At 33.8% G+C, this 65,850-nt stretch overlaps 7 protein-coding genes across 7 annotated transcripts; 4 read left to right on the top strand and 3 right to left on the bottom strand.

Annotated features, from left to right (window-relative positions):
• The first annotated feature begins 4,292 nt into the window (after positions 1 to 4,292).
• LOC140977432 (uncharacterized) lies at positions 4,293 to 10,674 on the top strand. Its single transcript, XM_073442179.1, has 4 exons — positions 4,293 to 5,195; positions 5,381 to 5,995; positions 8,647 to 9,564; positions 9,718 to 10,674. Exons 1-4 carry the CDS (start codon positions 4,332 to 4,334, stop codon positions 10,354 to 10,356), a joined length of 3,036 nt encoding a protein of 1,011 aa, XP_073298280.1. The 5' UTR covers positions 4,293 to 4,331; the 3' UTR covers positions 10,357 to 10,674.
• A 5,947-nt stretch (positions 10,675 to 16,621) lies between these two features.
• On the bottom strand, positions 16,622 to 18,250 carry LOC140976215 (uncharacterized). The gene is made up of 3 exons (XM_073440184.1): positions 17,922 to 18,250; positions 17,502 to 17,605; positions 16,622 to 17,288 (listed from the first exon to the last, which is right to left on the bottom strand). Exons 1-3 carry the CDS (start codon positions 18,139 to 18,141, stop codon positions 17,154 to 17,156), a joined length of 459 nt encoding a protein of 152 aa, XP_073296285.1. The 5' UTR covers positions 18,142 to 18,250; the 3' UTR covers positions 16,622 to 17,153.
• A 2,650-nt stretch (positions 18,251 to 20,900) lies between these two features.
• On the bottom strand, positions 20,901 to 30,020 carry LOC140976214 (uncharacterized). Its single transcript, XM_073440183.1, has 11 exons — positions 29,911 to 30,020; positions 28,961 to 29,057; positions 23,878 to 24,022; positions 23,352 to 23,802; positions 23,128 to 23,252; positions 22,914 to 22,992; positions 22,656 to 22,788; positions 22,408 to 22,568; positions 22,178 to 22,298; positions 21,725 to 22,097; positions 20,901 to 21,147 (listed from the first exon to the last, which is right to left on the bottom strand). The coding sequence occupies exons 5-10, from the start codon at positions 23,171 to 23,173 to the stop codon at positions 21,726 to 21,728; spliced, it is 912 nt and encodes a 303-aa protein (XP_073296284.1). The 5' UTR covers positions 23,174 to 23,252; positions 23,352 to 23,802; positions 23,878 to 24,022; positions 28,961 to 29,057; positions 29,911 to 30,020; the 3' UTR covers positions 20,901 to 21,147; position 21,725.
• Positions 30,021 to 39,327: 9,307 nt separating this feature from the next.
• LOC140977561 (cytochrome P450 81Q32-like) lies at positions 39,328 to 41,956 on the top strand. The gene is made up of 2 exons (XM_073442312.1): positions 39,328 to 40,205; positions 41,158 to 41,956. Exons 1-2 carry the CDS (start codon positions 39,339 to 39,341, stop codon positions 41,785 to 41,787), a joined length of 1,497 nt encoding a protein of 498 aa, XP_073298413.1. The 5' UTR covers positions 39,328 to 39,338; the 3' UTR covers positions 41,788 to 41,956.
• Positions 41,957 to 43,828: 1,872 nt separating this feature from the next.
• LOC140976212 (cytochrome P450 81Q32-like) lies at positions 43,829 to 49,924 on the top strand. The gene is made up of 2 exons (XM_073440181.1): positions 43,829 to 44,763; positions 49,234 to 49,924. Exons 1-2 carry the CDS (start codon positions 43,891 to 43,893, stop codon positions 49,861 to 49,863), a joined length of 1,503 nt encoding a protein of 500 aa, XP_073296282.1. The 5' UTR covers positions 43,829 to 43,890; the 3' UTR covers positions 49,864 to 49,924.
• Positions 46,094 to 47,426, bottom strand: LOC140976213 (uncharacterized). The gene is made up of 2 exons (XM_073440182.1): positions 46,983 to 47,426; positions 46,094 to 46,905 (listed from the first exon to the last, which is right to left on the bottom strand). Exons 1-2 carry the CDS (start codon positions 47,274 to 47,276, stop codon positions 46,276 to 46,278), a joined length of 924 nt encoding a protein of 307 aa, XP_073296283.1. The 5' UTR covers positions 47,277 to 47,426; the 3' UTR covers positions 46,094 to 46,275.
• An 8,902-nt stretch (positions 49,925 to 58,826) lies between the features above and the next one.
• Positions 58,827 to 61,067, top strand: LOC140976211 (cytochrome P450 81Q32-like). The gene is made up of 2 exons (XM_073440180.1): positions 58,827 to 59,726; positions 60,354 to 61,067. The coding sequence occupies exons 1-2, from the start codon at positions 58,854 to 58,856 to the stop codon at positions 60,981 to 60,983; spliced, it is 1,503 nt and encodes a 500-aa protein (XP_073296281.1). The 5' UTR covers positions 58,827 to 58,853; the 3' UTR covers positions 60,984 to 61,067.
• The last annotated feature ends 4,783 nt before the right edge of the window (positions 61,068 to 65,850 follow it).

Below are 65,850 nucleotides of genomic sequence, written 5' to 3'. Positions count from 1 at the left end.
CTTGCACATAGCTATAATTATAAATTTATCACTTTCTTTGGGATTTCACCTATGAAAATTTATATTCTTTTATTTACATTACTTTATGTTATGTTGATTTTTATTCTATTTTTATATATTTACTGTATTCAGGGTTGATTGTATTGGGACTACATGTAATATAAGCCTACAAAAGAGTCTATGTTGAAATACTTTGATGTTCAAGTGCTGAAAGATGCAGAGATGATGTTTGTATATATGTGTTTATGATGATTTCGGTTATTTCATTTTATTTTGATTATGATGATGCATTTGATTTTATTCTCGTAAAGTTTGTGTAGACTTGTTATCAATAAATATTGTGTATTGTTTTTATGCTGGTGGGGATTTGTGGGTTCCACCAAAATTTTTCAATCAAGTGCGAAGTCACGTGTTTTTATGTTTTAGCTAGTTTGGGCCACTTTGAGATTAGACCAGATGGCCCAAACTAATTCAAAAAATTCCACATGATGAGCCTAAAACTTGAACACAGGTCCATCAGTGTGAAAAATGAACGATTTGCTTCATTCTCTCGTTGAAAAATGATCTTCCATGAGCCAAATGAAAGCCCTGGTCAAATATGTGTACTTTGTTCTCTAAAATCACATAAATAGTTATTGGTTCGGCTTATGGCTCTCTTTATGATATGTGCGAATGTAAATGCTCTTGAAAAACTCTCCAATGGTTATGCAGAAAATCGCCGCCCGTAGACATCGGAAATGAGCCGAAGACCGTCATGGGTTCCAGCCCAGACATAGATGTTTACAATAGGTATATTTACAATCCTGGCTCCGCCATTTTTTTCTATAAGATAACATTTACAAAGGAATTGTGATTCATGCATATTAGCATGAAGTCTAAGTTTTTTTCTTCAACTAGAATCATCTTATTATGTATCAATGTCATCCCTAAAGAAGATATCTGTTATATTTATAAACATTTTATTTTATAATATTTACTGTTGTATTCTTTTGCAATCATGCATTCTTATCGGTCAACTATAAATTCATACGAAAAAATATATACATAAAAATTTTATTTTAATATGCAAGTGATACCATGCAAACAATGTAGTTTGTTGTTTACGTTTCATTTTCCATAACAAATAAAATATTCCCTCAAATGAAACCACAATTTCTGTTAATTGGCTATTGTGATACATCTAAAATACGACAAAAATTAAAGATTTAAAACTAATTTATAATGAGTAAAAATGAACTTCTATAACAATTCGGGTAAATCATTTTTGTAAAGCGATCACGAATACTACAAAAAAAAAGGATTAGCGACGGTTTAAAACTAGCAGTCGCCAAAATTTGCAACGGTTTGTTATCAAACGTCGCTGTTTGCGACGGCTTTTAATAAATCGTCGCGAATTTGCGACGTTTTTAAACCGTTGCTAAATTAGCGACGGTTTTGTATTAACTGTCGCCAATTTGCGACAGTTTAATAAAAGCTGTCGCTAATTTAGCGACCGATAATATACACTGTCGCTAAATTAGCGACAGTTTTGTACACCGTCGCAACATAGCGACAACTAATACAAAACTGTCGCGATTAACGACGGCTCTGTCAAAAACCGTCGCGCAATGACTTTATATTCGACCCCACTTAGCTCATTTCTCATTACGATTTCTTGTCTCGAGTTTGTGTCTTCTGCCATNGTCGCTAATTAGCGACATTTTTTACCGTCGCTAATAAATTAGAGACGGTTTTTAAAACACCGTCGCTAAATAATTGACGATGGATTTTATAAAACTGTCGACGGTTTTAAGTATTTACTAACCGTTGCTGAATCTTATAATGACGACGGTTTTATCCCGTCGCTGAATATTGACCCGTCGCTAATTAGCGACGGGTCAATATTTAGCGACGGGATAAAACCGTCGTCATTATAAGATTCAGCAACGGTTAGTAAATACTTAAAACCGTCGACAGTTTTATAAAATCCATCGTCAATTATTTAGCGACGGTGTTTTAAAAACCGTCTCTAATTTATTAGCGACGGTAAAAAATGTCGCTAATTAGCGACGGTTTAGCGACGGGTTTTGCAAAACCATCGCTAATTGAGTTAGCGACGGGTTTTTCCGTCGCTATTACCGGATTTTTTTTGTAGTAGAATATGAAGTAGTTGTTATAGGAACTCATTGTGAAGTCACGCACGCAAAGCTCAGGGCATGACAAACACTGAATCTTATATTCATTTTGTTGATACCGAATGTGAACATTCGTCGTTGTTTAACAATCGCATAACAAACAACAAGCCTTATAGCACATTATAAACTAAAACCAGTTTATTTTATAAATGACATAATTTCTAGATGTTCTTTCTATATATATTACCTTGCCAATTTCGAAAACTTGGTCCCCGAGTCTATATAATTTTCGAAATTTATGTTGGAGCAGGTGGTTGAATATGATGTTTTCTGGTAAAAATCCATGATGTACCTAGACTGCATCGAATTTATTAGCTTCTTTGTTTGACAAAAGTTACCATACATGTATTATTTTTTTCCAAATTTGATTGATACTATAACCCTAAATTTCGAAAATCCATGAATATATTGCACTGGATTTTCGAATTTAATATATTTATTAGTTTGAAAATTCTGAATAACATATATTATTATAAATATTTTTGAATTTATTGTTACTTACAATAATACCAAAATTTCGAAAATACCATTATATATATATATATATCTATAATTAAATAAATAATTACTTGCACACGGATCATGGTTCTCACACATTTGGTAAATCATAATTATTTTATCCTTTGCCCATATTAATTAGAGAGTTTATTAATATACATTCATTACATTACAGCAAAATTAATCGGAAGCTAAAATTTTAAAAAATAATTAAGTTACTGTCACGTGCGAGACTAATCATTAAAACATTGCATTATTATCAAATAGTTTGTTGACCTAGCTAATCCTTACATCAATCTGGCAACTCCTAAAATTATATTGCCAAATTATGATTTCGTCTACTTGAGGCAGAATTTTCTTTTAACATTCAATAAGCCTGAACCTCCATTGTTTAGGTATTAGTTGGAAAATCGAAATTTCAAATTATTAAATTTTGAATTAATTTTATAAACTTCATGCGCGTAATATTCAAAACTTTGTGCGCGTAATATTCAAATTGTAGAGTACAAATTTTGAACTTTGTTTGACGCATCATAAATTGTAGCTTCGTCGATGAATTTTGATTTTCGTAATAATTTTGGTCAAACTTTGAAATAATCAAAGTTATTTTGATTTTCGCATCAATATTGTAAAGATAATATTTATTTTTTTATAAAAAAGATCGGTTTAATTATATATTGTAATATTAATTTTATTGTTATGCTATAAAAAAAAATAGAATAGAGGATTTTATTCCTTAAATAAAAGTAGAAGGTTATTGTCTTCTAGAATTTTTTAATAAAACAATCGAATTCAAGTTGGCTCGAACCAGTAGCTAGAAAATTAAGACTCCTCTATTCCGTGTCAAACCAACATTTGAAAAATATGAGGACAAAGTCAACAAATTATCGCTGTTCGATTTGATATTTGTCTAGATGCCAAAATTAAACACGCAGGTTCGCATTATTTGCCAAATTATAAGGATAACAATAATGATTGTCTCTTTTATTATTAAAATATCAAATTTTTTATATTTTTTTCATGGTAAAAAAAGTAATTAATATTGAAAAAGTCCACGGTCAATTATGCATTTTGAATCCTGGTATTCATTCAGGACCTCAAAGAAAAAGAGGTCAGCGGGGAATTTTTTTCCTTCTTTTGCATTATATATTTTTTTTCTAAACATATATATTCATTTGTGGGAAAATAACTTTTCCAATTCACTAATATGTCTAATTTTGAGTTTTGGACTATTAAATTTTCAAATTTTGTTTTTGATACAATAAATTTTAATTTTTGGTTATTTTGATCTCGTTACCGACGTGACAAGGCAGCAATATTCGATGTCATGAAATCATCATTTTTCAGTGTCATATCAGCACTATGGTAAAATAGAGCTGAAATCCGAAGAAATTTAAAACTAGTACACCGAAACCAAACTTTTGAAAATTATAATTGTTGGACAGAAAAACATTTTCCATTCATTTTTTCATATACTACACACACGTAAAATATAAAGAAAAAATTGATAGCAGCTTCATGCTGTATAAATATTTAATTTTTAAATTTAATTCGGATTTGAAATGTGTGATTTTACAAGTCTCTCCCGGCTAATCACTATATATTGAGCAAGAGATTTGATGCATCCTACATATAATACCCGTTGAACAACTTCGAACCATGGAAACAATCTGGCTATATGCAATCCTCTTTATCTCCCTCGTTTTTCTCGTTTTCAATAGAGAAAAACGAAAAGTTCCACCTAGTCCGACGCCTGCCCTTCCAGTAATCGGGCACCTCCACCTCCTCAAGCCGCCCATGCATCGAACTCTTCAAAAGCTCTCGGAAAAAGCAGGCCCCATCTTCTCCCTCCGTTTCGGAAACCGCCTCGTGGTGGTGGCATCGTCCCACGTCATTGTGGAGGAATGCTTCACAAAGAACGATGTTGCGTTGGCAAACAGACCTCGTACAATAATCGGCAAATACATCGGCTACAACTACACAGTCCTGACAGGTACCCCGTATGGTGAGCATTGGCGCAATCTCAGACGCTTGTCGACGGTAGAAATCTTCTCCTCAGCTCGACTCAACGTGTTTCAGGGTATAAGACACGATGAGATCAAAATCATGCTGCAGGAGTTGTATAGAAAGTCTAAGCGTGAGTACGCAAGAGTCGAAGTCAGGCCGATTTTCTCTAATCTGACCTTGAATGTTATCATGAGAATGGTGGCAGGGAAAAGGCTTTTCGGAGAAGGCGAGGACAGCGAGGAGGCAAAACAGTTTCAAGACCTCATAAAAGAGATTTTCACGTACGGTGGTTTATCGTCTCCAGCTGATTTTTTCCCTTTGTTGAGATGGATTGATTACCAGGATTTTCAAAAGAACTTGGCAAGGGTAAGTGGGAAAATGGATGCAAAGTTGCAAGGCTTGATTGAAGAACAACGCCGTAACAGGGGAACCAATAGTATGATCGATCATTTGCTTGGTTTACAGGAGTCGCAGCCCGAGTACTACACCGATTCAATCATCAAAGGGATTATAATGGTGCGTCTACCTGTCTTCAACTAGCTGTGAATCCTTTGCTAGAATTCATTCCAAAAATCTGGGAACTAATTAACTGATTCACATACAATATGACAACAAAAACTAATTTTTATAATTCGCAAGGGAAACTTAACAAAATAGTAATCTAGAATTTTATTAATAGTGCTTGGAATCCCGAATTGCAGGTCATGCTACTTGCCGGAACAGACACGTCGTCAGTGACCATTGAATGGGCAATGTCTGCTTTGCTCAACCATCCGGAGAAGTTACACAAGGCTAGAGCCGAGTTGGACAGCGTGGTTGGCGATGATCGTCTCGTCAACGAATCTGACTTATCAAACCTTCCATACATTCACAACATTATCTCCGAAACCATGCGGTTATACCCCGCAGCGCCACTGTTAGTACCACACGAATCATCCGAAGATTGCAAGATTGGGGGATACGACGTGCCTAAAGGAACTATCTTGCTCGTGAATGCGTGGGCGGTTCATAGGGATCCCAAGATTTGGGATGATCCCACAAGCTTCAGGCCTGAAAGATTTGAAGATGGGCAAGTTGGAACACCGAAGTTGATACCTTTTGGGATGGGGAGGAGGTCGTGCCCGGGAAGCGGTCTCGCGTCCCGGGTGATTGGATTGGCCTTAGGATCACTGATACAGTGCTTTGAGTGGCGGAGGCTCGACGAGGAATTGGTGGACTTGAGTGAAGGGAAAGGGATATCCATGCCCAAACGCATACCTCTGGAGGCCAGATGCAGGGCAAGAGATGTACTTCACAAAGTTCTTCCTACAGAGACCTGAAATTTTTCTTCGGAATCAATCTTGATTATTTGATATTTAATATTAAATCTTTTATATCATTATTATTTTCAGCTATATCGTAAATTTTTCAATATTTGGATCAAGATTATAAAATGTGGACGAAATATAAAAATGCATTAGTAACGAGGTGATATTAAACTCATCATTAAATGATATGTAGTGATTTCCCTATTTTTTTATTGTTAAATAAATAAAATTAAGCAATTCAATGTGAGTATATCTCAACTTAAAAATGATGCTCTTTTCCTTAAATAAATATATATAATTTTTACTGAGTCATAATTTTCTATGATTTTGTTATTACAATGGGTGTGAGTTTTTGTTTTAACGTAAATTTAAACTCATACCTATTTTATATTTAAATTTACACCACACAGATGTTGTCCATAATTTTCTATATCCTTTTTAATAAGATGTTAGAGATAAATCAACATTAAGAAGAAGAGAAAAACTAAATTTTATAAAATAAAAGTTAAAAAATAGATTAAAACTTAAATTTAATCAAATATTAAATAGAGATAAAAATTGCAAAACGCAAGGTTAAGACTCTCTCTATAATAATAATCCAACATTGAATGTGCACCGTAAGCTTTGACAGAACGTCGGACAAAACATGTGTCATATAGTGTCAATTGACACACATTTTTGGCCTAACTGTATGTCGAAAGTCAGACAAAAAATGCATCATATCGTGTCAATTGACAAACAATTTTGGCCTAATCCTATGTCGAGAGCAGTCATGGATAGGGTACTGACATTTTTTATGACAACATTAAACTTGTATATTATTTTTATTTTTAATCATTTTTTTATCGACAAACACAAAAGACTTGATAAAAAAAATCAAATATAAAATAAACATACAATTTACATTACTAAAAATTAAAATTCATCGTATCATGACGAAAGTGAAAAAAAAATACTAGTTAAAAAATAAAAATAAAAATATTAATTATTAACATAATCAAAGACAAAAATAAATAAATAAAATTGAACCCAGTGGATAAGCTTGAGGACAACAGAACCACTCACCGATTGTTGCAAAAAAATTATATATTAACGTAGACACATGATGAATATGGACATAAAACGTAATAAAAAAAATTGAAAGTCGAAGAATATTGTGATAGTACGACAAACATCCACCACAATTTCTGGGAACGTAAATCTAATCGAAATCGGAATCATCTTTTACAAAACATATTAGTTTATCTTGCAAAATGTTGAATGAAAAGTTTATGGAAAATAGCTAAGACCACTTTCGATCCTTAGAAATTGTGAATTGGGATCCTTCTAATATTATTTTATTTTAAATGAATATAAACATGATAAATAATTTTTTAAAATTTTTTTTGGTAATGATATGACTAACAAATTCTTTTATCAGAAACACATGTTTTATGTACTATGTCTAGAAAATGTCGAAAAAACAAAGATAAACTGACATTATAAAACAATAAAGGTGTGTTTGGTAGAAGTGATGAGATAAATAAATAATTGATTATGCTATAGATCATAACAAGATTGATATATTATTAATCAAACATTATCTGATACTATTAAGATTGTTTGGTTCAATATTTTGAATATGTGATTAGTTTTTAAATATTAATAAATTTACTATTATACCCTTGTTAAATTTACTTATTTGTTGTACACATCTGGAAACAATACATAATATTAGATAATAATAATAATAATAATAATAATAATAATAATGTTAATAATAAAGATATTAATAATCTTTGAATTAATAAGTGTAAATATAATAAAAATAAAAATATTATTGATAAGCATAACCAACATTAAAATTTAATTTTTATTATTTTATTAAAATATATACAAATAAATTATTTTTTCAAAATAAAAATATATCTTTATATTTTTTAAAATTTAAATCAAATTAAATAATAATGACATATATTAAATATCAGGATCAACATCTAACGTACAACACTCTAAAATAAATTTTTTATTCAATAAATAACTTAACACTCTAAGAAATAAGAGGAGAAAAATGTAATTTATTGAGTTTTGATAGAGTATTTCGCTTGATTTGTTAGATTAATAATCAAATAGTTATCCACAAGATTGGATCTTAAATCAGGTCAAAATGATTATTAAAACATCTTAAAATTTTAACCAAACACTGTATAAATATTTGACTATTAATCTATCTTTACTTAATCTACGCAACCAACCCACCCTAAAAACATAAAAAGATAAATTATAAAACCAAATATAAAATTTTTCATTTGTGTTTTTATATTGTCATGGTTCGGTGCTTAGCTCATCGCTTTCGTCAACTCTTCTGTCATTATTATTAGTGTAGGAATGCTTTTCCTCCCAAGTTAGACAAGAACAGTAAAACTCATAATTTCTTTGTGTCGCAAGTCAAGATAAAAGACCAAAATAGAAAGGGACAAGTCTTTGTAATCCAAAACCATTAGAATAAATAATATCACTACAATAATAATTTTATATTCAATATTTATCTATTAAAAACACATGTATTCTACAACTATTTTGCTTAGTGTGATGTTATCACCCAAAAAACAGATGCTAACAAATACATTTCTAGATTTTATATAAATTATTCAATGAACCTAATCCTTCCAATATAAATACAAACAGACGGGATAAGTTTTGAATGCGGACACAAACCAGCCATGGATATAGCCTCGTTCTGCACTCTCCTTCCACTCTTCCTTCTTCTTTTGGCAATAGTCTTCCCATCAAACGTAAGAAACCGGAAACTCCCTCCTAGTCCCGTGCCCGCGCTTCCTGTAATAGGCCACCTCCACCTCCTCAGGCCGCCAATGCATCGAATCTACCACAAATTCTCAGAAACATTAGGCCCCATCTTCTCCCTTCGCTTCGGAAGCCGCCTCGTGGTGGTGGTTTCGTCCTATGCCGCTGCCGAGGAGTGCTTCACCAAGAACGATATCGTGTTAGCAAACAGGCCTCGGCTAATTATCGGCAAATACATCGGCTACAACTACACTAGCGTGTCTACTAGCTCGTACGGCGAGCATTGGCGCAATCTCCGGCGCCTCACTACAATCGAGATATTCTCCTCGGCGCGCTTAAACATGTTTCAATCCATACGACAAGATGAAATCAAAATTCTTCTGCGAAAGCTCTACCAAAAGTCGCAGTCCGATTTCGCGAGAGTGGAACTCAAGTCCCTGTTTTCCGAGCTGTCATTCAATATCATCATGAGAATGGTGGCGGGAAAGAGGTATTTCGGTGAATCCGAGGATAATGAACGTGCCAAGAAGTACCGCGAGCTGATTAAAGAGGTTTCTAAGTACGGTGGTGTATCGAATCCTGCCGATTTTTTCCCGCTGTTGAAGTGGATCGACTATAAAGGTAAAGAGAAAGATACGCAAAGGCTAAGCAAGAAAATGGACGCTTTCTTGCAAGGATTGATTGATGAGCACCGCCGTGATAAAATTAAAACCACCATGATCGGCCATTTTCTAGATTTGCAAGAGACGCAGCCTGAGTACTATACAGATTCGATCATCAAAGGAATTATGATGGTGAGTTAGCATAATTCTTTTGAAACTGAATATATATAACCCGAACAAGAAGAGAGACTATAAATTACACTGAAAATGGGGGAAAAAAACATCTTTAAATCCAACAAATCTACTCCTTTTAGAGTCGAATTCATGAACTATTCCAATTTTCAGGTGATGCTGATTGCTGGAACCGACACATCATCAGTGACCATAGAGTGGGCAATGTCTGCTCTGCTCAACCATCCCGAAAAGCTAGAGAAAGCTCGAGCTGAATTAGACAGCATCGTGGGAAGAAATCGCTTGATCGACGAATCAGACGTACCCAAGCTAGCATATCTTCAAAACATAATGTCCGAGACCTTTCGGTTGTTCCCCGCAGCACCGTTATTGTTACCACACGAATCATCCGAAGATTGCAAGATCGGGGGATACGACATAACGAAAGGAACCATCTTGCTTGTAAACGCGTGGGCCATCCATAGAGACCCCGTGATTTGGGATGATCCCGCGAGCTTCAAGCCCGAGAGATTCGAAGGTAAAGAAATTGGACTCGCGAAACTGCTGCCTTTTGGGATGGGCCGGAGATCGTGTCCTGGAAATGGTCTGGCGCAACGGGTTGTGGGATTGACCTTAGGATCGCTGATTCAATGTTTTGAGTGGCAAAAAATAAGCGAGGAAATGGTGGATTTGAGCGAGGGGTTAGGTGTATCAATGCCCAAAGCTATACCGCTCGAGGCGAAATGCAAACCGCGCGAAGCGCTGCGCGAAGTTTTTCTCTTCATCCACTCGAATGCTGGAATGGTTGTGTGAAATTTCGCGATGTGTCAATGCAAGATTTCTGTACGACAAGTACGGCTAGTGCTGGTACTGAGATGTCCAAAAGGGTTCTTACTAGTCTTGAATTGTGCTCCATTTTCATGTATAGTGATGCTTGTGATTTAGTTGGACAATCCAGGTTCAATATCACGTGGGATTTGAGTGATCAAATATGTTGACTCCCCACATGTGGAAGAATTTGGACCGTCGAATCAACCTTTAAGACGACGTTCCTTGTATTTTGTATTACTTAAGATAATCTATTTTTGTAAAAAAAAAAATTTTGAAATTATTCTCAAGGGGTTTATATTATGTCGGATCTTATTTTGCATACAGGGAATTGAAACTTGATAGAGATGAAATCAAAGCAGATGACTGTATAATTAACTTCATAAAATCTGTAGATTGCANAAAGATGTCACGAATCTTAGAATAAATAGACAATACGCCTACGATATATATATATATATAAAAGATGTCACGAATCTTAGAATAAATAGACAATACGCCTACGTTTCTTAAGGGTGCAAATAAATCTAGGCCGTTTGAATAATATTTTTTTCGTGTTTGAAATTATCTAATTTCTCTTATTTTCATTATCATCATCGCTCATTGCTAGATCAGCTTCCGCCTGATTTCTCTTGCATTTGAGTAGCTTTTGATTTTATTTAATGATTTTGTATGTAATGGTTTTAACCACATTTTCAAGACAAACTTAAAAATTATCCACCCCGTTCGGACTTTTTAGTGCAAAAGGATAATATTGGATCAGTTTTTGGAAGGGATTTTTCCTTAATAAAATATTAAAGATACACTTATTGGTGAAAAAAAATCTCCTTTTTTTTTTTTTTTTTTTTTTTTTTTTTTCATTTGATGATGTTTTCTTTACTTGCAAAATTTTAGTATACTTTTTCATCTTCAACGTTTATTACTTTATGTTACAAAGATGAGATTTTGATTTGTATTACTGTTTCCGGGGTGGTTGTTTTATTGATATCGAGTTTGTTTTCTAAGATGGTTTGAATTATACATTTCATTTTCGTAAACTTTGTTTATCGCGCAGATAACAACATTATCATTAGACGTGATTAACATATTAAATCAATTCGGAACTGATTCAAATTCAATCCGGTTTAATTCAGTTCAACCCGGAACTAACATATCAGTTTGGGTTAATCAAATTCAACAGCAATAGTAAATCAGATTAGGTTGCTTCAAAATGAATCCGGATTCAATCTGATCCGTTGAATCAAATACTAATTCAAGATCAGTTTCATAAAACTATATTAGATATTATGTACAATACACACACACACACATATATGATTAATAAATAGATTAAAGATTTACATGAAACTTATATGTAATTTCTTTACTTCATAATGTTTTTTTTTAAAAAAAAAAGATTTCAGTTTGGTGTCAATCTCGTCTCAATACGATTTCAATCCAGTTTAATTCGATCCGTTTACATTAATTGGTTTTTTGATAAAATAAAACTATAATTTTATATTAAACCATGTTAGCTGTGCTTGAATAAAATTATTTATACTTTTGAAATAATACAGTTTGAATAAAAAGATAATGTACTAATATAGTATTTGGGAAAAACAACAAAATAATAAAATTATGTTGTGGGAGCGAAAACCAATACTTTTTTGTTTTTGATAAAAGAGAATAAAAATAAATTGTATCATCTGTTTTTATTTTTAAGAAGAAGAAAATACATTTTCTTCTAGAAAATGATACCCAACATTACAAAAAAATACTATTTTTTGCAATCTATAGATTAGAAATATAAGCAATGTATGTGCATTTGCCATATATAATAAATTTAGGCGGTGCAATGTAAAATGTCCTTTTATTTCACAAATTTTGAAAGATTTGTTTGATATATGTCTAATGTTCTACTCCAACTTTCCACTTAACTAAACAAACCAATAAATTCATGTCGGCAAGACATCACCGCCAGCTCCACCACCTTTCACAAACCAGCTGTAACCCCATCTTCGATCTTCCTCAAGCCCGGCTCAAGGGACATCATCTTCGCCAATCGGCCTCATCAACTCGTGCACAAGTACATGACATAAAATCACACGACCATGATCGGAGCTTCATACGGTGATCACTGGCGGAGAAAAGCTGCTCTCCGGCGCCCGCCTAAACGAGTATCTACACATTTGAATGGAGGAAATCAGTCATCTGCTGTCCAGCCTCGCGAAAGCTTCAAGGCATGGATTCTGGAAAGGGGTGCTCAGGCCCAGACTGATCTCCGAAATTACGTTCAGTATGATGATCAGAATGATTGCGGGCAGAAGGAACTTCACACAAGAAAAATAAGGGGAGATTTTCTGAGTTGATTATCCAGGCATTTGAGATGGCTCAGGCGTCGAATCCACAGGATTTCTGGCTATTTTTAGGTTATTTATGATAATTTTATTAGAACTTCTCAAATATATATATACTAGGTAAGGACACCTCAATTTTTGAGGTGTTTTACCAAGTTTGTAGTCCAACATATGAGCATTTATATTTGTCTCTAGACCAACTGACCATGTATTTATATTTGTGTAGGTCTTATTTAATTTTAAAAGCCATAAGTATTTTGCTTATAGTAATTTTTTATTTACTTTTATATCCATAGTCATACGATTAGTATTTTGAGTTGGCATTGTGTTTAACAAAGTAAAAAAATATGAAAAAACAAAGAATTTATAAAATTGAAAATAGTTAGGAAAAAGATTGAGTTGTTATTAAAATAAGAGAATTTTAATAACAAGTCTCAAACTGGACCTAAAGTATTTGTTCATCTTAAAATTAATCATATATTTACTCCGTAAATAGGTAATTATAAGTTCGAAAATAGAGCATCTATATTTAAATCAGGGTAGTGGTTGTAATGGTGCCACAATTAATGACATGGTTGACGCTAATGAATTTACGAACATGACAACTTTAACTTAAATATTTGTTGTAATATGAACCATTAAATAATCGATAAAAACATTTAAAATCTTAGTATAATCAAATAGCTTTGAAAACTCGTTAATGTAGATAAGATTTCAATAGCTATAACATTTTTTACTTGATAATTTAGTTGATGTATTTATGAATTTTGTAACTTCGAGTTTTTAAGATATTTAAACATGAGAATCAATTTAATTCACAAGACAGCTGAATAGATGATTACAACGAGAGACTAATAAAAGAAATCAAAGTATATGAATAGAAATTGTTTGGAACGCGTATTAAGAAGAAAACGCAGGTCAGTAACATGTAAGTAAAATAAATTAACATGGAGGTGGTTGATGTATTATAAAGAAAATAAAAAGTAAATACATAAAGTAACGAAGTGGAGAGCAGTTTTCATATACGTTTATTTGATCAAACATAATCAAAAACTTATAATATGTCTACACACATGGACTATTACTAAGCATTTTCGATACTATAAGATAAATGTTTTATTATTCATTTAATGTACATGATTGTTTTGATGGAGCTCGTTGGTATTTAGAGTTGTCTCAATGTCTGTTGCACAATTTAGCAAGAGCAAAAGTTTTGATTCCATGTTAAGCATTCTTCGTAAGATGATGGTACATACTGAGTTGGAGTAAAATCTTCTTATTAGTTTTTCAACTTCTCTTTGAAGTAGATAGTTGTATTGAAATGTCCACCGTCCATACATGTACAGTAAGGATTGTTTTCCAATGAATTTGGTTGATATATTGAACATATGATTAGCAAATGATGGGTATTGAGAAACTATAACATAGCAAGTATTTTTTTTCCTTTATATCCGAGGGAAAAAAAGACATCACTTGATCGATCTCCTAATTTTTCTTTTATTAATAACTTTCACGAAAATTACAATCTTGCAAATTTTTTTCTACAAAAATTTTGAATAATATTGTAAATGTGTACACCTCAACCTAAAATGACTCGTTATATATCATCACAATTTAAAAGAGTTAATTATTAAATCTTAGTTCTGTCTGGGTTAGTAAATGATAATAGTAGCTCCACCAAAATATTATTGTCTTGTTTGTTAACATAAATTTCAACGCGTATTATGATCAAATTTAGTCTTCTCATTACGCGGAAAATTATATTTTCAATAACGTAATGTACACAGTTTTTATTTTTTGTTTTATTTTTTATTTTGTAATCGATGAATTTGCGATTTTAGTTATTAACTTAAATATAGTTTCAATTTTAATAATTTTTACTGAAATGTTATCGTAACACCGTTAAATACTGACGAACGACAAAATATATACAATATAACAAGTGTAAATATTCATTGTATCTATTTGAATATATGTCATTTGAGCATAAGCTGAGATTTAAGGCGCTTTCAGTATCATATATTTTTTTATCTAAAGAGTTTTTATATACTCGTCTTCTTATCCTATTTAATATTTGATAATAGATACATATGTATATTTGGATTTGTTGAATTTAATAAATAATGATCAATATTATATACATTCGGTAAGGTCAGAAAATATTTGGATTGCCGGCACTTAGTTCAGTTTTTACCATTTTACAGTTGATGCTTTTGAAAATAAGAAAAATGATTTTTTAATATAAAAAAATCATATATTGCTATACTTCTACACAATGGAAACAAGGGAAAAAAGACTGTAAATTTGTGCTTCATTTTTAAATATTTGAAGTAAACTACTTGTTAGCCACACTGATGTAAATAAAGAGGGTTTATTTTTTTCAAAAATAATAAGTTTTAAAAATGGTTAAAATCATGTTTGATTTAATTGGTTAATGTTAGATAATTCAAAAAATAAACTTGTTCATTATAAAACTCAGCCTGTACTTCCATGTGTTTTTTGCCGGTTGCCAATGTACACAACACAACATAAGACAACCGCTTTCTTTGAGCTTTCATCTTCTTAATTAATTTTCTTCATGAAAGAGGAAAAAAATAAGTTGCATTAAATTCCCACGATAAGTCACTCAGTCTTGGAAAACTATACAAAGATAATCCTACCATCTGTCACAACTTTCTTAGTTCGTTTGCCTTGTTTGCATAATGGAAATCATACGTACTCTCTGAGCGATTTTTTTTTATTTTTAAAAAATGATCAGACCTTTGTTTTAGCTGACCCCTAGTTCGTCAACGTGCACTAAATTTGACTGAAATTCACCCAATTTTTTTCTCAATAAAATGGAGACGTGAGAATGAAATGAAATGAAATCATTTTTAATAATCAAATCATTATTTTTAACTAAATTGAAAATAATAGCTACAAAAAAATGTTATTGTTATTGTTATTGTTATTATTATTTACTAAAAATAAAATAATGGTTATTGATACTATTTTAATTATTATGAAATTATTGTTATTTTTTTAATTAATATAAATTTATACAACAATAATAATACTTTTTCGTTGGACTTTGATGTAAATCAGCCGGAAAACTTATTTTAAATTTTAATTGAGCTTTAAATCTAAAAACCCAACAAACTTTTCAAATGAAAATATTTTTTTATTTTCAGCCGCCTAAGTCCGTGTAGATGCCTAGATGGCCAATTAACACTTTTTTGAAGCCCGTGTAGATGCCTAGATGGCCAATTAACACTTTTTTGAAGCGGTCGACCGGCGTCTAAGCGGTAGCCTATGCGGATTTTTATATTACTTGTTAAATTAAATATAAAAAACTTTTGGTAGAAATATAAGAATGAGAAGTTTGGAAATAACATTCTCATTTAAATGTGATGTCAAAGTGGAGACAAAAAATACATAATTTTAAAAACCTTATTTGAGTGAGACAGGCTTCCCATGAACGTATAGTATATTGATAAAATTTACAACTATACTTTTAATGGAAATGACAATTGTTGTACCCAAAAAAATCTACAGTAAGAATTGTCACATCAAAAAATAATATGATTATGTTATAAAGAGAATGAGGAGGAAGCAGCCTTCAGTTTGAACTGTTCCATTGCAAGTACCCATGAATCAATTGCGATGGCATTGACCCCTACCCTCTTTTAGACTATGGTTTTTACACTTGGAAATTACAAGCATCACACGTGCCCAATATTATATTAGTTTATATGATTTCAACACCAAAAGTATGTTAGTTTATACACAAAAGGACCAATGCCTGATTTATATTTTGAGAAATAAATGTTTGTTTTATCTAATAATGTTAACTAAGTCCATCGATAACGTGGGGTATATACGGTAAATTCTACACAATTTATACTAAGCTCAATGAAAACGTTGGGCAACAAACCTTTTGTTTTTAAGATATTGTACTAATTTCTCTAAATTTCGACTTTTGTCTCAACCCAATACATCACTTCAATCCATGGATTTACTGCAAAGCAATGTACTTGTTGCAGTTAACAGAAGGTGCTACATAAGGTTGTGCTACAAAAGAGTCGGAGTCATAAAGTCTGACAGAGAAATGCCGAAGAAAATAATGGAGCTCGGCCGTTTATACATACATAGCATCGCTAGTTTACCATGCAGTTTATGCTGTTTCACTAAAAATGATGACAAGTCCCAGTAAAGGTTCCAAGAACAGATAAAATGGTGCCAAGATTGTGGTAGCAGTGGGAACAGAGTCACAGGATACCTTACATCCTCCCGCATCTACCTACCATGCACATTAATTTCTAAAAGATTATCTTTTTCTGCAGTTCATCACCAACACTCGATTCGCTGTTTCGGGATAGAATAACACATTTGGATGGAAGTAAACGGGGCATCCCCTTTAGCACTCTGCTTCAGTAGATGACTCATCCTAACACTCCAGATAAAAAATCACAAATGAGAGATGCTTACTTCTGGGATTGGCCAGTGAATAACCGATTCAACAGCAACAACCATGGCATGTACAAAATCATCACCCCTAGTAGCGATGGCAGTAAATCCTCGAACTGTCGGATAGGAATTTACCTGTGCAGGAAAACAGATAGTTGGCAGTCAAAATATTTCAAAAAGCCGAACAGGCCCAAGAAGAAGAATTTGCAATTGTTCGAGACACAAATTGAAAATTAATGGTTAAATAATGTCTTCTTTATCCAGAGAATATGTTTCCGCCCATGAAATCGACGAAACAAAATTTTGACAAAAGGTGTAGGCAAGTAGGAAACATAGCATGGAGCATACCTTTTGATAAAGAGAAAGCCATTCATTAGTCGAATCATCGGTAACTGTACCCCCAATCACTAAATTCGTCGTTTGTCTAACCCTTCCATCTGTCTTTGAAATTTCTGATAATTTTGAAAGATGTACTCAAAAACCCCTTTCCAAATACAAATTCTATTATGTAAAATTAAAGAATGCAAGCACAACACAGCAAAGTCTATTGCACCCCTCAAATAAAATGCCTCGAAGATTTTAAGCGAACTATTTTCCCTTAAATTCCACACAAGCCCGGTTTTTCAAGCAATTGAGCATTCTCACCACAGGTGAAACAAGCGCACAAGCTGCTCAAGAAAAGCAACACCCAGCCGCCGCTCGAACAAGGAAAAAAATCCATATTTATTTATTTGCTGCCGAAATAAGTTAATTTGCCAAAACATGCACCTGAAATCGCCTTCAACACCGCTTTCTGAGGTGGTTCTTGTTCATAATCGTCGCCAGAAGAAGATGCGCTTCCAAAATTTGTGCAATTTCTTGCAAACTGAGAACTTTTAGCAGATACCGCGACCTCGTTCCTAGAACATATTGCTGCTTTACAGCCACAATTTGGTTTCAACGTCGATATTTTCTGGTGGGCCGAAATGGTTGGTGTAAAATTGCTCATGAAAGGTAAAGGCAGAGATGATTAAGAAATCTGTCAAGAAAACGTTTCTGAGAATACTTCTGCATACCATTTTTAAAATCTTGGTGGAGAAATTACAGGACGTATATATGAAATACAAGTTGTGGGGTGGAGGGAAGAGCAAACCCCACGTGGTGTTGGCCCTGGTCTTTGTTGTTGGTGGAGGGACACGTATCTGGATTGTGACTTGACACCGGAAAGAAACTGGCCATTTTGAGAAGTATCGCGCTTTAAGTATAACTAGATATGGACACCTCAATTCTTGAAGTGTTCTACTCAGATTTACAGTACAATATATGAAAGTATTTATTTTTAAAGAGTAATTAATTATGTGTGTCTATTTGTGTAGGTTTTATTTGTTAATATAAATTTAAAAGCGATAATTATCATGAATATAGTATTTTTTATATTTTTCTATATCCGTACTTAAATGATTAGTATTTTAAGTTGACACTTTGTTTAAAAAAGTGGAAAATATGAAAGAAAAAAAAAGAATTTATAAAAGTGAAAATAGTTAGAAAAAAGATTAAATTGGGGTTCAAATAGAAGAAGTTTAATAACATGTTGTAAATTGAATTTAATATTGTTTTATCTTAAAATATAACGAAGGATCTACTTCATAAATATGTCATTATAAATTCGAAAATAGAGTATATGTATTTTGGTATTGGTTGTAAGGGTGTTACATTTAATGATGTTGGTGGTGGCGATGAATATATGAATGTGCTAACTTTAATTTAAATATAAATAGTAATATGAGTCATTAAATAATTGATAAGAGCACAAAAAATTTTAGGGTAATCAAAGAAATTTGGAAAAATGTTAATGTAGAAAGGATTTCAATATGTTTAATTTTTTTTTTTGAGAATTTAGTTGACAGATATATGAATCTTGTAACTTAGGGTTTTTTTATGACATATAAACATGCCAGTTAATATTAATTCATAAGACAACTGAAGAAAAAATAATAATGATGGCTTAATAAAAGAAATTAAAATATATGAGTAAAAATTGTTTGGAACTCGTATTAATATAAAGTTTATAATACGTTTACGCACATGTACATGGTTGTTTTGATGGAGTTCGTTGGTTTTTAGGATTGTTTTTATGTCTAATGCATAGTTTAATAGAAGCAATAGTTTTGATTCCATCGTAGGTATGCTTCGTAAGACAATGTCCCATATTGGGCTGGAGTAAAATCTTCTTATTAGTTTGGCCACATCTTTCTGAAGTAGATAGTTATATTGATAATGTTCACATCAAATACATGTATAGTAAGGAATTTTTTCTATTGAATTTGGTTCATATACTGAATTTGTAGTTAGCAAAGGATGGATGATGAATAATTATAACATAACAAGAATGTTAAACGTTAGATAATTAAGCATATAAGTATGTATGTGGTAAGATAAGTTAGAAACAAAAGCCGTTTTGAAGATTACATGCACTAAAGTTGGACATGTTTGTGTGCAATAGATGTTAAGGGATAAAAGTTTTAATTTAATTATTAAAGTACCATTATTTTAGCTTTAGTTAGCTAAGATTCTTTTATTTTTTCTCAAAACGACAGCAAATGTAGGCATCACACCATATTTTGTAAAGTAACATAACCGAATTATAAATCACATTAAATTTACATTATGTTTTCCAAAAGTTGAAACCCAAAAAGTACAAAATGAGTTGTTCTGCATTCATCATTATAAGCATAGGTGAACCTTTGTGGCTAACTGTTGATTTGACCCTGAGGAAAAAAGCCAAATACCATAAAAAAAACAAGCTAACGTGTAGTATTTAATGCGTCACCAAATATAGGAATTTAAGCCATTGTAAAAAGCATCAATGAAAAATCCAATAATATAACTTCAATTCATTACAAGGCAAACAGCTAACACAAAGAAAACAATTCACAACATTTAGCTCTTTTATTCTAATCAATTAGCAGAAATTAATGCCTGCAGCTGAGTATATGAATGTCAAAACATATGGATCCAGTACACAATATACTAAATATTATTGCCCACATTTGAAAAGAAAATGGTGGTTGTTTTGGCAGCTGAGTAATTCTTTGGAAAAAAAGCGGGACAATGCTTATTCCAAGCTTGAAAATTTTAAATTTTTTTTTTCGAGTTCGATTTGAATCAGGGCCTGGGTTCAAGTTCTGCTAGAAAAATTCGAAAATTCTTGCGAGCTACTTGAACCATTGCTCGAAAATAAATATTCGAACGACTTAAAACCTATTTATTTTATATATATTTAGATTATATTATTAAAATATCAAGGGAGCAGCTCAATAAATATCAAACAATATAATTTGGGTTCGAGTCCGCTGCAAAAAAATTTGAACATTTTCGAGTTCTGCTCGAATTCTATAAATTCAAATATGAAATAAATGTTTTTCAAGACGACTTGAAAAACTTAATTCGTTTATACCTCTAAACCGTCCATAAATCCAATTAAACCTTATGGACGAGGATGTTTCCGCGTGCAAGGATAGAATCGTGCGGATGAGTCTCGTGAGGAGGCTTTTCGCATGGTTAAGTACTATTTTTTTTAAATTTTTTTTATAGATTTGATTAATCAGTCTATTTATAAAAATAGAAAAATTAATTTTAAAATATATAAGAATAATTGGGATGATCTCCGTGTACAATTTTTTAAATTCCGTGTAAGTTTTAAAATTTTAATTATGTAAAATGTTAAGGTCGGCAATAAGATATATTTAGTCGAATCTCCGTGTACAATGTTAAGCTCTTGATGCTACGTTTTATAGCATCAATAACACACGCACGCTTGTTCTAATTGGTAAAGCAACAACAACACAACACAACAGTATCTCACAATATGCTAACAGCAAAAGCTAGCTGAAAATTGAAGGAATTTTGGAAATGTGAAAACGAAACCTAGCTAGGAGCAAACAACAATTTTCACAAAAGATGGACACATATGGGGTGCACCAATAGATAGGCTGCCATGAAGAACAAACAATACCTGAAAATGGAGGGTAAAAGCACTATCAACAATGTTAGATATCAATAAGGCAAGCAAACAGATAGATACACACACATATTTGAGTTAGCAAGCTAACAACAGCAGCCCGACATAACAACTTCTATAGTACATTATCTGAGCTCCAAGAAGCACGTAGACTGTAGTAAACAATCATAGCTTCAAGATTTAGTGAGACGAAAGACTAAACAACGAACACAAACAAACAAAAATAGAGAGTTAAACTACGAGCATAAGAACATATAAATCAAACGGAAACTTCCAACCACAATTATTAAGGACTTTGGATAAACCACAATTACTAAGGAGTTTGGACAAAAATCGGAATATTGAAACCACAAAAACCAAAAGCATTGACACCACCAATAGTCGCTGCAAATGAAGGCGTTGTTGAGCTGGTATACAAAAAAAAAAACACAGAATAACAAAACAAAAAATCTACACCAACAAAACATAGCAAAGCAGAGGCTCCAAATTCCAATAACCAAGGACACCAAAATACGTCTTTTATTAGTTGTGTGAAAAATATCGTATTTTATAGTGTGTAGTTTGTAAGTACCTTAGTCTTGTTTTGAATGCTTCAAGCCTTCTTTGGTCATATCTTTCTTAGCTTCAAGTTTTCTTTTACCACTTGAGGCAATTTGATGTTCGACAAGTTCTATTGCCAGATGTTCCTCTGGTGTTTTTGAGGTGCTTTCTTGAGATTCAATCATAGCAATATCTGCCTCATGGTCTTTATGCGTATGTAAAGATGTGCTTTTTTCTTCGGAGCTGTGTGATGTTGACGATGAATCAGATGTTGGTAGACATGCGATTATTGTATGTCGAACGAAAACTCTCCCCCTGAGTTCGTTTTTTGATGTTTTGATTTGAAGTAGGAACTGTAGTTTCTTGAATTGTTCATTAATACTGTCAAGACTAAATTCTCTTTCCTGTCATAAATAAGTACAATGAATCTTAACAGATATGGGGATTGTTCTATTGTAGGGAAATGGATTTTATATAAATATACCTGTTGCTCTGCTTCGATGATTTCTTCGCCGGACATGCCTAATAGTATTTTTGGCTCGTTATGTTCCACAAAAGCACGTAAATTCCCAGTTCCATCGTACAAATCTGCTTGAAAACGTAACCTAAATAGATATAATTGGTTACAATGCAAGATTATTAGAATATAAATATATAGTACAAGATAGCATGTTGGTTGCTGGTGTAGTTATGTAACCTATAATTATGACTTACAATGGTTTTGGGCTTGGGAAATCATTGTTGCAGCAGAAACATGTAAATTCATATTTGTAGGCTCCTCTAGATGCTCTAGAACAACCTGGACAAGCTAAAAAGTATAATCGATGTTCAGAATCAGTTATTTTCAGCGTAGCTCTGATCCAAAAAGATTTGACCTGTAAATGCATATATTTATTTAGAATAGTTTATATTTTTGAGGTGTAAATGAAGGTAAAGCAATGCATGAATGAATGTAAAATTACCATTTCAGTCAAGCTAAGAATTTGACTGATTTTCCGCATCTGAAAGCTAAGAGGTGGGGCTATTGCTTGTTTTGCTTTTTCATATAACTTCTCGGTAACAACACTTTCAATATATTCTTTGTTGTTGTTTATCCTACAAAGATAAATCTAAATTATTTATTGGGTTTTCACTCAAAATAGCAGTTTTTTTGTATACAATTAAGGAATAGGAAGCAAATATTGTAATAACATAACTAATAGTGAGGGGACATAAATTACCATATCATCAGTTGTTTGGCCTGTGGTATAGGAGGCTCAAATAAAATAGTACTATTTGGCACTGTTCCAATGGACAACCCTGTGATAATATATTTTAATGAGCAAAGACTACTATATATCAATATAACTTGCTATAATATATATTTAGCTATTTATCATTCAGATTTACTTAGTAAAGTTTTTATATAATGGAATAAAATCAAGCTTATCTTACCGTAAAATGTGTTCACAGAAAGCCTCATTCCCAAAATGATGGGCATGTTGTGAACATTTTCAACCAGATAAGGAGCTTCGTTTTCCAGAAATTCCTCCCATAATGTGAGGATTAAAGGTTTGCGTCTGTATGCATAATAAAGCTGTAATATCTCTTTGAATATGATTATGAAAAATCTAAAGTGCACCAATTGACATTGTATATTTTGAAATGAAATGACTTACTCTTCGTTGACAACGACAAAGTCCTGTAAGTGTTTTTTAGTTTTCTCAACAACCGTGGTGGAAACACATGCATAACACTGCACAATAAGTCTAAAACACAAGACCTGTTCATTAAATAACAAGACTTAGTTGGTATTTCAGGATGTGAAAGGAAAATTGGGGAAAAAACTTAGCTGATTTGTTTGTTATGCATGTCTGCTATTTGTGGGAATTGTCCAAACGAAGTAAGTTCGTAAGCATGGTCCACGGGAAGTTGTTCTTTTACGTCTGCAAGTTTAATGTAAGTGCTTCGACTCAAGATCATTTGATGTTTTGATGCTGCCATAATCGGTGTGTTTCCACTTATTTCCTTGATCTTGGCATTCCCGACATAGTAAGTTTTGTAAAGCTCAACCAACTTGTTTAGTTGATCCACATCTTGTTCATAGATGATACTTTGCATGCTTGTATTCTGGATGAAATAAAGCGTGTAATTAAACCATATGAAGAACAATTTTTTTTTTACAATGCTTTAAAATAATCTTACCTCTTTATCCAGGAAAATAATTTTTTGCTGTCTTCCCCATTTCGAAAAACGGATGGGGGTTTTTTCTACAACCAAAACCCTTACAAACCAGTTGCGAGTTTCTGGTTTAAGATTTGAAAGAGCTGTACATTTTTCATTCATTGATCTGCATGGTATAGGAAGAACAAGCAAGATATAAATGGCTATTTTCGATAATTCTAACAGAGAAGTTCTTGTTAACAATCACAATAAGAAATGACAAATATAATTTATACCTTAGATATGATATCTCTTAAGAATAACACTTTAATATGGTATAAAATAATTTTTAGGGTATGTAAAAGTTTTGGGACCAGTTGTAATAAAGAAACTGAACCTTATTGTTTTAAATAAAAATGTAGCCACTGTGAGTAGGAAATTTTCAGAAAAGGCAGAAATCTAATTTGAATATAACAATGCTTTGTCTACAATATTTAACGTAATTGAAAATACCTAACAAATAGAAAAATAATAGAGTAACAGTTTACCTATATTAATGTATATTTGCAGCTTGTAGAACCTCGTGATATACAATATTTTTTGTATAATTCGTATTTTGAATTAATGGTGTTGATGGTCTAATAAGCACTTTTACTTTACCTATATTTTTCGCTCTTGATAAAGCAACATAGAGTTGACCATGTGAGAAAACAGCTTCTTTCAAGTAGACACCAACAAAATCCAAAGTTTGACCTTGTGCTTTGTTAATAGTCATTGCATAACATAGACGTACTGGGAATTGTTTTCTTTTAAATGGAATTGTTGAAAAATTGTCATGTGGAGCTTCTAATGTTATACGTGGAATAAATACTGGCTTTCCTGCATGAGTTCCTACTGAAATTTCAGCATATATAATATTTTTGTTGAATCTTTTGCAAAGAAGACGCGTTCCATTACAGAGACCTTCGGTAGGATTAATATTCCTTAGCAATATGATTGGTGAATTAATTTTCAAAGTTAATTTATGAGGAGGAAGTCCTTGGGGAGTCAAACAGTGAAATAATTCTTGTTGGTCTGGTATGATAAAATTACTTGTGTTTTCATCACAACTAAAATATGTCTTCTCCTCGCCTGAAAATTTGCTAATTAGGAGATCATTTATTTCGTGAACGAATTCGTTTCTTGTAGTAAGTATAGCTCGTTTAAAAAATGAAGATAAATCAATATTCGGATCAGAAATGTTTGGAAATACCATGTCTATCAATGCATGTAAAGAAGTAACATCATCTACAAATGAAATGTTTATTTTATTTGGTATTTGGATTTCCTCTTTGTCATTAATATATTCGATTCCATTGCCAATTCTGAGCAAATAAGATGAGAATTCAGGATCGAGAAATGCTCGCATATTTTGCTTGAGTTTTATTTTGTCAAATTCTTTCCATAAAGGTGACATAATAATTGAGGCATCTGTAATGACATCTCTAGTGCTTTTAAGAATTACTGGTAAGGTTTGCCGAAAATCTCCACCAAACACAACAATTTTACCACCGAATAATCTATCTAAACCCATTACATCTTTAAGCATTTCGTTGAACTTTTTAATAGTACTACGTTTAGCCATTGTAGCTTCATCCCAAATAATTAATTTTGCTAGCTTGATTAAATGAGCTAATGTGCTTTGTTTACTAATGCTACAAGAATTCGAATCATTTTCATCTAAAGGTATTTTAAATCTTGAATGTGAAGTACGTCCTCCTGGAAGCAAAGATGCTGCTACCCTGAAGTAGCTGTAGCAAGTGCTATATGACCATTGAGCGAATTGTTGCAATGATAGCTTTGTATAAAAAAGTTTTGCCAGTGCCTCCAGGGCCATCAATAAAAAAAGCATTTGGTAAATCATTGTTAACATGATACATTATTCGATTATATGCCTGTCTTTGCTCTATATTTAGTTGTTCAACAGCTAAGATATCTTCAGCAGGTATAACTATGTTTTGTTCATTTTGTAATTCTTTTGTCATATTATCATGACAACATCTAATTAGGTCGTCATTTGCAGGAAAGAAGTCTTCTAAATTTTTTCCCATCGAATACAAATAATTACCAAGAATGGTTAAAACTTTGTGTTTAGTTACATCAGGAGAAAGAGCATTGTTGTGTTTAAAATCTTCTGAAGGAAAAGTTTCGAATTTGAGCCATAAATGTTGGGGATTTTTTGGATTACAATATACAAGAACAATGGCAAATAACTGTCGTAAAGCATGAGGCATTAAGTAAGCAGCAGCTTCTTGCATACACATATCAGCAGTGTTGTCAGCCTCTATTAAGCCTAATGTTCGTGCAGCCTCTCTGAAAGTTTTGAAAGTTTCTCCATTGATTGTTTTTAAGTCTGTAAAAGATGTTGGTTTCCTAACATGCATTAATAGCAACTTCAAATAAAACTTTTCACAGTCTGAAGGACGACAATTAAAAATCCTACCAATGACCTCATGTTTCTTACGCGGTTCCCATTCTTTTGAATCACTGTGCCATGTAAAATATTCAGGAAACTCAACGTATAAACAATTCATTTTTTTAGAATATTCATTGTATTTATTCATGTAGAAAAATTGGGTTAGCATTGTTTTTTTATTTGTAGGGTTATTAGCAATGTTGTATAATGATTGATTAGCATGGAAAGTTATAACTTGTTCATTCTCTAGATGAATAGGTAAACATATTATGGATGGATACACATGGTTCAGATCAAATTTGAAAATTCGCCAAGCAGCTTCAGGAGGTGAAATCCATCTTGCAGTTTGAAATTGTTTGATTTCATCAACCACATGCTCTTTTTCATCTGTAGCTAGTGTATATAAAATTTTATCGTGTCATTTGTAAATATATTTGTAAATGTATTTTATAGCTTGGATTGTTGAGCATACTTCAACATTAATATGGCAATTAAATTTAGCCAATAGATATTGATTGTAAGGTACTACCCACCGATTATCTAGTCGTGAACCCCTAACAATAACAATATGGTTGTCATTTCTACGACGCTATATTGGATATGAATTTGTACCATATTTTGTATACTCTGAGAAGTCTTTAGGGTAATTAAATTTACAGGATTTTTTTTCATACAAGGGCACGATGGATTAAGCAAACCACAAGGTCCATGCATCATATGCTTTACAACAAATGAAAGCAAATATGGTTGAGTTTGTGGATCAGGTAATTCGGCACTAACAACTCTATCAAATGCTTCTGGACAAAATAGTTTTGATGCCTGATTGAAAATAAGCAAAAAATGAGCATGTGGTAGACCTCTTTTTTGGAACTCTATCACATAAGTATAAGCAATAACATGACCAAATATGTCTTTCTTGAACAATTCATCTTTTAAAACCTGAAGTTTTGCATGAAATATTCTAGTGATTAAGTCAGGCCTATTATGTATTTCATCAGAAGATAGACATAGAGCTTTTATTTCTGGCCAATTTGGATTCGAAGTCATTGTCAAAAAAATATCAGGTTTCCCATAGCGTTGAACTAAAGTTATCGCATCCATATATCTTCTACGCATATCTCTAGGACCTCCAATAAATGAAGTAGGTAACACTATGCGTTTTCCAATATCAGCACCCATTTCACATCCATGTGTTATACTATCTAGTAAACCACGATATGCTTCATTTCTTAAACGATTTTGCATGTTTGAAGTTTTAAAAAAGTCCAACCTCGATGTTTCAATTTTGATGTACATATCTACTATATACTGTTGTAGAAGCCTACCAGTATGTAGCAAAAAAGATTTGTCGTTCTCTCTAATTTGTAATTTATAACAATAATATTCACGACATGACACTGTTGATCTTTGAGTGCTGTTTTTTTCCAAAGCTATATAAACAATAAAACAAATATATAAGTACAACTAAATGTGAAGAATAAATTTCAAAATAGAAACAAAAAGGAACAATTCTAACTTACCCTGATTTTCAATGTCTATGAGATAATCTTTATCCGTAGAATTTTGGATGCTGTAAAGGGTTTCATTATTGCATGTTGGTCTAGGATATATTTTCTTTTGTTGTTGGTTTAATCTTTCAATTTTTCGATACCAACCAGATTCTCCATTTGGAAATATAAGAGGATATTGCATGGGATCGTAACAAGCAAAGTAATGTTTAATTATCTGTGTCTGACTATCTTTTGGATATACTTGTATATGTTGACTCGCATATTGTTCATTTTCATCAGATTCTAACCATATTCCCGCAACTTGAGATACAGTAGGTTTATTAAAAACTCGTTGGTCAATAGCAGGGTCAGCTTGCAAAGTGATTTTATAATCATGTAGGTTTTCAGTACTATTAAGACTTCGGAAAAAATTTGCATAAGGATTTACCGTTAAAATATTTATCATTTTTTCTATAAGGGTTTCCTTAAATTTTGAGCTAATACGCATCCGGTTCAAGATTTCATGGCCAGTGTCAAAAAAATATAGTTGAAGATTTTTGGGATTTTCATGATTTGATGGTGTTAGTTGTCCTATGAAGTGATAAACTTGACCTTGTACACGAAAAGTATAAATTCCAGCATTTCTTTTAGCAAAAGATTTGTCACAATGTACTCCCATCGATGTGAATGCAAACATATTATTGTAACTACGAACACAATTATTGAATTCCTCAGCATTTTCAGCATTACCAAGATACAATTGTACCAGTTCGAAAGGCATTTCTGTTGACAAGAGATTTATTTCCCCTAATGAACAACAAAATGCAGGTGACTCTGAATAAATACGTTTAGCATCACAAAATGCACAATTTGGCACATCAGGTAGCAGATCTGGAGTTGTTGCTATAAATTTTAACGGGTCACCTTCAACATTTTGTGTCTCAAAAGTATCTAAAATTGGTATTTCATTTTGTTTTGCTCGTCGAGAATTTTTTGCTAATCTCCGTTCTTCTAGGCAGGCATATTTCCTTTTACGACATTTTCTTACACAACTGGCATCTAAATTATTGTTGATTTTGTTGTGTGACATTGCTGCTAATTTTATGAATTAAGAAGAAGAAAAATATGCAGCTTAAATATTCCTAAATGTAATGTTATGGAAAACTAAGAAAACGCGTACCTATATGTTGATTGAGTCGAGGAGCTAGCCATTTTTTCCCAGAGTATACCTCAGCGCATGCAGATCGTTTATGTTCACACAGCAAAGCGCAAATAACCTTGAGGGAAAAAAGTATAGCAATTAACGTAGGCAAATTCAACATAACCCAAATAACCTTGAAGAAAAATAAGTATTACAATTAACAGAGGCAAAGTCAGCATTTTAGTTTTACAAAAAGTGTAAACCAATATGTAAAAAATATTTATCTTTGGGCGAGGTGTTTCGGCTAAGCATCTACTGAATTGTTGGAAGATTTAAGGGATTTTTTTGCCTGTTTGTCGTTTGGATTATACTTCTTCTTTTCCTCTTGTTTTCTACGAGTACATTGTTTGTTGTCAAAGACCAATATTGTATATGATTTAGTTCGAAGATGGTTTAGTAGTGTTTATGCCCTTGTCAGTTTTGAAGGTGTTTTGGAAATCCTTAATTTGGAGCCAATCGAGGAAATAATTTAGTTATATTGATTGAAAATATTATATTATCATTGTCTACACAAATAGTATTAATTTACTATAGTACAACAGTAGCTATTTTTCTGCTCAAAATTTAAGCTCTTTGAACAAATACTGAAGGATTGGAAAATACAATGAGGCTTTAGAAAAGTTTGAGTCAGTATTAGGTTCTAAACCAGAGGCAGAGGAATCTGTTGTAGCAAGTTGATGTAGCTAATGAGCTTTGGTAGTCCGAAAAAATTCACAAACCCAAAAAAAAAATCCCAAAGCTTGTTCCAGTTGATAACTTAGTTCATTAGAAGGATCAAACCAAGAAGCTTAAAAAGAAACCCAATTGATAACGAGGGAAAAACAAGAACAAGCAAACATATGGAAGAAGCTTAAATGCCCAAATCAACAACCAGAACAAAAAGAATGAACAAAAACAAACAACCCAAAAAGAAGAACAAGGAAATAAACCTGGGCAAAGCTTGAACCGAAGCAGCAGACGGTACACCGAGAAACAAGACTGGAGCTGGAGAAGTTGTGAAGACGAAAGAGAGGAGATTACTGCACTTCCTTACACCGAGAAGCTTGAATGCCCAAACCAGAAATTAACACAAAAAGAAGAATAAATGCCCAAATCAGAACCTAACACAAAAAATAGACGAAAGCACAAAATCCAAAAAGAAGAACAAGGAAACAAACCTATACAAAGCTTGCACCGAAGCAACCTATACAAAGCTTGAACCGAAGCAGTAGACGGTCGCTGAGCGAAACAGCGGGCGGTCGCCGAGCGAAGCAAGAGTGCAACCAAAAACACAAAAAATAAAACGAACACAGAAAACCCAAAAAGAAGAAGAAGGAAACAAACCTAGACAAAGCTTGAACCTAAGCAGCAGACGGTCGCCGAGCGAAGCAGCGGACGGTCGTCGAGCGAAGCAGGAGTAGAACCGAAGAAGTTGTGAGGACGAAAGAGAGGAGATTACTGCACTTCCTTCCACCGATTTACTACGCGAGATCTGTCCCTTGTTGCTGTGAAGAGGAGGTTGGGTAAATACCATTCAAGATCTGTTCGCGATGTGGGGAATCTAGAGATATGAGAAAGCAATTTTACCGATGTGGAGATGGGCATGTCACACACGTGTATTTTGCTTCACCTGCAACCGGAAGGAAACTGGCCATATCGATGTGGAGATGGGCATGTCACACACGTGTATTTTCCCTCACCTGCAACCGGAAGGAAACTGGCCATCACCAACTTTTTCCCTCTTTTAGTATAGTAGAAGTAGATAGATATATGTGTGTGTGTTTAAAAAATCTAATTTTTAATTAATTTATTTATTTTGATTTTATTAAACTAAATAGTTTTACTTTATATTTTTATTGAATATTTTTTATTATGTTTAGATTTTGCTTAAATTCCCTTGTTATTCACTTATATTTGATATTATTTTAAAAGCATATTTTATATATTTTTAGTACTCAATATAAGTTTATTTAAACTTTTATCTTGAGAACGATAAATTTTATTTCATTTGTTTAATTAATGTGTCGTTATTATATTCATTCAAATCCTTTAATTAAATTTTGATCAAATATCTCAAAATTTTGAATTTTACGATACAACATTTCAAGAGACATAACGTTAATTATCAATGTGTAATACATAGAGACCCTAATATGTGGGATGAGCCAACACTCTTCAACCCGGATAGGATTGAAGGCAATTATCAGGTGGACATGCACAAGTTCATGCCCTTGGGAATGGGAAGGAGATTAATGTGTCCTGGGTCGGGTTACAGTGGGATTGGCTTTAGGATCTCTCATTCAAGGCTTTAAGTGGGAAAGAACTGTTGGTCCCACGTGCGGTAATTTGAGATAATAAAATCCAAAAATAAAGAATAAACTGGACACCGAGATTTACGTGGAAAACCCCTAAAAATTATTAGGGTAAAAACCACGGGCAAGATGAAAAGAATTTCCAATATAATATTTTGTGGTGTACAACTCACTCACTGTGTTTCCAAAGAGAACACACACTCTCTTAATACAGGGGAACAAACACTTCACAAATATTATAGAATATTATAAGATGAGAGAAAACTCGAAGAAGGGATGATTTGAAATGAAAATGGGAGCTCTATTTATAGAGCCCTTGGACCGTGTGAACAAGGAAATTGCCTCCCAATTTCATCACGCAATTCCACGAAATTTCCTAAGCATTTCCCACGTTTTTATTCAGTCAAATTTGACAACTGAGTTATCAAATTTGATACACCTATTAGTTGGCCCATTTTGCCGACATTTCTCCCACTTGGAGATTTGATTGAGAATCAAACACATCTCCACACATCCTTTCAATCTTGCCATTCCCTGCTGCTTACGTTTCTGCTAGACCACTTGAGGATCTACACCACTCAAATTTATCAGTGTTCACTGGCTTGGTCATAAAATCAGCTATGTTTTCTTTCGTATGGATCTTCTGCATATCCACGCTTCCTTCTTCTACTACTTCCCGCACAAAGTGAAATTGTACTCCAATGTGTTTTGTCCTGAAATGAAAGGCTGGATTTCTTGCGATGTGCAAGGCACTCTGACTGTCACAAAACAAAGAAATATTTTCTTGTTTGTGCCCGATCTCCTCCAATAACCTTTTAATCCATATTGCCTCCTTGCAAGCTTGAGTAGCTGCCATATATTCTGCCTCCGTTGTAGATAACGCCACAACTGTCTGCAGTTTTGAAACCCAGCTTACTGCTCCCCCTGCAAGTGTAAACACATAACCAGTAGTAGATTTCCTCTTATCAGGATCACCTGCATAATCTGAATCGACATAGCCCCTGAGTGTAAAATCCGATCCTCCATAACATAATGCAGCATTCGAGGTACCCTTAATGTATCTAAGGATCCTCTTAACAGTGTTCCAATGCTCTCGTCCAGGATTCGCCATATACCGACTAACTGCTCCCACTGCTTGAGCAATGTCCGGTCTTGTACAGATCATGGCGAACATCAAACTTCCCACTGCTGATGCATATGGTACTCGAGACATCTCCATCCTCTCTGCTTCACTGCTAGGACACATCTCGGAGGATAACTTGAAGTTAACAGGAAGAGGGGTCGAAATTGGCTTACTATCTTGCATGTTGAAGCGTTGCAAGACTTTCTTCAAATAATTTTTCTGGGAAAGCCAAATCTTTCTGTTACTTCTGTCTCGGTGAACTTGCATCCCTAGAATCTTGTTTGCTGGTCCCAAGTCCTTCATATCAAATTCCCTAGCCAACTGTGCCTTCAATCCTTGGACATGATCTTTGTTGGGGCCTGCTACCAACATGTCGTCCACATACAACAGCAAAATGATATAATCATCACCAGACCTCTTGAAATACGTACAAGGGTCTGCACTCAGTCTGTTGTATCCAAGGCTCATGATATAGGAATCAAATCTCTTGTACCAACACCTCGGCGCCTGTTTGAGACCGTACAGAGATTTGTTCAACCTGCAAACCAAGTTCTCTTTGCCTTTTTCCGCAAAACCTTCTGGCTGGAGCATATAGATTTCTTCTTCAAGATCTCCATGAAGAAACGCCGTTTTCACATCTAGCTGTTCTAGATGTAGGTCAAACACCGCACACAATGCCAGCACCACTCTGACTGTTGTAAGCCGAACCACAGGAGAAAATATCTCATTGAAGTCAATGCCTTCTTTCTGAGCATACCCTTTTACCACCAATCTAGCACGATACCGCTCCACTTGGTTATTGCCATCACGCTTGATCTTATAGACCCATCTGTTTCCAATGGCTTTCCTTCCTCGTGGTAGTGTAACAAGATCCCAAGTTTTATTTCTGTCTAATGCCTCCAACTCTTCTTGCATTGCTATCATCCACAAAGATACATCCGAGCTTTGAGTAGCCTCGTGGAAACTCGATGGCTCACCATCCTCTGATAATAGACAATATGCAATATTGCTTTCAGTGACATAATCTGAAAGCCAACCTGGTGGTCTTCTGTCTCGAGTTGACTGCCTCACATTGGAAACTTCAGACTCAACATGTTCTTGTTCTTCGTGCTCTGGTACTGCTTCACAAGAAACTTGACCTTCGTCTGTCTTATTTTCCACCTGAAAAATAGTAGTTTCTGAATTCGGTGTGCCTTTGTCTCCCTTTACTTTATCTTCCTCGAAGATAACATCCCTGCTGATGACAAGCTTGTGAACAGTAGGATCCCACAAGCGAAACCCCTTTACTCCATCAGCATATCCTAAGAAGATACATTTTCTGGATTTTGAATCCAACTTCGATCTTTCTTGCTCATTGTACAGAACGTACACAGGACTTCCAAATGTATGCAAATGAGAATAATCTGTCGGCTTCCCGGTCCACATCTCCATCGGAGTCTTCAGATCAATCGCCACTGAAGGAGAACGATTGATAATATAACAAGCGGTTTTGACTGCTTCTGCCCAAAATGACTTTTCTAGACCTGCAGTCCTCAACATAGCTCTTGTTCTGTCCAACAAGGTTCTGTTCATCCGCTCCGCCACTCCATTCTGTTGAGGTGTGTAAGCCGTCGTAAACTGTCTTTTGATGCCCTCATGTTGACAATATGCATCAAATTCGTCACTGGTATATTCTCCTCCATTGTCAGTCCTCAGACACTTGATTTTCTTTTCTGAATCAAGTTCAACCCGCGCTTTGAAATCTTTGAAGATCTGGAAAGCATCTGATTTCTTCTTGATTGGATACACCCAACATCTCCTAGAGAAATCATCAATGAACGAGACAAAATATCTCGCTCCTCCTAGGGATACAACCGGTGCTTGCCAAACATCCGAATGAATCAGCTCCAATATGCTTTTGCTCCTGGCAGTAGAAGTGCCAAACTTTAATCTGTGTTGTTTACTGGTAACACAATGCTCACAAAAGGGTAGTGACACTTTTGTAAGTCCCGGCAGCAGCTTCCGTTCTGAGAGAATTTTCAACCCCCGTTCTGACATATGCCCGAGCTTTCTATGCCATAACACTGTTAATTCTTCTCCTGAACCATTTGATGCAACAGCTAGTTCTGCCTCTTTGTGTGTTTCTCCCAAAAGTACATACAGATTTGCAGCAACCTTTTCCGCCTTCATAACCACAAGCGCGCCTTTCACAATTTTCATGATCCCGTTCTCGATCCGAGTTTTGCACCCGATGTCATCCAATTGCCCCAAGGACAAAAGATTTTTCGTCAGTCCTTTCACATGTCGTACCTCCTGTATGGTGCGAATGGTGCCATCAAACATTTTAATTTTGATAGTACCGACCCCAGCGATTTCCAAGGCATGATCATTTCCCATGAATACAGATCCTCCTGAGACTGGTTCATAATGATCAAACCATTCTCTCCGAGACGTCATGTGCCACGTCGCTCCTGAATCCATAATCCATGTGTCACAAAATTTGTGTCTGCCTTCTGCAACAGTTGCTGCTTCGCTGAATAATATTTCACCACTGCCTGAAGTACTGGCCACATTTCCTTGAGAACTTTTGTCAATACTCGTACACTCTTTCTTGAAGTGCCCTTTACCGCCACATTTAAAGCAGTAAATATTTTTCTTCTTACTTCTCGACTTTGATCTACCTCGTCTTTGGCTCCCACTGGAGTCACGGTCCATAAATCTTCCTCTTATCATCGGTAAAGCCTCTGTCTGCTTCGATGTTACCAACCTATCTTCCTTATTCTTGCGCCGGCTTTCTTCTCCGAGAACTGTAGTTAAGACATCATCGAATCTTAGAAAGCCCATGATAATATTGTTGGTTATGTTGATGATAAGTTGATCATATGAATCTGGTAGACTTTGAAGTAGAAGCTCCGCACGTTCATTTTCCCCTATTTTATGCCCCATGGAAGTGAGTTGGGCAAATAGAGTATTCAGTGTGTTGATATGGTCGGTCATCGATGAGGATTCCGCCAGCCGAAGAGTATAAAGCCTTCTCTTTAGGAAAATCATGTTGTGTAGTGACTTGACCTCGTACATCTTTGTCAAGGTATCCCAGATAACTTTTGCTGTTTTTATCTCATATATACTTGACAATACTTCGTCTGCAATAGCCAAGTGTAAATTGGCAATAGCATTATCATTCATCTCATTCCACTTTCCATCATCCGTAATCTCTACCGGTTTATCTCCAATAGCCGCCAAGCAATTCTCCTTTCTTAAAACTGCTTGTATCTTTATTTTCCACAGCATAAAATTGCTTCCGTTGAACTTTTCTATCTCGTACCTTCCCGCCATTATGTCTACAAAAATTTTAGTAGCCTGGACAAAATAATCCCGCCTTAAATAAAAAATCTCAAAAAATCTTTTCTGATGTGGAAGATCAGTCTAGGATGCAACCACAGAGCATACTCAGAATTTTAAGAAATTTTAAACCGCGGCTCTGATACCACTTGTTGGTCCCACGTGCGGTAATTTGAAATAATAAAACTCGAAAATAAAGAATAAACTGGACACCGAGATTTACGTGGAAAACTCCTAAAAATTATTAGGGTAAAAACCACGGGCAAGATGAAAAGAAATTTCTAATATAATATTTTGTGGTGTACAACTCACTCACTGTGTTTCCAAAGAGAACACACACTCTCTTAATACAGGAGAACAAACACCTCACAAATATTATAGAATATTATAAGATGAGAGAAAACTCGAAGAAGGGATGATTTGAAATGAAAATGGGAGCTCTATTTATAGAGCCCTTGGACCGTGTGAACAAGGAAATTGCCTCGCAATTTCATCACGCAATTCCACGAAATTTCCTAAGCATTTCCCACGTTTTTATTCAGTCAAATTTGACAACTGAGTTATCAAATTTGATACACCTACTAGTTAGCCCATTTTGCCGACAAGAACAACCAAGGAAGAGGTTCGGTTGAATGAAGGTATAGGGTTGTCGATGCCTAAAATAAGGCCATTAGAGGTGAGGTAATGTACGATGTTATAAATGAGGCCATTAGAGGTGAATTTGAAATAATGAAAAAGAGGAAAAAAAACAAAAACAGATCATGACATTAAGTGTCTTGTCTTTATTTTGAGAACCTTTGGCACGCGTTGCATGCTTGTTGAGTCTTATTTATAATTAATTTGATTTATATTTGAATGAGTGTCATATCATAATTGTAAAAATTAGTGAATGACTATATTGCAATATTTAACTTTTGAATGAGTGTCATATCATAATTGTGAAAATTAGTGAATGACTATATTACAATCTTTAACTTTTCAATGAATGTCATAATAGAGGTGTCAAAATGCGACCCGACCCGTCAACCCGACACGACCCAACACGAAAAAAATCAGGTTCAGGTTGGGGTTTTTCGGGTTCGGGTTAGTACTAGGTTAGACGGGTTTCGGGTTGGGTCGGGTTGGGTCGCGGGTTGACCCGAAAACTTTTTTTTTGAAAATATTACCTATATTTTTATATATTGTATGTTTGAACAAAATTTATTATATATTTATATGATAAATTTTCATCATTTAATATTTATTTGTATTTTTTTAACAATTGTTTATTTAATTTAGTAAATATATTTTTAATTTTCTACCATTAAACTTTCAAATTTAAATCTAAAATTTTGTTATCATGTGTTTAAATTAAAATATTAATATTATTTTTTATTTTTTCGAATTTTTTTCATTAATTTTTTTAAAAAAAATAAAAAAAATTCGGGTTAGACGGGTTGAGTCGGGTTAGACGGGTTCGTGTTCGGGTTGCTTCGGGTTCGGGTTGAGAAAAAAATAAAAAAATTTCGCGGGTTGATACGAAACCCGACCCACCCGACCCGATTGACACCCCTAATGTCATACCATAATTATGAAAATAAGTGAGAGAGAATAAACTGCGATTTTAAATAATGAAATAAAAAAAGAGAAAACAAAAACAGACAATGACATAAAGTTGGTTGTCTCTATTACAAGAAACTTAGTAATATTGTAAGAGATTCAAACAACAATATATAACTACAATTCATTAACATATATTACATAATATACTAAATGCTCTTAAGCCTTATCTGCACTTCTTTCTTGATTGATTACTAGAATTTCAAATGCTAATTAAACATACATTTTTATGTGTAGTAAATAAAGCATCAGATTGGCAACTCGGGTTAATATGGTTGCTATTATAGACCCTAGCTAAAAGAGTACTCCACCATGAATTAATTGAGTTCCCAAAAATTAATTACTTTGTCTTCTTTAAGTCATCAAGTTGCGGTCATTATGTGTAGTAATTGCGAAGTACTGAATACAAATCAACTTTGACCCTTCCTAATCCCTGGCGTGCCAACAAATTTATTTAATTTTTATATCAAAACTTTCGAGTTATTTTTTATGCTAAGAGTATTACTTTTTATTGTGAATATCGGTAGGATTGACCTATCTCACAGATAAAAATTTGTGACATCGTCTCACAAAAAATTTATTCACGTTGGTGAATCTCTCTGAGGATGAATGTTACCCGACTTTTGTAGCTGTAGTTAAGTTCCCACAAGTTAATAAACCATGGTAAACTTTAAAAAAAATAAATGAAAAGATAATATGTCATGATTTGTCTGGGTTGGGGGGGTACTACGACACCTACAGCGTGGACCCACCGTAATGCAATTATGAGAATTGATTAGAAATTGGGCTAAGAGTTTGTAGGATTAATGTTCGATTATTAATGTTAGTTGGCCACAAGTAAATTTTATTGACTGAATTTTATTATTGCAATAATTTATATTATTGAAAATTTAACGTAATAATAATTACAAAATTAAAATTGTTTTATTAAATATTTATTAGTAGTTAAATATTATTCTTTAATATTATTTTCATATAATATTTTTTCATTAAAAAAATTATATGTTATTGTTATTTAGTAAAAGTATTTGAAACATCTCTTTGTAAAGATAGTAAAAAATTTGCGAACGTTTTAACGTCTTCTTGCACAATCTTTGTACATGATAGGTTGTCTGTTCAAATTTATGTTATAAAATTTATTGATTGATAATTTGTATAAATATAAGTCAAAATTTTTTATTAATCTTTCGTAATAAATAATATACATTGCATATGAAAAATATAATTTGTAGCAATTATTTTTTATATATTTTTTTTAGGAAAAAGCACTCAACATTTACTGTCTGCACGTGTATCATTAATTTATTCAATGAAAATCTAATTAATACTTGGTTGGTTATACTAATTTTCACTTCTAATACTTAAATGAAATTTAAAATTTTTTGAAATTTTTTTACCACAATCTAATAATTTTAATTTTTATTATTGAAACAAAAAATAATAATAATATTAGCTTAATGTAATAATAATAACAAAATTAAATATGTTTTAGTATTTATTTATTATTGGTTAAATAAATTTTTTTAAGATTATTATAATATACTATTATCATGCTAAAAAAATAGTATATGTTACTATGATTTAGTAAAGACAATATAATAATTGACAGTAATTAGTTTATTTACGTATTATGAATTATTATTTATTTTTAAAAAAAATCTAATCACATTTATCAATTCATCATCAGCATATACGTTTTATTTTTTACGGTCGAAAATTTCAAATAAATTTCGTTTAATATAAAATTTCGTTTAATATAAATTCTGAATCCGGGACACTCTGTCCGTAACACAATTTCTTTTTTTTTTTAAAAAAAAATTCTGAATCCGGAGTTTGCATTTCCGGATTGTAATATTTTGATAAAGTTTTCAAATTTGCAATATTTTAATACATAAATTTTAAAAATATATTATTTAAAAAAAAAACCCTGCAAACTTGGTCAAGAATTCCAAGTCCCCACACACTATAAATTAAATCATTTCTATGCTAAACTCCAAATATCAGTTAAAAAAGTCTCTCACGCATGGATCTTTTCATCTCCGCCACCCTGGTTTTCTTCTTATTTTATCTTGTGTACAAATCCTTTGCTACACGAAGCTACCGCCTGCCACCCAGCCCCGTCGTGTCTTTTCCAATCATCGGCCACCTACACCTAATGAAGCGCCCTCTCCATCGCCGCCTCCACCGCCTCTCCCAGATCAGTGGTGGCCCCATTTTCTCCCTCAAACTCGGCGTACGCCGCGCAGTCGTGGTTTCGTCGCCTGATCTCGTGGAAGAATGCTTCACCAAAAACGATATTATCTTTGCCAACCGGCCTCACGTCCTCGTGGACAAGTACGTGGGATATGATCATACAACTACGGTCGGAGCTCCATACGGTGATCATTGGCGGAGCCTCCGCCGTATTGGGGCCCAGGAGCTGCTCTCCGCCGCCCGCCTCAACGGGTTTCTGCAAATTCGAGTGGATGAAATCAGGCACCTACTGTCCAGCCTCGAGAAAGCTTCACGCCTTGGATTCTCGAGAGTCGCCCTCAGGCCAGGACTTTTTGAACTTACCTTCAACGTGATGATTAGAATGATCGCGGGGAAAAGGTATTTCACCCAAGAACAAGAGGGCGAGCAAGGGGAATTCTTGGAGCTGATTAAGCAGGTGTTTGAGATTGCTCAGTCATCACATCCACAGGATTTCTTGCCATTTTTACAGTGGATTGATTTTGGAGGTTTCAAGAGGAAGATTATTTCTTTAAGCAAACAACTAGATGGTTTCTTCCAACATTTGATCGATGAGCATCGCCAGGAGAAGAGGAATACGATGATTGGTCATTTGCTGTCTCTACAAGAGTCCCAGCCGGAACTCTTCTCTGATAAAACCATTATGGGCCTTATCATGGTGAAGTTTCTTTGTTGTGTCACTCAATTTGGATACAGAGTTGCGTATGGTAATAAAATGCAAATGTTATAATATAGAAACCAATAAACAAAAACAAGAATGTTGTCCAACGCTCAACGTTGGAATAATTATTTAAACATGATAATATTTATTATTTTTGAATTAATAATTTTTATTCAAAATAATATATATATCTAAAAGTTTAAAAATATTGATAAAATAAATTAATATTTTTAAAATTTTGAAAGATTTTTAGGCTGATAAAATAACTTAATTATGGATAAATTACAAATTTACTAAAGTAGGTTTTTTACAATATAATTTTTAATCCAAGTTTAATATTTGAATTTGGCACCTTCAAGTTGCTCTTCTCTTTAGTACAAGATGCTATTTTTACGGGGGTGTGCACACCGATTTAACAAATTAATATTTTTAAATCTATATCGGTTTAACCGATTTTTCAAATTTAAAACCAAACCGATCGACCTATTTAACCGAACCGAATTCCAATTTAATTCGATTAGATATGTTATTTCCGTTAAACTGACATTTTGTTCTCTCCTACTTGTTTATTTATATTTTATATCCTTAATTCCCTATCAACATTAAGTTTCTTTTTATCTCAATATTTTTTAATTGTCCCGTCTATTAAATTTTCAAAATTGGCATGTTATACATATTTTGATCAAGGATGATTAGTAACAATAATGTCATCCTAAATTGATATAATCAATACCACATTAGACATCGAGAATTTGAATTTCGATGCGAACATTCCTTCTTATAATGTGTTGGTTTCATTGGAAAAGTTTTTTTACCAGTAGTATTTGTCTATCCTTGTGTTAGTTTTTTTTCACAGCAGTTAAATATATATATTATATTTTCTAATATATTTTTTAATTAAGAATTGTTCTATATTTTTAACGTAGAATTGGGTGCTTCATATATGCAGAATATGCTCCTTGGTGGAACAGACACATCAGCTGCCACCATAGAATGGGCAATGTCCCTTCTTGTAAACCATCCTCATGTGTTGGAGAAGGCCAGAAAAGAATTGGATTCTCAAGTCGGACTTCATCGCTTAATCGACGAAGAAGATTTATCCAACCTACCTTATCTCCAGAACATCATTTCTGAGACCTTTCGCCTATGCCCTACTGTGCCGTTACTAGTACCACACCAGTCATCCAAAGATTGTGTTGTTGGAGGATACGACGTCCCACGAGACACAATGTTGTTCATCAATGCATGGGCGATACACAGAGACTCTAACGTGTGGGATGAGCCAACAGTCTTCAATCCCGATAGATTTGAAAGTAACGTGCAGGTTGAAACACATAAGTTGATGCCATTTGGAATGGGAAGGAGAAGGTGCCCAGGTTCAGGTTTGGGAAAACGAATCGTCGGATTGACTCTGGGATCTCTCATCCAATGCTTTGAGTGGGAAAGAACAACTGCTGAATTGGTTGAGTTGGATGAAGGTGTAGGGTTGACGATGCCTAAGTTGGTGCCATTAGAGGTTATGTGCAGGCCTAGAGAGGTCATGTACGAGGTTCTTCAACAAGTAATATCCCAAGCTTAGAGGTTCATGGAGTATAGAAGTGTTGAAACATGCATGATCCATAGCTTCATATTAAATAAAGTTAACTGTGGAGATGGTGATATGGGATTCTCATATAGGAGAAACAATACGTACACAGCTTCATATTAAATAAAGTCAACTGTGGAGATGATGATATGAGATTCTTATATAGGAGAAACAATGTATTTTTAATATATATTAATGTCTAAGATCAAATAAAAAATATGAGAATTATTCAAACAAAGACGACATAACGACAAATACGTACTGAAAACTCACAATATCCAAATCTTCATACTTTCCCCTGATTTTTTTTAAATAAAAAATAAATAAATAACACTTCAATGAAAGATGGTAAACGAAAAATCAATGTTCATTGCAATTATTTATTAAATTCGGTATATTTGTTCAGTTTTATATTTTATATTCTAACTCCGGTTTCAAAAACCAATTCAGACGGATTCTTCAAACCAAAAAATCGAATCAAACATTATATTGTCGAATACTTTGAGGTTTGTACGTGTATGGGTATTTGTTTATTTATAATTTATAACTCTTATATTATCTATACTATTCCATACTATATTATTAAGTGTGAGACCTTTAGAGTAAATAGCTTAGAGGACACCAAAATATTTGATTTCATAATTACCTTTCTTACCCTACTAAAAACCTCATCAAATTACAACATATTTTACATAGAAAAACATTCAAACAAAACTTCTCTTTTAAATCGCACAACTCTTCTAAATTGAAAATAATTTCTTGTTAATTATTTAGTATTATTTTATCAAATTAAAAAATAATAATAACACATGTTACCCATATACTTCTTTTACTAGTATTATTTATTAGATAATTTAGCTTATATTCACCAAGATTAATCTAAATATTAGCTACATATATGTCTGGCTAGCTCGAGTATTGTGACCCAATGAAGAGTAGTTCTCTTGTGAGACGGTTTCACGAATCTTTATCTGTGAGACGTGTCAAATATATCGATATTCACAATAAAAAGTAATACTCTTAGCATAAAAATTAATATTTTTTCATGGATGACCCAAATAAGATATCCGTCTCACAAAATACGACCCGTTAGATCGTCTCACACAAGTTTTTGCTCCTAATGAATCTGTTTACGCTTATCCTGTATCTCACCAAAAGTTCGCCAGCCGTTGGTCCTTCGGAATTAAAAAAGCAATGAAAAAATTTCCATTGAGAAACCACATGATACATCAGGACCAGGGAGTCACATATTTAATCCGGATGATTCAATTTTTTTTTTTTACATTTTTTATAAATTACTTTTAGATAATTTAATTTGATATTAATTTAGGTGGTCCAGTTTTAAAAATTATGAGATTCTAGAGAGTTTAAATCTTAGCACAAATAAATTAATAATCGTAGCTCTATGCCAACCATGGATCACGAAAAGAATTATAAAGCCAAAATATCTTAAATAATATAATATAAATTTTGAGATTTTGATTGCGTGATGATATCAGTTACTTTTCTTCATTACTCTGCCAAACATTGATCACGACGATTAATTATTGATATAATTATAATATGTAAATTAAATAATTTTAACTTTTTAATCACACATACTTAAATAAATTAGATTGAATATTTTATTAAATGTTATAACATTTCTTATTAGAAGAATTTTAATAGTAATAAATTTATTGGTTGATTGTCGAATATACTAGATCAAAATCTATGTATTTCCCTTTCTTAACTTTCAAATAGATATATATATCTATATTTTCAAGATTCAAAGGTGATACATTTTCAAGATTCACGCAATTTGTGTTAATGTTAAAAAATTGGTAATATTGTTAAATTAAAATCAGATATTTATATGTGTTTATTCATTTATCGATAATAATTAGATTATATACCATGTTAATATTCCGATTCCAATCAATTATAGAATTAAAAGCTAAAAAATTCTGATCTACGGCGGCACTATAAAATACCACGATTTATGACCAAATTTTTTTAGAAAAAAAAAGGAAAAAGAAAAAGAAAAGTCAAATCGGTTTGGTACCCAGTTCCGAAGCTATAAATTGGATAGCTTCGGAACTCCCAACTAAAATAAGCATGGAAATTAATCTTGTCATCTCCACCGCTCTCCTTTTCTTATTTGTTATTCTTGTGTACAAATCCTTGGCTCCACGAGGCCGCCGACTGCCACCCAGCCCCGCCGTGTCCCTTCCCATAATTGGCCACCTCCACCTTATTAAACAGCCGCTCCACCGCCACCTCCACCACCTCTCCCAAATAAGCGGTAGCCCCATTTTCTTCCTCAAACTCGGCGTTCGCAGCGCCGTAGTGGTGTCGTCGCCTGATCTCGTGGGAGAATGCTTAGCTAAAAACGATACCATCTTCGCCAACCGGCCGCTAATCCTCGTGGACAAGTACGTGGGATATAATCACAAGACCATCTCCGGAGCTCCCTACGGCGACCACTGGCGGAGCCTCCGCCGTATCGTGGCGCAAGATCTGCTCTCCATCGCCCGCCTCAAAGCGTTTCTACACATCCGAGTGGACGAAATCAGGCACCTACTGTCCGGCCTCGAGAAAGCCTCCCGCCACGGGTTCTCGAAAGTGGAACTCAGGCCCCGACTTTCTGAATTAACCTTCAACCTGATTCTTAGAATGATTGCGGGCAAAAGGTACTTCACACAAGAAAAAGAGGGCGAGCAAGGGAGATTCTTGGAGATTATTAAGCAGGTTTTTGAGATTGCTCAGGCATCGGATCCACAGGATTTCTTGCCATTTTTACAGTGGATTGATTATGGAGGTTTCCAGAAGAAGATGATTGCTTTTAGCAAAAAACTCGATGGTTTGTTACAGAATTTGGTGGATGAGCATCGAGTGGAGAAGAGGAACACGATGATTGCTCACTTGCTGTCTCTACAAGAATCCCAGCCAGAGCTCTACACAGATGAAACCATTAAAGGCATTGTCTTGGTAAATTTTCTTCCTTCAGTTTAATATTTCTTCCTGTTGGATCTGGGACGTTAGATCAGTAGCTCTGCTTAGAATCGAATTCTGCAAAATACAAATATATATTTCAACATTTTTTCAAAAACGAAAAAATATATAGTTAAACAAAAAAAATCATTTGATTTTAACCAATAGTCACCTCGAACAAAAATATTAAAAAAAATTTGTAGTCCAAGACGGATAGTGATTAGTGATCTCCGATATGTTAAAAATTTTAAAATTGATAATCTTTTTTTATTCACCGTATCTTTAAGTTGGGCCGACTTGCGATTCTTACAAATATAATTTAAGTATAATTTATAACTCTAGTATTCCCAATTACTTTGTTATATTGAATGAATAATATAATCGAACATTTGTTCTCCAACCAATCGTTTTATTATCTCAAATTTTTACTTGCATGACTTAAAGATAAACTATATTATTTATTAACTCAGGTATCTAAACAGATCACATGTACATCAGTTCCTTATGCAACATGCAATCATTCTTATTGTTTTAAAATTTTGAAAATACTACACCTACTATTAAAAAAGGGAATTTTTTTTAATGATGTATAGTTTATCCATTTGTGATTTTGGTCTTGTATATAGTATTTTATATTATTATCTTCGTTTTTTGAAAATTTAAGTCAACGTACCGTTGATCTGACATAATTTCAGTGATGATGTGGTGGTGATGTGTAGATTAAAATTTGAAAATATAGTTATAATATTAAAATTTAATAATGCACATGACCAAAATCGCAAAGTGACAAATATATTAGACCAAAAATATAATTTTTATTATATATTTTTTATTTGAAATCATCATTTATGTAGATATGATATGATGTCAACCAATTGTATTTACATTTATGCCTACTATTGAGGTAACACTCAATTAATAAATTTACACTTTTGATATGTTTCATTACATCCCATAAGTGAGTGTCACCTCGAAGAATTATGCTCTAAGAAATATTTTTAACATAAACGGAACACCATATATAAACAAATAAATTTTCCCATATTTTCAACATTTAATGTGGAGTGGGATGCTTCATTCAGACCATCTCCAATCATGGCACCACATTGGTGCCACACCATTGTGGTGCCATGATATTTCACTCCAATCCAGCACCAAAATTGGCGCTGGATTGGAGCAGCTCTACAAGCTGCTTGCTGCGCCACAATTTTTTTTATTTTTTTTAATTTTTTTAGTTTTTAATTTGATTAATTTAATATAAGTGTTTAATATTTAATTAATTAATATTTTTTTGAAATTTTAATTATAAAATTTTTAATATTCTGATTAGAGAATTAATTAAGTGTAAAAATAAAAAATAAAAAAAACACATATTAAATTAATAATGCGTTAAAATGGTACAAATTACGAACAAAAAACAACAAAAATTACGAAACAATAAACAAACTACGACAACTAACAAACCATAAAATTACGAAACATAAAAAAAATTACGTCAAAAAAAGATTTTTAGTAATGCGGTAAACCAGACCCCGATCCTCCAATATCTCCAAAATAAGATCCGAAGTTGTCATTTTCTCGACGTTCATCTTCAAGTCTTTTTTGCAATATTTTTTGTTGCTGAACTTTAGTGTACTCACGCAAAGTTGGATCAGTAATTTTGCTCAAATCTTTGTATAAAATTCTTTCATCCATTTTTCTTTCTTCTTGTTCAAGTCTAATATTTTGAAGATCGTAGTTTTGTTGTCTTTCGGCAGTTCCTTGTTTCAAAACATTCAATAACTCGCGATGTTGTTCTTCCATTGTACGTTGAATTTGAGATATGTCTTCATCTCTTTTCTTTTTTGATTTGGCTTTTTTCACTCCAATTGGTCTTTCAGAACTGTCACCGATATTGTCATCACTCAAATTTATAGGAAATGTAGAGAACATAGGTGAACCTGATTGGGGCGATTCTTCTAGTGGAGTATCAGATTGTGATGTGTCTAGATAAGTAGCACGCGTCTTAGATTTCTTGGTTGGATGGATTTTGTCTCCTGCAATTTTTTCACAATCCTTAACAATATTCGACACATGATCGAATGGAAATGCTTTGTTATCTTTACTCTCTTGCGCATACAGTATTTTTGCACGATTCATCTACATCAAAGTATACAAAATTAATTACAAAATGTTGATTATTAATAACTTGTAATTTTTAAAAATAAATAACTCACAATATCTTGTTCTGATGCACCACTCGGATTGAGATTTTCAATTTGACGAACGCATCCTCTCAAATGTGCAAGAGAAGTGAGTATGCTTCCAATGCGTTTCTCAATTGATCTTTGAGGACGAGGATGTAAATCACTTCTTCTTTCTTTGTTGTACTTCTCTGCAACCCGAGACCAAAGCTGACCTCTCGATTGATTTATACCTATTATAGGATCCTGCGAAATATCAAAATAAATATGACATAAGAACTTATCTTCATCAATAGTGTAGTTCTTTCTTGAACTTTCGTCCATCATTCTCAAAATAATATGATTGTATTTGTGTTGGATATGTTTCTAAATAGATATAGACTTATTTATAATATTTCGGAGTTATCCTTAGAAATATGAAAAAGAAATGGTATCCTTTGGATGAGATTTCAATAAATCTCATCCATTGAGATCTCATCCAAGAAAATCTTATCATTTTTTATATATTATTCTTATATATATATATATATATATAAGTATGCATCCATACAAAAATATTATACTATGCATGGTACGTATCATAAATTTAAATGATACTATGCCATTGATAAAATAAAATAAATCATACTAAAAATAAATTAAAATAAAAGCTTATCCTTACAAATGTAGATTCTTGTAGATAAGAAATCTCATCTATATTATCCTTACAAACTTTATATAAAGTAGTAACAATTACATCTTTATCATAACACAATTCACAACACCACCAAAAAAATGAATTCTTCTTCAGGTTCGTCTTCATTGTCTGATAATGAAGATGACATAACTAATTATTTGGTTAACGATGCTAAAGCCATTGATGAAGAAATTCAAGGAGCAATTGTTACTCATATTCATACACGCAATATGATGATGCACACCTATATCAATCAACAACTTAACGAAGGCACGAGAAGAGGATCAATTCCAGGTCATGTCGTTTATTAGCATACGCCTTACCTGCAGATGCGGCCGATGAATACATCAAAATAGGAGAGTCAACTGTGATTAAATGCTTACAACATTTTTGCCGAGCAGTTGTTGAAGTTTTTGCAAACCAGTACTTACGATCTCCAAATGCCAATGATGTTGCTCGACTATTACATATTGGTAAACAATGGGGCTTCCTGGGAATGTTGGGAAGTCTCGATTGTATGCATTGGAAATGGAAAAATTGTCCTACTGCTTGGGCTGGACAATATACAAGCCGTAGCGGGTCTCCAACAATTATTTTAGAAGCGTTGGCCGATTATGATCTTTGGATATGGCACGCATATTTTGGTATGCCTGGTTCTAATAATGACATCAATGTTTTGGAGGCATCCACCTTGTTTACCAATTTGGCTCAAGGCATTGCTCCTCCTGCACATTACACTATTTGTGGAAAAGAATATCATACTGGCTATTACTTAGCCGATGGTATCTACCCAAAATGAGCAACCATTGTGCAAACTATCCACGACCCACTTGGGCCGAAAAATAAATATTTTGCTATGAAACAAGAGTCATGTAGAAAAGATGTAGAGCGTGCATTTGGTGTTCTTCAATCTCGATTTACGATTGTGGCAGCTCCAGCACGGTCTTGGCGTAAAAATGATTTACATTACATTATGAAAGCTTGCATTATCATGCACAACATGATTATTGAAGATGAACGTGACGTTAGTGCACCAATTCAAGATGCAATGGAAGCACCTGTTCCAGACGTTGAAATGATGGTCAATGACGAAAATACAAGATTTCAAGAATTTCTCGCTCGTTATAAAAAAATGAAAAATAGAGATGCTCACTATGAATTACGAAATACATTAATTGAGCATTTATGGGAACAATATAGTAATTCGAATATTTAATATTGTATTTTTGTTGTATTATTAATTTAATATCAAATGAACGTGTTTTTTTCAATGATATTTTGATTTTATTAAAGTATAGTTTGTATTAAATAATTGTACGTAAATCAAATAATTATTTTGTTAATATGAAATAATTAATTCAAATTTTAATATATAAATTAAAATATTTAAATATATATATTTTAATATATAAATTATAATATTTAATTATCATTATATTATCAAATTATAAATAATTAACATAAAACAGAAATATTAATATTGAAAAGAAAAAGAATATTCTTGGAATATTCTATTGTAGTGTAAAATGTAGTGCAATGTGGTTGGAGATGATTTTAGTGTAACACCAATGTAGTGCAGTGGATTGGAGATGGCCTCACAGTATGCAGACTTTGATCTTTGCTGGAACAGACACATCATCTGTAACCTTAGAATGGGCAATGACCCTTCTTGTAAACCATCCTCATATGCTGGAAAAGGCTAGAAAAGAGTTGGACTCTCGAGTCGGATTTCATCACTTGATCAACGAAGAAGATTTGCCCAACCTTCCTTACCTACGCAGTATCATATCCGAGACCTTTCGCCTATTCCCAGCTTTGCCATTGCTAATACCTCACCAGTCATCCGAGGATTGTGTGGTCGGAGGATATGACATCCCTCGAGGCACAATGTTATTCATTAATGCGTGGGCGGTACACAGAGACCCTAATGTGTGGGATGAGCCAACAATCTTCAATCCCGACAGATTTGAAGGTAAAGATCAGGTGGAAACACACAAGTTGTTGCCGTTTGGAATGGGAAGGAGGGCATGCCCAGGTTTGGGTCTCGGCCAACGAACCGTGGGATTGGCGTTGGGATCGCTCGTCCAATGCTTCGAGTGGGAAAGAACAACCGTGGAAGAGGTTGAGCTGGATGAAGGTATAGGGTTGACGGTGTCTAAGTTGAAGCCATTGGAAGTTATGTGCAAGCCTAGAGAGGTTATGTATGAGGTTATTCAAGGAGCAATATTACAATCGTAGGATGTAATAATTTTGATTTCAAACAAGTTTAAAATAATTGATTTATAATTTCGAAGCTATCGATTGAAGCTCTACTTAAATTAATTATTAACTAAATGTTTCAACAATTTTATTTTGTGTCTTTACATTTTTCAAAACGTTCCACATTTCTACAGCTGATGTTGCTATATATTTCATGATCACGATGTTGCAATAATGTGTGTGCATAGATATCTTGTATGTTATAAATAATATTAATAATTACGACAACGATATATAACAATTTCGACAATTCGATTATTAATATACAAAATTTCTGTACTTTTCTAGTTAATTTGTAGTAAACCTTCTAACAATTCAATGCCTCCCTCCCATAATATATTACAGAAAAAGCATACTAATTGAATAAAACTTGGAGTTTATGTTGAAATTTTGTGCGGAAAATTATATTTTTGCCATGTAACTTGCACATGTTTCTTATCCACCGACTTGCACATTTTTTCAATTTTTTTTTACTAAAGTAATAACATAACATCAGACATATGAGTAATGTTCAGTTATTGAATGTACAAATTGGATGTACTTCATCACAATCAATAGATAAGTCACGCCTCATTAGTGGGCACAAAATACGTAATTTGCTTAATTTTTTCATCTTCTTTGAGACATAATATTTTTCTCTGATATCTATATATATAAAAGCTGAGTTTTTGATTAAAATAGTAAGTTTCCGTCAAAATGAAAATTCTAAAAAAATAAAGATATAATGATAACTTCAGTTATTTCTTGTATCGATTATATCAATTCTTTTATTTGTTCAAATTCGAAATTAATTCATTTTTTATATCAATTCAAATGTAATTTATGAATTATATGTTTTTTTCTTTATTCAAATTGAAACTGAATTCCATTGAAAGCATTAACTAGACCAGATTTTTTTTAGAGCCCGTTGGCGCTCAAAAAGAGCTCGGAACCTAGCCCAGTTTTTGCATTGATTATATCAATTAATTTAATTTGAGATATGATTTTGTATTAGTATGATATATTTAGTTGTTATTATAAACTTTATAAATAATTCATGTTGATTTCTGCATCACATTCAGACAACCAATTTTCAATCAGAATAAAAATTAAAAAATGTGTGCAATGTTCAATATAACTCGTGAGGTAAATCATTCAAAAATATATTTGACGCTTAAATTCTGATTAGTTCGTTGATATGATCTAACTACATATGGAAACTACAAATATTTTAGTAACTAAAATATATTTTCCATTATCAAGAGGTTTTTTTCATGTATTTTAATTTTTTAATGTAGTGGTATTATTTATATTTTCTTTATTTTATAGGGTTCACACATATATGGAATAATCAAGCACCCGATATATATATAAAAGAGTTTTTGCCATATTTGAAAAGTTTCAACAAAAAATAATATGTTTTAAAAGAAAAAAATTTATCATTATTAATGTATTCATCAATCGTATTAAATATTTAAAACAATTAGGAAATAAATAATTAATTAAATTTGAATTTTTTTCAATTTATTTTTTAAAATTTAGATTTGATATTATTTGAAAATATAAACTGCATTTAAGTATCTGTATTGATTAATCATTATATTTAATTCCTATTATGGTTTTGAATTGTGTGTTACTTTTATATATTTAATTTTTACTACTATATATCATACTAAATAAAATATAAAATTTTAATATAATATTAGGTTTTCAAATTTTTAAAAGAATGTCGTGAATTTTTTATATATCAACTGCATGTAAACTGATATTATTAGTAGAACTTTAATATATGTATGTTAATAGAAATTTAATATAAATATTTTTAACATATCCAAAAATAATTAAATTTTTAATCAAAATTTATTCATCTAATAAATGACAACAAAATTTAATTTTTGAAAATTGTTTATTTATTGTTTAAAGTTTTGATAAACAAAATAATATATGATTTTTTTAATTATTTTGTTCTATTTTTTTCTTAATAACAATTTCATTAAACAATACAAATACGTCAATTTAATTACAAAATATTGTTATCATCATTTGAGTATTATCTCAAATGACATAAATATTTTGATATAATAACTTTTTTATAATAATATTTACAATTTAAATATATTCATTATATTATATCAATAGTTTTAAATAAAAATTCAAACACTAATACTTGCTAATTTTAATCACTAATTTTAATCATTAATTATGTAAAATAACATTTCATGCATCGCAAGAATTGAATACAAATTATTTAATAACTAAAAGTTGTTGTCTTTGATGCTGCCCGTTGCAATTGACAATATACACAATTCCTAGCTCATTTTTTTCGACAATTTGATACCATAAATACTATTAAAACGGGTAATTGGTGTGAGCTGATCTGCAACCCAATGTAACCAATCATTTGACATCACAGGGTGGGCTTACCCAATTTTAAGTTAGATTATGCGGAGTGGGTTGAACCGCAAACCGCGACAACCTATCATTTGTCCAATCTGTCATTTTCGTGGATCGAGAAAGTACCAACATTATCTCTCTATTTTATGTGGTGGGATAAATTGGCATGACAGACTTACCGATTTTGACCGTTCTAGATATTATTAGCATACCAACTCAAATTTACTTGTCAAATTCATTATTCGATTTATAGATCATGCCATATGACAAATTGTTTCATCGATAACATTTATATAATAAACCAAGTATCAATTAGCCATGATTAAAGTGTTATTACTTAAGCAAAATAAATTATTTATTTATCATCCAATTTGGAACTAGCGAAGACCAGTTCAAAACTTCCGGACTCATGCAGTCGGCGAAACAGTAACGTGTCTAATAAGCATCGACATGTAACAATTAGGAGCTTCCAAACCCCAATAGGAGCTTCTGATATCCACCATCCGATGAGGTATCAAAGAGAGCATGACACGTAACACATCATCCAGTTCAGAGCTTTGGAAATGCGAGATTCCTAATTCTCACGCCATATACAAGTTTCACCCTCAGTTATTCCTAGGCTTGGAAGCAGGCACACTATACTTTGTACGTAAGTATTGAATGAGATATCCAGTTGAGTATGGATTCTTATGTGTTGTATTTTACTTATCAAATTATGTATGTTTAACTGTTAAGTTATATATGCGACAATTGCATATCATGTTTGTTGATTCAATTTTTTCTTATTCTGCCCAGTTTTCATAATTAGTCAATTAATAAAAAAACAAAAAGCAAAATAAAAGACACTTGAAATTTTCACGTAGTTTGGTCCAACAGATCTACATCTACGAGACCATACCCAAACATCAAGTAGATTTATTGAACTTCAAATGTTACGATCATACAAGGACTTAATCAATTAAAAAACTTCATCTCTTTCTTATAATGTCTTTATGATTAACATGTTTAGTATAATCCACTTAGCGAGCATCACTTGTCTTCAAGATCCGTCAACTCGAACTTCCTTCGAAACTGTGGATTTTTCTCTCCTGAGAACGTCACATTCCTCTCCAAAGGAATGAATCACAAGGTTTTGAGTATGTGTACCACTAGGAATTGAAAATCTCAAAATCAAAATGAATACGATGGTACTGACAAAATTTTGTCAAAAAAGTTGGAGCGACACAAAATGAACTGTATGTGTATTCTTCTCTTTGAAGTTGTGTCATCCAACCAATACTTCACAATATTGGAAAAGCTTTTTTACCAGTAGTATTTGTCTACCCTTGTGTTAGTTTTTTTTCACAGCAGTTATTGATACCTCGGGATATCCCGGGCCATGGATTGTGCCCGATTTAGAGGTATGGATTGTGCTCGGGGATACTGAATGGATAGCATCTGCGGGAAGGGTTCATCAGAAGGACGGGAAATTGAACATGTGGGACGTCTTTTTCCTGGGATATTGGATGTCCGGGCTCTCATGCAAGATTCCGGGAGACTTTCTACCCGGACCACCTCGATATGAGCACCACACTCAAGTGTACTAGCAGAATAGGGTGTGGGTGGTTGTCTCATCTCTGACACCAATCCAAGTGGTTAACAAAATCAGACAGACGGGATGTGATTGGTATGAGATTTGACATGTCAGAACATAGGGTATAATCAGCCGTCCTACTATTAATAGTAGGTAGCACGCAGAACGAGGTCATCATTACTTCTCCTACTATAAATACCATGTTTCTTCTTTGCATTTATTCATCTATTGAGATATTTAATACACCATCATTCTTTATTCCTTCATCCACACCAATATCACAACCATCCCTTGGTTACATTGGTCTTTTGTTGAGTCATTTACTGACTTAAGCATCGGAGTGGCCACGTCGGACTCCCCTCCGGTGTCCATTCACGAGTTCATTTCGTTGTCTACAGGTCACAGGGAAAGTCATATCTCACACTGCTCTTATTCCCTTCATTATCTTGATAGCAGATCCGGTGGAGCACCCGATCCGGCTCATCCATTTCACCCGGATCGCATCATTGGCCCCGTCTGTGGGAAATTGAGCTTAAGACGTAGATATGATTTCCATTCAAAAATAAGTCCGACCATCTCGGCACTCAGATCTTATATGTGGATTTTCATATGGGCTCGAAGCTCAGCAGCTATTCCGGATTGGCGTGGAAAAGTGTTTGCTATGCACTTAGTAGCATACAGCTATATTAGTCGCCTAATTTAGCTCAACCAGAGAAGTTTCACTCTATCGAAAATGAATTCGGATTCAGTATTTTCAGGTTAGTGATTTGGTTTTTATTAAAAATAATACAACAAGAGAAGCAAAAATCTTTTAAGTCCGGGAGACATGAGGCCCCGACACCTGATCTAAAGTCCGGGAGACATGAAGTTCTGGCATCTTACCTTAAGTCCGGGAGACATGAGGCCCCGACGTATTATCTTAAGTCCGGGAGATATGAGGCCTCGGCACTTTCTTGTAAGTCTGGGAGACATGAGGCCCCGGCGCATTATCTTAAGTCCGGGAGATATGAGGCCCCGGCACCTTCTTTTAAGTACAGGAGACATGAGGCCTCAGCACCTGATCTAAAGTCCGGAAGACATGAGGTCCCGGCATCTTATCTTAAGTCCGAGAGACTTGAGGTCCCTGCGCATTATCTTAAGTCTTGGAGATATGAGGCCCCGGCACCTTCTTGTAAGTCCGAGAGACATGAGGCCCCAGCGCATTATCTTTTGTCCGGGAGACATGAGGTCCCGGCGCATTATCTTAAGTTCGGGAGACATGAGGCCCCGACGCATTATCTTAAGTCCGGGAGGTACAAGGCCCTAGTTATTTATTAAGTCCAGGGCTCCGTACCCTGGCTCGGGGCTCCGCACCTCGACCATTCCATGACCCAGGGCTCCGTACCCTGGTTGCTCATTAAGTCCATGGCTCCGTACCCTGGCTCGGGGCTCCGCACCTCGACCACTCCAAGACCCAGGGCTCCGTACCCTGGCCCGGGGCTTCATATGCTGGTTATTCTTTAAGCACAGAAACTCTTACACTGGCTCAGGTCTCAGTATCCCGATCACCTATTGAAAATACATGTTATTTTCCAACGCTCAGAAAAATTCAGAGATTCAACATTCAAAAGTTGTTTATAAACAGGAAGAATCAAAAAACTTTCCCTCACCGGGCACACAAGACTAATCGGGACAGCGAGTATGACTCTAGCCCAACTATTTAAGGAGAGAGTGATGATACCCCGGGATATCCCGGGCCATGGATTGTGCCCGAGTCAGGGGTATGGATTGTGCTCGGGTCACGGACGACCCAGGATACTGAATGGATAGCATCTGCGAGAAGGGTTCATCAGAAGGACGTGAAATTGAACACGCGGGACGTATTTTCCCTGGGATATTGGATGCCCGGGCTCTCATGCAAGCTTCTGGGAGACTTTCTACCCGGACCACCTTGATATGAGCACCACACTTAAGTGTACTAGCAGAATAGGGTGTGGGCGGTTGTCTCATCTCTGACAACAATCCAAGTGGTTGAAAAAATCAGACAGGCATGATGTGACTGGTATGAGATTTGACATGTCAGAACATAGGGTATAATCAGCCGTCCTACTATTAATAGTAGGTAGCACGCAGAACGAGGTCATCATTACTTCTCCTACTATAAATACCATGTTCCTTCTTTGCATTTATTCATCTATTGAGATATTTAATACACCATCATTCATTATTCCTTCATCCACACCAATATCACAACCATCACTTGGTTACATTGGTCTTTTGTTGAGTCATTCAATGACTTAAANTATATACATCATTTCTGAGACCTTTCGCCTATGCGCTGCTGCGCCGTTACTAGTACCACACCGGTCATCCAAAGATTTTGTAGTTGGAGTATACGACATCCCACGAGACACAACGTTGTTCATCAATGCTTGGGCGATACACAGAGACTCTAATGTGTGGGATGAGCCAACAGTCTTCAATCCCGATAGATTTGAAATTGACGTGCATGTTGACACATATAAGTTGATGCCATTTGGAATGGGAAGGAGAAGGTGCCCAGGTTCAGGTTTGGGAAAACGAATCGTCGGATTGACTCTGGGATCTCTCATCCAATGCTTTGAGTGGGAAAGAACAACTGCTGAATTGGTTGAGTTGGATGAAGGTGTAGGGTTGACGATGCCTAAGTTGGTGCCATTAGAGGTTATGTGCAGGCCTAGAGAGGTCATGTACGAGGTTCTTCAACAAGTAATATCCCAAGCTTAGAGGTTCATGGAGTATAGAAGTGTTGAAACATGCATGATCCACAGCTTCATATTAAATAAAGTTAACTGTGGAGATGGTGATATGGGATTCTTATATAGGAGAAACAATGTATTTTTAATATATATTAATGTCTAAAATTAAATAAAAAAAATGAGAATTATTCAAACAAAGACGACATAACGACAAATACGTACTGAAAACTCACAATATCCAAATCTTCATACTTTTCCCTGATTTTTTTATATAAAAAATAAATAAATAACACTTTAATGGAAGATGGTAAACGAAAAATCATTGTTCGTTGCAATTATTTATTAAATTCGGTATATTTGTTCAGTTTTATATTTTATATTCTAACTCTTGGTCGACGCTTCCGGTTTCAAAAACCAAATCAGACGGATTCAAAACAAAAAATCGAATCAAACATTATATTATCGAATACTTTGATATTTGTACGTGCATGGGTATTTGTTTATTTATAATTTATAATTATTATTTATGATACCCCATAAGAGTTCGGGTCATGAATGACCCGAGATATTATATGGATAGTCCAAAACAGAGTATATGTGCATGAGGATTTCTTCAGCAGCCGGGCAGGTGAGTGCTCGAGACATTTTCTCCCCGGGCTACCAGGAGCTCGGGCTCTCATGCAAGCTCCCGAGAGCTTTTACTCGGGATACCTCAAGAAACGCACCATACTCGAGTGTATTAGTATGGGCTATCTTATGCTTGGCAATCATTTCTGTCAGAACAACATGGGTTACTGAGAAGGGTATGGGCTACCTTATGCTTGGCAATCATTTCTGTCAGAACAGCAGGGTATGGGCAGCCGCCTTACCATACTTATCAGGTGGACACTGAAAAGAAGGTAATGATGAGATCTCCTTCTATAAATAGCAGGTACCAATTTCATTTACGCCGGGGGTTGGAGGGATTCTGAACTTGAACACTCACGTATATCACCACATATACAAACATTTTTACTCTTCTTCACCTGCTGACTTAAGCATCGAAGTGGCCACGTCGGACATCCCTCTGACGCCCATTCACGAGTTCATTTCGTTGTCTGTATGTCACGGTGGAAGCCATAGTTCACAGATATATCACCTTTCTCAATTTCCTAAAATATAAGTCTCTCATCATCCGGTGGATTGCCCACACATTACATACCCAGTTCACCCGGATAGCATCACTTATATTATCTATACTATTCTATACTGTATTATTAAGTGTGAGATCCCTAGAGTAACTAGCTTAAAGGACATCAAAATATTTAATTTCATAATTATCTTTCTTACCCTACTAAAAGCCTCGTCAAGTCACTCCATATTTTACATAGAAAAACATTCAAACAAAACTTTCATTTTAAATAACACAACTCTTCTAAATTGAAAATAATTTCGTGTTAATTATTTAATATTGTTTGATCAAATTAAAAATAATAATAACATATATTACACATATACATCTTTTACTAGTATTTATTAGATAATTTAGCTTATATTCACCAAAAATCTAAATATTAGCTACATATGTCTGGCTAGCCGAGTATTGTGACCCAATGAATCTGTTTACGATTATCCTGTCCCTCACCAAAAGTTCGCCACCCGTTGGACCTTCGGAATTAAAAAGCAATGAAAAAATTTCCATTGAGACACCACGTGATACATCAGGACCAAGGAGTCACATATTTTTTTTTTAACATTTTTTATAAATTAATTTTAGATAATTTAATTTAAGATTAATTTGATATTAATTTAGTTGGTCTAATTTTAAAAATTATGAGATTCTAGAGAGTTTAAATCTCAGCACAAATAAATTAATAATCGTAGCTCTGTCAATCGATTGATCACGAAAAATATTATAAAGGCAAAATATCTTAAATAATATAATATAAATTTTTGAGAGCAAAAACTTGTTTGAGACGGTCTCACGGGTCGTATTTTGTGAAACAGATCTCTTATTTGGGTCATCCATGAAAAAATATTACTTTTTATGCAAAGAGTATTACTTTTTATTGTGAATATCGATAGTATTGACCTGTTTCACAGATAAATATTCGTGATAATATATCACAAAAGACTTATTCAATTTTGATATTTTGATTGCGTGAATTAAAAGCTAAAAAATTCTGGTCTACGGCTCTACAAAATACCACGATTTATGACCAAATTTTTTTAGGAAAAAAAAAAAGAAAAAGAAAAGTCAAATCGTTTTGGTAACCAATTCCGAAGCTATAGATTGGATAGCTTCGAAACTCCAAACTAAAATAAGCATGGAAATTAATCTTGTCATCTCCACCACTCTCCTTCTCTTATTTGTTTTTCTTGTGTACAAATCCTTGGCTCCACGAGGCCGCCGACTGCCACCCAGCCCCGCCGTGTCCCTTCCCATAATTGGCCACCTCCACCTTATTAAGCAGCCGCTCCACCGCCACCTCCTCCACCTCTCCCAAATCAGCGGTAGCCCCATTTTCTTCCTCAAACTCGGCGTTCGCAGCGCCGTAGTGGTGTCGTCGCCTGATCTCGTGGAAGAATGCTTATCTAAAAACGATACCATCTTCGCCAACCGGCCGCTAATCCTCGTGGACAAGTACGTGGGATATAATCACAAGACCATCTCCGGAGCTCCCTACGGCGACCACTGGCGGAGCCTCCGCCGTATCGTGGCGCAAGATCTGCTCTCCATCGCCCGCCTCAAAGCGTTTCTACACATCCGAGTGGACGAAATCAGGCACCTACTGTCCGGCCTCGAGAAAGCCTCCCGCCACGGGTTCTCGAAAGTGGAACTCAGGCCCCGACTTTCTGAATTAACCTTCAACCTGATTCTTAGAATGATTGCGGGCAAAAGGTACTTCACACAAGAAAAAGAGGGCGAGCAAGGGAGATTCTTGGAGATTATTAAGCAGGTTTTTGAGATTGCTCAGGCATCGGATCCACAGGATTTCTTGCCATTTTTACAGTGGATTGATTATGGAGGTTTCCAGAAGAAGATGATTGCTTTTAGCAAAAAACTCGATGGTTTGTTACAGAATTTGGTGGATGAGCATCGAGTGGAGAAGAGGAACACGATGATTGCTCACTTGCTGTCTCTACAAGAATCCCAGCCAGAGCTCTACACAGATGAAACCATTAAAGGCATTGTCTTGGTAAATTTTCTTCCTTCAGTTTAATATTTCTTCCTGTTGGATCTGGGACGTTAGATCAGTAGCTCTGCTTAGAATCGAATTCTGCAAAATACAAATATACATTTCAACATTTTTTCAAAAACAAAAGCGATGATGTTGTCCTGATGTGTATGGTATAAAATCTGCACTCTGTTGAAAAAAAATTAAAATTAAAAAAAATAAAACTAATATTACAATTTAATAATGCATATGACCAAAATAGTAAAATGACACATATATAGGACCAAAAATATAATTTTTATTATATATTTTTTATTTGAAATCATCAATTATGTAGATATGATGTGATGTCAACCAATAGTATTCACATTTATGCCCACTATTGAGGGAACACTCAATTTATAAATGTATACGTTTGATACGTTTCATCGCATCTTATAAGTGAGTGTCGTGATGGACACAGAGGTGAACACAGTTGGTGACAACATGTCAAAATTATATACATATATTTGACAAAGTTTAATATATTTTCGAAGAATTATGCTCTAAGAAATATTTTTTAACAAAAACGGAACACCATAAACAAATAAATTTTCCCATATTTTCAACATTTAATGTGGAGTGGGATGCTTCATTCACAATATGCAGACTTTGATCTTTGCTGGAACAGACACATCATCTGTAACCTTAGAATGGGCAATGACCCTTCTTGTAAACCATCCTCATATGCTGGAAAAGGCTAGAAAAGAGTTGGACTCTCGAGTTGGATTTCATCGCTTGATCAACGAAGAAGATTTGCCCAACCTTCCTTACCTACGCAGTATCATATCCGAGACCTTTCGCCTATTCCCAGCTTTGCCATTGCTAATACCTCACCAGTCATCCGAGGATTGTGTGGTCGGAGGATATGACATCCCTCGAGGCACAATGTTATTCATTAACGCGTGGGCGGTACACAGAGACCCTAATGTGTGGGATGAGCCAACAATCTTCAATCCCGACAGATTTGAAGGTAAAGATCAGGTGGAAACACACAAGTTGTTGCCGTTTGGAATGGGAAGGAGGGCATGCCCAGGTTTGGGTCTTGGCCAACGAACCGTGGGATTGGCGTTGGGATCGCTCGTCCAATGCTTCGAGTGGGAAAGAACAACCGTGGAAGAGGTTGAGCTGGATGAAGGTATAGGGTTGACGGTGCCTAAGTTGAACCCTTTGGAAGTAATGTGCAAGCCTAGAGAGGTTATGTATGAGGTTATTCAAGGAGCAATATTACAATCGTAGGATGTAATATTTTTGATGTTAAACAAATTTAAAATAATTGATTTATAATTTCGAAGTTATCGATTGAAGCTCTACTTAAATTAATTATCAACTAAATGTTTGAACAATTTTATTTTGTGTCTTTACATTTTTCAGAACATTCCACATTTCCACAACTGCTGTTGCTATTTCATGATCATGATGTTGCACTAATGTGTGTGCATAGATATCTTGTATGTTATAAATAATATTTATAATGACGGTAACGATATATAACAATTTCGACAATTCGATTATTAATATACAAAATTTATGTACTTTTCTAGCTAACTTTGTAGTAAACTTTCTAACAATTCAATGTCTCCTTCGCATGATATCTTACAGAAAAAGCATACTAATTGAATAAAACTCGGAGTTTATGTTGAAATTTTGTGCGGAAAATTATATTTTTGTCATGTAACTTGCATATGTTTCTTATCCACCGACTTGCACATTTTTTCAATTGTTTTTTTTACTGGAGTAATGACATAACATCGGACACATCAGCAATGTTCAGCTATTATATTGAATGTACAATTTAGATGTACTTCATCAGAATCAATAGATAAGTGACGTCTCATTAATTGGCACAAAATACGTAATTTGCTGATTTTTTTTCATTTTCTTTGAGACATAATATTTTTCTCTGATATCTATGTATATATAAAAGTTGAGTTTTTGCCTAAAAATAGTAAGTTTCCGCCAAAATGAAAATTCTAAAAAAATAAAGATATAATGATAACTTCAATTATTTCTTGTATTGATTATATCAATTCTTTTATTTGTTCAAATTTGAAATTAATTCATTTTTTATATGAATGCAAATGTAATTTATGAATTATATGTTTTTTCTTTATTCAAATTGAAACTGAATTATATTGAAAATATAAACTACTTTTAAGTTTTTGTATTGATTATATCAATTAATTTAATTTGGGATATATTTTGTGTTACTATGATATATTTAGTTGTTATTATAAACTTTATAAATAATTCAGGTTGATTTCTGCATCAGATTCAGACAACCAATTTTCAATCAGAATAAAAATTAAAAAATGTGTGCAATGTTCAATATAACTCGTGAAGTAAATCATTCAAAAATACATTTGGCGCTTAAATTCTGATTGGTTCGTTCATATAATCTACCTGCGTATGCAAACAACAAATATTTTAGTTTAAAATATATTTTCCATTATCAAGAAGTTTTTTTCATGTATTTTAATTTTTTGATGTAGGGTATTATTTATATTTTCTTTATTTTATAGGGTTCGCACATATATGGAATAATCAAGCGCCCGATATATATATAAAAGAGCTTTTGCCATATTTGAAAAGTTTTAGTAAAAAATAATATGCTCTAAAAGAAAAAATTTATAATTATTTATGTATTCACCTATCGTATTAAATATTTGAAACATATAAGAAATAAATAATTAATTAAATTTGAATTCTTTTCAATTTATTTCTTAAAATTTAGATTTGATGTTATTTGAAAATATAAACTGCATCCAGTGGCGGAGCCAGAAATATGGCTCTGTCCGGGCTAGAATTTTAAACTCTAAAATCTTTTAATATTTTAAAATTAATCTACACGGACTAATATCATATTATTCCAAAATTATACAAAATTTACATATAAATTTTTTTTAAAAAAATTCGACCATCCGGGCTAAAGCCCGGGTACACAAGCATGTGGCTCTGCCCCTGACTGCATCTAAGTATCTGCATTGATTATATCATTCTATTTAATTTCGATTATGGTTTTGAGTTGTATGTTACTTTTATATATTTAATTTTTACTACTATATATCATACTAAATAAAATATAAAATTTTAATATAATATTAGGTTTTCAACTTTTTAAAAGAATGTCGTGAATTTTTTATATTTCAACTGTGTAAACTGATATTATTATTATGTCTCTTAATAGAATGTACTTTAATATGTGTATCTTAATAGAAATTTAATATAAATATTTTTAACATGTCCAAAAAATAATTAAATTTTTTAATCAAAATTTAATCATCTAATAAATGACAAAAAAATGAATTTTTGAAAAATGTTTATTTATTGTTTAAAATTTTGATAAACAAAATAATATATGATTTTTTTAATTATTTTGTTCTATTTTTTTCTTAATAACAATTTCATTAAACAATATAAATAAGTCAATTTAATATTGTTATCATTATTTGAATATTATCTCAAATGACATAAATATTTTGATATAATAAATTTTTTATAATAATATTTACAATTTAAATATATTTATTATATTATATCCATAATTTTAAATAATAACTCAAACACTAATACTTGCTAATTTTAATCATTAATTATATAAAATAACATTTCATGCATCGCACAAATTGAATACTAATTATTTAATAACTAAAAGTAGTTGTCTTTGATGCTGCCCGTTGCAATTGACAATATACACAATTCCTAACTCATCTTTTTTCGACAATTTGATACTATAAATACTATTAAAACGGTTAATTGGTGTGAGCTGATCTGCAACCCAATGTAACCAACCATTTGACATCACAGGGTGGGCTTACCCAATTTTAAGTTAGATTATGCGGAGTGGGTTGAACCGCAAACCACAACAACCTATCATTTGTCCAATCTGTCATTTTCGTGGATCGAGAAAGTACCGACATTATCTCTCTATTTTATGTGGTGGGATAAATTGGCATGACAGACTTACCGATTTTGACCGTTCTAGATATTATTAGCATACCAACTCAAATTTAATTGTCAAATTCATTATTCGATTTATAGATCTTGACATATGACAAATTATTTCATCGATAACATTTATATAATAAACCAAGTATCATTTAGCCGTGATTAAAGTGTTATTACTTAAGCAAATTAAAGTATTTATTCATCATCCAATTTGGAACTAGCGAAGACCAGTTCAAAACTTCCAGACTCATGCCGTCGGCGAAACAGTAACGTGTCTTATGATATACCGGGATATCCGGGCCATGAGTTGTGCCCGGGTCATGGATGATCCAAAATCTACGTGAAGGGTCACCAGAGGCCGAGCAGTTGAACGCTCGGGACGTCTTTTCTCCGGGATATTGGATGTCCGGGCTCTCATGCAAGTTACCGGAAATTTTCCTACTCGGACCACTTCGATATGGGCGCCGCACTCAAGTATACTATCAGAATAGGGTGTGGGCAGCTGTCCCATCTCTGACACCAATCCAAGTGATTGATAAAATCAGGTAGGCTGGATGTGACTAGTATGAGATTTGACATGTCAGAATATAGGACTTTCCCTGTGACCTGCAGACAAGGAGATGAACTCGTGAATGGGCTCCGGAGGGTGTCCGACGTGGTCACTCCGATGCTTAAGTCAGTGAATGACTCAATAAAAGATCAATGTAACCAAGTGATGGTTGTGATATTGGCGTAGGAGTTTATACAAAAAATGAGTAGTAAATGTGAGTGTTCAATATTTGAAGAGAGAGTTAAATGTAAAGAAAGAACCTGGTATTTATAGTATGATAAGTAATGATGACCTCGTTCTGCGTGTTACCTACTAATTATAGTAGGGCGGCTAGTCATACCCTATTTTCTGACATGTCAAATCTCATACTAGTCATATCTACCCTAACTGATTTTGTCAACCACTTGGATCAGTGTCAGAGACGGGACAGCCGCCGACACCCTATTCTGCTAGTAAACTTGAGTGTGGTGCTCATATCGAGGTGGCCCGGGTAGAAAGTCTCCCGGAAGCTTGCATGAGAGCCTGGGTGCCCTGTAGCCCGGGGAGAAGTTGTCTCGGGCGTTCAACTGCTCGGCCTCTGGTGACCCTTCTCGTAGAATCACCTTGATTTGAGCTATCCATTCAGTATCCTGGGCCGTCCGTGACCCGGGCTCTTTTGTAGACATCATCAATTGTCTTGGATCATCCATGACTCGGGCACAACTCATGGCCCGGGATATCCCGGGGTATCATCACTCACCCTGGTTGCTCATTAAGTCCAGGGCTCCGTACCCTGGCTCAGGGCTCCGTACCCTGGTTGCTCATTAAGTCCATGGCTCCGTACCCTGGCTCTAAGCTCCGCACGCTAGTTATTCTTTAAGCACAAAAACTCTTACCCTGGCTCATAGCTCAGTATCCCGATCACCTATTGAAAATACCGGTTATTTTCCAATGCTCAGAAAAATTCAGAGATTCAACATTCAAAAGCTGTTTATAAATAGGAAGAATCAAAGTATTTTCCCTGACCGGGCACGCAAGATTAATCGTGACAGCGAGTATGACTCTAGCCCGACTATTTAAGGAGGGAGTGATGATACCCTGGGATATCCCGGGCCATGAGTTGTGCCCGGGTCATGGATGATCCAAAATCTACGAGAAGGGTCACCAGAGGACGAGCAGTTGAACGTCCGGGACGTCTTCTCCCCGAGATGTTAGATGCACGGGCTCTCATGCAAGTTACCAGAAATTTTCCTACTCGGACCACTTCGATATGGGCGCCGCACTCAAGTATACTAGCAGAATAAGGTGTGGGCAGCTGTCCCATCTCTGACACCAATCCAAGTGATTGATAAAATCAGGTAGGCTGGATGTGACTAGTATTAGATTTGACATGTCAGAATATAGGGTATGACTAGCCGCCCTACTATAATTAGTAAGTAACACGCAAAATGAGGTCATCATTACTTCTCCTACTATAAATATCAGGTTCTTTCTTGGCATTTAACTCTCTATTGAAATATTGAATACACTAGCATTCATTGCTCATGTTATTACTCTTTCATCTGCACCAATATCACAACCATCACTTGGTTACATTGGTCTTTTGTTGAGTCATTCACTGACTTAAGC

This window comes from Primulina huaijiensis, chromosome 5 (assembly GCF_012295235.1).
Source record: "Primulina huaijiensis isolate GDHJ02 chromosome 5, ASM1229523v2, whole genome shotgun sequence".
NCBI classification, from domain to species: domain Eukaryota; kingdom Viridiplantae; phylum Streptophyta; class Magnoliopsida; order Lamiales; family Gesneriaceae; genus Primulina; species Primulina huaijiensis.
Note: the sequence above shows the minus strand (reverse complement) of the source record. Positions and strands in the feature narration are given on the sequence as shown.

Bases quoted from the DNA above. Each gene is read 5' to 3' on its own strand.
- LOC140976215 (XM_073440184.1), bottom strand. From the start codon at position 18,141: ATGAGCAATTTTACACCAACCATTTCGGCCCACCAGAAAATATCGACG. The intron at 17,606-17,921 runs GTGCATGTTTTG...CAAAATTATCAG, and splicing joins GGTGTTGAAGGCGATTTCAG to AAATTTCAAAGACAGATGGA. The intron at 17,289-17,501 runs GTATGCTCCATG...TTTCCTGCACAG, and splicing joins GGCTTTCTCTTTATCAAAAG to GTAAATTCCTATCCGACAGT.
- LOC140977561 (XM_073442312.1), top strand. From the start codon at position 39,339: ATGGATCTTTTCATCTCCGCCACCCTGGTTTTCTTCTTATTTTATCTT. The intron at 40,206-41,157 runs GTGAAGTTTCTT...TCATATATGCAG, and splicing joins CCATTATGGGCCTTATCATG to AATATGCTCCTTGGTGGAAC.
- LOC140976213 (XM_073440182.1), bottom strand. From the start codon at position 47,276: ATGATGGACGAAAGTTCAAGAAAGAACTACACTATTGATGAAGATAAG. The intron at 46,906-46,982 runs GTGAGTTATTTA...ACTTTGATGTAG, and splicing joins GTGCATCAGAACAAGATATT to ATGAATCGTGCAAAAATACT.
- LOC140976214 (XM_073440183.1), bottom strand. From the start codon at position 23,173: ATGCCCATCATTTTGGGAATGAGGCTTTCTGTGAACACATTTTACG. The intron at 22,789-22,913 runs GTAATTTATGTC...TTATCTTTGTAG, and splicing joins GCCAAACAACTGATGATATG to GATAAACAACAACAAAGAAT. The intron at 22,098-22,177 runs GTATATTTATAT...TATTTATGACAG, and splicing joins TCATCGAAGCAGAGCAACAG to GAAAGAGAATTTAGTCTTGA.
- LOC140977432 (XM_073442179.1), top strand. From the start codon at position 4,332: ATGGAAACAATCTGGCTATATGCAATCCTCTTTATCTCCCTCGTTTTT. The intron at 5,196-5,380 runs GTGCGTCTACCT...CCCGAATTGCAG, and splicing joins TCATCAAAGGGATTATAATG to GTCATGCTACTTGCCGGAAC. The intron at 5,996-8,646 runs TGAAATTTTTCT...CCAATATAAATA, and splicing joins AAGTTCTTCCTACAGAGACC to CAAACAGACGGGATAAGTTT.
- LOC140976212 (XM_073440181.1), top strand. From the start codon at position 43,891: ATGGAAATTAATCTTGTCATCTCCACCGCTCTCCTTTTCTTATTTGTT. The intron at 44,764-49,233 runs GTAAATTTTCTT...CACAGTATGCAG, and splicing joins CCATTAAAGGCATTGTCTTG to ACTTTGATCTTTGCTGGAAC.
- LOC140976211 (XM_073440180.1), top strand. From the start codon at position 58,854: ATGGAAATTAATCTTGTCATCTCCACCACTCTCCTTCTCTTATTTGTT. The intron at 59,727-60,353 runs GTAAATTTTCTT...CACAATATGCAG, and splicing joins CCATTAAAGGCATTGTCTTG to ACTTTGATCTTTGCTGGAAC.